Below are 72,089 nucleotides of genomic sequence, written 5' to 3'. Positions count from 1 at the left end.
CCACCTCTAACCCCGCTCCAATTGTCGAAAGAAGTTGACTACCTTCTCCGCAACAAGTGGGTTCCTTGTTTGGAATTCGAGTTGGAACACGGGTACGTCTACCGTGAGAACCACAGGTCTCCTGGGTACTATGACGGCAGATACTGGACCATGTGGAAGTTGCCCATGTTTGGATGCACTGACTCCGCCCAGGTGTTGAAGGAGGTAGAAGAGTGTGTGAAGGAGTACCCAACAGCGTGGGTGCGTATCATTGGATTCGACAACGTTCGTCAAGTCCAATGTATCAGTTTCATTGCACACAAGCCATATGAAAGTTAAGCAAGAAACATGTTGTAACCTTTGTTTTCCATCATTTGAAGTTTTGTAATGTTTTGATTTTGTCTTCAAATAAATGACAAACGTTATACAAATGTGTTTTATTTTAATTACCTCACTACGTCTTTTTTATTTATAATATATAATACAATGTCATTATGTATCACATTATTTTCTCAGTTGGAAAAATCCGGTGAGTTTTAGAACATATTGAAGGAAAAAATCCGACGAGTTTTATAACATACTGAAACTAAAACTAAAACTAAAACTAAAACTAAAACTAAGAGCATTCACATCCATTCCTCTATATTGAAATCTAAAACTATATTAAAATTTATAATATATATTTTTTTTCTCAACTTAATAATACTTTCTATATAACTGTATAATTAGTTTTTCTCTCCCCTCAACTTACAACCATTAAAATTAATTAGGTGAAACAATAACTTTTCAAATATGCAAAAACATGGCTACATATTTCTATCTCTTCCACTCATAACACACTAAACCTCTCCTTACATTATAAAAAACCTCACTCATATATTATGGCCGGAGATAGGATGTGAATGCTCAAAGTCTCTTTGTATGCTCATAAGAGCATCTCTAAAGGTGTGTATGTGCCGAAGTAATTATTTTCAGACCGAGATGAAAGCACACGAGCCATGATGCAAAACAGAATGTGGAAACTAGGGTCCGTATATTCAGACGAGGAGCGGAAAAAAGGGTGGGCCTCACCAAGAACAAAATATCATTTTCCCACGAGCTAGGTTGTATTACAAATTTGAAGAAATAAAAAGAATATTAAAAAAACTATCGGAAAATTTAATATATATATATATATATGATTGATTTCTTTTGAGATTCACTTTAAGTTTTAAGAACTCGAAAGAATTTAACGTAACCATTTTTTTTAATTTCCTTTACACATGTGTAATATGTAAGTGTAAGTAATATAAAAAAAGTTACCGTATTTTTTTACACACCGAATCGACTTTTTACACATGTGTAACTAACATTTAAACTTGTATAATAATAAGAATTCTTTATTCTCTCTCCTGATTTATTTTTTAATCAAATTTAATCTCAGTCATATATTCTATACTCATTTAATTAAATTTGTGGTCCATATTGAGTTCTTAAAGTTCTTACAACTCATCAGGTTCTCAAAATATCGATCTCCTCTGGGTTATAATAAAGAGAAATAGTTTTTTAGGAATAATAAGAATAAATCTAGGCCCTTGGATCTAGGATATAGTGGTTGAGATTGATAGTTTTCAAAATATCAAACAATTTCCTAGGATCTAAGATTTAGGCTACATAGTTCCTTAAATAGGCCCACATAGTTTCCTAACTCTGAATTTTATGTCCTTCATACTATTCCTATAAAACTGTGTATGTGTGTGTGTGTGTGTGTGTATATATATATAGGGGTGGGTTAGTGTACGATAAATGCTTATTGTACATTACGTACGCGACCTTCCAGAGTGTTAGATTACAAAACACGCGGTGGCAGTTTCGTAAATAACCCAAAAACTAGTTAATGATCAAATTCATTGATTACAAAACGATTTTTGTAACCTTTCGGGTTTTCAACTTTTACTTTGTAACCGTTACCCAACCCATTTACGGGTCCGGGATTTATCATTAATAAAATTCCCGCACTTATCGAGTTATAATTACCATATTATCTATTTATCGCTACATCTATTTAACTTTGACGTTTCTAACCCAAAATATAAAATTCTAACCATTCTGTGTCCATCTCCAAACTTGAGGGTGCTATCCGTAAATATTGTTATAATCCATATTACAAAATGGATATCCTTTATCATACCTGACCCATATTCATGTTTTTGGTAGACCCGAAAGCAATCAATCAACTAATTAGCTGGCAAGAATCGTTTGTAATCAAGTTATGGGTTAGGAAATTGTTTATATATGTTAGGCGCGGACTCACCGTCAATCCAATTAAGTTAATTACACCCTGCTGACTCGTTCTTCCCTTTTTAAACCTAGCCGACACTAATTGACAACAATTGACCGCGTAAACGATGATACCCCTATATATAATTGAACTAATCTGGACGTTTGCATACTCGTTCGTCGTGTTTTGTAGCCGGCCGTGTTCCATCTTCGTTCACCCTTTTCTGATTTCGTTTTAAGGTAAATGATACATGGGTTTTGATCGCGTTTATACATAGATCAAAAGCCCTATACTGGTTTTGATCAATTGAACGCGGATAGTTTGATTTCAAATTCTAGGGTTCTTGGCCAATTTTGGGCAGAACCTGTTTATGTTCTTATTTAAAAGAACTGAGTTATTGTTGCATTTGACTGGTTGTCCAGCTGGTTATCATGTGTGAGCGTGGGGGGCGGAGGTCGCGAGTTCGACCCTCCTACAAACCATTTATTTTTGGAAAAAAACTATTTTCTTATCATTTTAATTAATAACTCATTTTATTAATAATAATAATGGTTAAACAAGATTTGTCTCACTAAAAACCGACCTTATAATACTCGTTAATCCACGTTTTCGTTCATATATATATATATATATATATATATATATATATATATATATATATATATATATATTTCTAATGCACGTTTTCATTCATATATATATATTTAAAGATACATAAATATATAAAGAAGATTATAACTTGAAATCTAACGTTTTAATATATATATATATATAAATCAAGTAATTTTATTTATAAAACTAAAAATAATATTTTATGTTTTCTTAAATCAAAATAATAGCTTAATAATAAATTTATCATAAATATAATATTATTATAATATCTGCTTGTTATTAACTATCTAGTCAAATCAAGTACTTAGCAATCCCGTTTACTCTCGTTTTCTCATAGGTTTTAACATTCGCGTGTGATATTATTCTCACAAACTTATTCATGAGTACCACAGTCCCTGCCATTTTACTCGTTTTATCATGTTTTGGGGACATATGCGTAACTTAGTATATTTTCACATTTATCTATACACAAAACTGCAACTGTTTGTCTTATGTGTTAACTAATCTCATGCCATACCTGTTATATGTTTATGTGCTTGTTGTGAACCGCATTCGGAGAGGTCCAGCATAATCTCAAAAAAATAGTATGATCATACGCTAGTCGTTATAGCCTTGTGTTTTTCGACATCTCATTTTATTTGCTCATTGGTTTATTTGTTATCTCAAATGACTCGTTGCAGCTACGTATTTTGTTATATATTGTATGTACAACTAAACTGGTGTGTTGCTCACTCAACCTCGTGTTGACAAACTATATTATTTTCAGCGCATATGCAGGTCACCGTATGATGTGAAGTATTTGGGCTTAGAAGATTGTTTAAGGACTTATGCTAGGAGTATTGATTTTGAGACAATAAATTTGTATGATGTTGATTTGTTTGATGTTTTGTTTATTATGGATATTGTAATGAATAATGGTGTTATTTGAATTTATTAAATAGATATTTAAATTTATAATTTTACGTGATAGTAACCTTGCGAGCTGTGATAATCAGTCCACGCCCCGGAATTTCCGCCATAGGTTGGTGTGTGACAATTTTGATTCAAATTCTAAACTTCTCGCTCTATCCATCCAATTGCTAAACTCTAATCAAAGATTAAAGTATAAAATCTCAAAAGCCAAACAACTAAATAAAAAAGAACGACGTCGAAGTTTAGAAAAATCTTCAAAATGATCAAAAATTGATGATTTAATCAATCGATTTGATGTGTGGGAGGATTTGGATTTATCGATTATGAAATTGCAAAAATAATACACTTAACTAAGCTCTGATTGGGATTTAGATTATCACGTTTAAACGTTCTGAACCAAACTGAAGACACTATGTACATTTAAACAATCTGGCCAAAATGAACACCTTTAATAGTTAAATTTTAGAAGTTCAGAACAAAAATCCAAGAACTTCATAACAAATAGTTAAGAAGTTCTGAACAAAAAGTTTAGAAGTTCAATTCAAAAAGTTTAAAAGTTCAGGCGAAAAGTTTTGAATTTCAGGTGAAAAGTTTAGAAGTTCTATATAAAAAATTTTAGAAGTTCAGGAAAAAGTTTAGAAGTTCTATTCAAAAAAATTTAAAAGTTCTATTAAAAAAATTTTAGAAGTTCTATTCAAAAAAAGTTTAGAAGTTCTATTCAAAAAAGTTTAGAAGTTATATTCAAAAAGTTTAAAAGTTCTATTCATAAAAATTTAAAAGTTCTATTCAAAAAGTTTAGATGTTCTATTCAAAAAAGTTTAGAAGTTCAGGAAAAAAAATTATAAGTTCTATTTAAAAAGTTTAAAAGTTATATTCAAAAGGATTAGAAGTTTGCGAAAAAAACTTAAACGTTTAAGTTTAGAAGTTCAGACCTTTAAAGGTCCAGTAACATAAAACTTGAACAAACCTTTAAACGTTCAAAAGCTCATATATTAAATTAGACATCTGTAACATGAAACTGAACATTGAAATCACTTCATATAATCTCGTCAACTTGATCATCGAACCAAACAATCATCAATCGATCGTCAACTTGATCATCAACTCCATCATATGAACAAATATGGAACGTCTGCAAATGAGTTTCTACAAATGGCGTATTTCAGTTATGAAGAAGAAGACGATAAAGACAACGATTATAGCGATGAATCGGATGATTCTAAGTATAATGATGTTAATGATTGATGTGCGAAAAGCTATATATATAAATATTAATAACTAATTCTCGTAGTTCAACACTAAGTCTTAAATTTATAAAACCAAACAATCCTAATTAAGCTCCACACAAACGGCAAGTGTACTGATCGCGTAGGAGCACAGTTTAATGGAAGTTTGGATGTCGAACACAAAGACACGTGAGAACGGCTCAGATAATTAACCATTATTTAAGTCCTTCATAAATAATATTTTTGTTTAACTTATTTATTTAACCTAACAAATCTTAATTAACTTAACTTAATTAACGGTGAAACTTAACGAAACTAACGATAATAAGAAAACGAATCACCTAGGTAGGATGACTTAACAGCTATAAAATGACATGGGTGCTAACATGTGGTTGAAACCAGGGTTCTAAATATGGGCTAACATATTTGAGGTCAAGGAAACCGGGCCCCTACGGTCAGTTTTACTAGAAAACCCTAACAACGTCTAGATAGCTTTTAATTCGTGGTTGTTTATCTACGTAACCTAATAACTCATCACTTGGTCCATGTCTAAGTTACAGTTCTCACTAAGGCTCGAGCTAATTACAAACCTAGGAGAAGATGGGTAATTCAATTTTAAAGACAAAATAACTTGACATACAAACTCATCTAGTCAACAGCCGGAAAACCGCACGTGGTCTCGCAACGACTAACCAAATCAACTAAACCAGCAAGATAAGTCGACACCTAAGGTTTTGGTCTAACTAAAAGGTGGTGAACCTACTGACTTTAATGATCCAAGAAACACAAACCCTAATGGCATGCCTACCACAATCAATCAACAAACAAAGTATTAACCAAAAGATGCAATTAATGCCTACACGGAACAAATTCATTCAATAATCAACCACACGGGGCACAAGCAACTGAGATACGTCTATGGTAATGGGTATACACAGAATAATATTACAAAATATGAACTTTACAATAGAAAAACAATCAACCACTTGTTAAGCACCCTAAACTAGTTAATTCAAACTGTTAAACATCAAACCTAGGCGATTCAAACAAGTTTAGCCAACCATAATGAATGAACAACATATAATAATCATAATTAAGCTCAAAGGATCTATTAAACACTGATTGGAACTTGTTTCAAAGTCTAAAACTAAAAAACGAACTCACAAACGTTAAAATAAGCAAAACCAACAAACGGTTGATGAAACCCCGATCTGGCTGCTTCTCCTCTTCATAAACTCGTATGGAACTGATGTGAGATGGCTGGAATGACGTCTTTTTCGTTCATAGGGTTTATTATACATATATAGATTATTTAAACTTGTAAAACAAGCCAAACTAAGTCAAAACCCAAACCCACAAGGCCCATATAGGATAAATTAGTCGTGGTCAACGAAAGTCAAAGGCCTGGGCAGCCTTGGGGCGCCACACTATGAGGCCATGTACCCACACCTTGGTCGCGCGGGGTGGCCATGTCATTTGGCTGGTTTTTCGTTTTCTAACTCGCTTATCTTCAAACGCGCACACCGGCTTCATCCGAATCCCGCTTGAGCTGATTTCTTCTTCCTTAAACTCGTTTTTTCGCTCTCTTCAACCATGGGACCTACAATAAACAATAAAATTTAATTTCATGCAAGAACAAGTTATATTTTTAACGTTTAAGCACAAAATAACATAAAAACTAGGGATATTGGTTTTTAATACTCCCAACTTTCCCTCATTAGTAGATAACACTCCCAACTTTCAATGTGTCGCCTACCACTCCCAACTTTCACCATATTTTCTTATACCACTCCACTTCTAAAGGAACACTAACTACGTTAATGTTTTGGACTAAAAATGTCATTCAAATTAGTTGAGGGGGTAAAACAGAAATTTTATTTTTAACACACATTCTGCAATATATATATATATATATATATACTCACACACAATCTCTATCTCTCTCTCTCTCTTCTACACTCTGCAATCTCACAACCACCATCAACAACCCACCACCTCCACCTTTAATTTACCGTCATCGACCACCGTTGTCGGAAATTAATCTCTCCTCGAAAATTAACCCCCCCCCCCAAAACATCACGACACAGATCTAACGATGGAGTAAATCAAACCATTGCCACTAGGCCCATCAGAACCCACGACCCCCACATTTACTTTCGCCGGAAATCAAACCGCTGCAACCAAGCCCCCATCGGAACCCACCACCTCCACCTTCACTTTTGCCGGAAATCAAACCGCTGCCACCAGGTCTCATCGGAACCCACCGCCTCCACCTTCACTTTCGCCGGAAATCAAACCGCTTCCACCAGGCCCCATCGGAACCCTAACCCCAAACAAATCTGAGACGGGTTCTTGGATTAAGTTTACAGATCTGACAACGGCGGTGCTCGTTTATAAAGGTGGATGCAGTGATAGTGGTGGAGGGTGATGCTAACATTGGGGAATCATCGTCCGACTACATTAACAACCATCGCCGGAAAAGAAAAACGTCGTTCGGAAACATGATATAGAGTTACCGGTGATCCTAATTCAGGTTCAATTTGGTCCGATTAAGATGTGATTTGGTCAATCGCCTTTGATTTGATTATATTAAGGTGTGATTCAAGTTCAACTGATGCGTTAATTTGAGGTGCATTTCGTTATAGATGATGAGGGTGATGGTTACAGTGATAGTTTTGATAATGGTGGAGAGTGTTAGCGGTGGCGGTTATGGTGGTCGATGACGGCAATTAAAAGTGGAGGTGGTGGGTTGTTGTTGATGGTGGTGGGATTTCATAGTGTAGAAAAGAGAGAGAAAGTGTGTGTGTTTATATATATATATATATATATTGCAGAATGTGTGTTAAAAATATAATTTCTGTTTTACCCCCTCAACTAATTTGAATAACATTTTTAGTCCAAAACATTAACGAGGTTAGCATTACTATAGACGGGGAGTGGTATAAGAAAATATGGTGAAAGTTGGGAATGGTAGGCGACAAACCGAAAGTTGGGAGTGTTATCTACCAATGAGGGAAATGTGGGAGTATTAAAAACCAATATCCCTAACAAACTATTAGGAAAGCATGTGTGTTTTACACCACATCAATGATGTTAACCAAGAAGAAGAAGAAGAAGAGAACCAGAACCAATATGAAATAATTTACAAATTTTCCATCGCGTGTTTTTTGAAATAGGGTTTAGGGTGTCGTGTACATAAAATACGATAAGAGAATATTGTATTGGATCCTTTATCTATATATATATATATATAAGATCTTATATATTAATCCTTTACCGTACAATAGGTACCCGACACTGTACAACGTTGATTTCCAGAAACCATAAGCCACAATTACACTCGTATGTGTGTCCATCTCCCTCAACCCATCTCCATCAACACTGATCCAACACTCGTCGGCATTAGCATACCTCCTGCACCATCACCGAAGTTGACAACGAGGGTTCGAAAACTCGTCAGAAAAACACGAACGTCGCTCCCCTTGTTTCACATGTTTTGTTTTGTTTTTTATAAGAGTTTAAATTGAAACTGAATCCAATTGATCAGATAATCTTTGAAATTGATTCAATCAATCATCAATTTGAAGCTTCAATAGATCAATTTTGAGTGATGGGTTTTAAATTGAATGTATTAGGATTTAAGCCTGAACATTTTAGGTTTTAGCCTAAACGTTTTAAGGTTGGGAATTTGGCTTGAATGTATTTCATATACCTAATGTATGTTAATAAATTATTGTACGTTAGCGCACCCCTATATATATATATATGATTAGTCTAATTTCAGAAAACAGTTTTTTATTTCAAGAAGTGCGAGAAATAGATCCAACAATCATAAATTTTCTTTTGTTTTATGATTTATTTAATGATAAGGGTATTATAGTAAAAAGTTATTTTTTATATTTGCTAGGCGTAATTTATGGAGAAGTTACAATTAAGTTATTTTCAAATTTTATGAGTATATCAAATTCTTGTTTATTTATTTTATCCATTTCAATTGTTTTGATTTCCCATGTTAATATTTTTTTATTTTGTAATTGGATTTTCATACGTGTATTCAAATGATAATTTTTAAATTCAGTTGTTCCGATAAGGTTACACATTCCATAAATGAGCCTACACACGATTAAAATTGCACATACACAATTCGAAATAATACATAAACAATACATATATGAACATGCACATTAAATAAATAAACATACACACGATTAAATTACACATAAACACTTCGAAACACCACCTACATTGTACATAAATGAACATACACATGATAAAAATTACACATAGATTATTCAAAATACCACCTACACAATACATATATGAACCTAAAAAATACACCTACACAATAAAATTATAAAAGTAAATAGGAAAAAGGGGTGATGACCATGTTAAATACCTTTTACTTACCGACTCTTTATATATATATTTAACCATGTGAGTACACGAGTTTGCTCAACATTATTAAGAAACTTAAATTTTCAATTTTAACCATGTTGAATCTGCTTAACCTTCTTATTTAATTATGGCTAAATAAAAAAATATTAATAGAAAATATGATAATAGAATAATAGAGATAAATACATAAACTTCTTTTTATAATATACGAGGTTAAATCTTCATAATTAAGAAAGAGAATGTGTTAGATTTAATTAGGAGAGAAAGTGTGATTTGCAAATGACCTTATTACCCTTTTAATATTTTAATGAATGTTTGACGTGGTTAAATCTGGTCCACATGATTAGTTCTCAAGTTCTTAAAACTCAAATGGTTCTCAAATGAAATCATATATATATATATATATATATATATATATATATATATTAGTTTTAGTCCCTCATGTTAGGGGTTTATTCAGGTTTTGTTCTTAATCGTTTTCTTATTCTATATTTTGTAATGATTTGTTTTATATTTTAACGTAGTTTTGTTTTGATTTAATATGTATATATTAGTTTTCTAGGTTTATTATACACGTTTGGGATCTTTCAATTCAGATGCGTAGGTTTTTTTATATTTTTAACGAAATGACATTAACGAACACTAACATGTTGATTTTTTAAACTAACAAATATGAACACAAACATTTGTCTTACTAAAAAGAGGTGGTTGATGTAGGTGACGATGGTGGTTGATGCATGAGATGGGAGGTTAACGATGGTGGGTGGTAATCGGAAGTTAACCGATGATGGAGAGGATAAACCAGCGAGGGAGAATATGTAGAGGAGAGCAATTAAATTAGGGTTTGATGATGAAAGTGTTTCACAAACAAATGAGATGTTATAACGCATTTAAAGGATATCCGTGTTCGGTGAGTTCCATGACCCACAAATATTATTGTATGATGATTAAGTTGTTGCTTCACAAATAAATGAGATGTTGTAACTTGTTTAAGGGTTATCCGGGTTTGGAACCCATGACCCAGGAAATTATTGTTTTGCGGCGCAACTTGTTACCCACTTACCTGCCTCTCCATTGTAATTGGATCTTTTTATTTTCTACTATTATTCTCTCTTTATATTATGAAAGTTTTTAACAAATATATGAGATATTATAACTCATTCAAGGACTATCCGTGTTTGGTTAAACTCATACCCATGAATTCGGGTCAAATGCATGAGAAGCCTAAAATGACAAATCAATCAATCTGGTGGCGTGAGAGGAGATGGGGAGCAAACCATAGTGTGACACATGATTTTTGGCAAACATGTATGTATGTATGTATGTATGTATGTATGTATGTATGTATGTGTGTATGTATGTATGTATGTACAGATGTGTGTGTTTGTGTGTGTGTGTATAGATATAATAGAAGCTCTATAACGTCGCATGAAATAAACTAACACTTCTATCTATTTCTAACTCAATCACACAAACATCTCTCAAAACTATCTAGCACATGAAACTTATCTTGAATAGATCACACTTCTAAAAAGCTTCCTGTATCTACAAACCCTAAGAACTAAGAATTAAAAAAAACACATCATAAATAAGCAAGAAAGGATGTCAAGAGGGCGTTCGGGGTCCTCCAAGCTCGATATCACATTATACATACAATGGCCAACAAGGATTTAAAGCAAAAATAATAGCTAAAATCATGTATGCATACATGTATTATATTGCATAACATGATCATAGAAAATGAATCATGCGTTATACCTGGGTGGTTGGATGATGATCTTGAGGATGAAGTGGAACCAACAAGCCATGGACCAACAATAGATTTTGAAGAACACCTGGCAAAGTTCAGAGATTTACGTAACAGAGAAGCTAATATATAAACCTACTTATTAAAAGAGTTGGCTAAATGTACCCCTTCACCTGAACTTTAATTTTGTTCCCATAGTAACTAGAAAGTCGTTTAAAACTAACAATTATAGTAGATTGTGGGTCCATAATATTAGAATGCATGAATATTAAATCAACAAATTGAAGGAGAAGATGCCCCAAGTAAAAGAAAGAGGGGTGTGTTCCTTTAGAACAACCACTGTTATTTTTTTAACGTAAAACGTGAAAACTAGTAACTAAGTTAAAACTGTAAAAACAACAGCACCACCGTTATTAAATTCTAAATTCTAAGATATCTTCCTGAATTTGGTGCAAGATTGTTCATAGGTTAAAATAATGACCACACAAAATGAGGTGTACAGGTTGCTCAACCACCACAAACCTTTTCTTTTTGGGGTCCCTGAATTTGAGAACATGTAATTTCCAATTCCATGTGGGCCTGACAGTTTCTTGCATTTGTGTTCGGCTTAAATGCCCAATTCTATACGTTGTAGAAAGAGGGCCAGAGTCAATATATTATTGTACTGTTTGCTGGCTAATTAAGAGTGTTTATGGCATTGATTATTTGATTGAGATTAGTAGATTACCTAAGACTGTGGGGAATGGGGCGCGGAGGAGGGGGTGATCCAGGTGGCTGCAAACGTGGCTCGCGCACATCATTACCACCCTTGCATGAGCGACTGCGCGGTTGGCCGGGGCGAGCCGGACCACGGGGCGCAAGAATGAGGATGTAGAGAGAGAAAGTGAGATTGGGTTTTCGAGAGAGAGAGTGTGTGTGTATGTTTTTGGATCGGTGGTGGTGTGATCGGTGAAGGTGAAGAAGAAGATCGGTGTTGGTGGTGGTGGTGTGATCGGTGGTCCGGTGAGAGACGACGGCGGTGATCCGGTGATCGGTGTTGGTGGTGTGATCGGTGAAGGTGAAGAAGAAGATCGGTGTGGTGGTGTGACCGGTGGTCCGGCGGCGGTGGTCCGAGAAGGTGAAGAAGAAGATCGCCTGGTGGAGTTTTCTGTGAAGAAGAATATTAAATTTAATATTAATATTAAAATTAATATTTAAAATAAATAAATAACTGGATCAAGCCCCGGATCACCTGACCACTATACCCTTCGGGGTTTGGTTGAGGGGCTTGATCCAGTGCCATGTCATCGCCTACGTGTCGGGTTTTGCTTGGCTCACCTGGGGCTCAACCAAGCCCCATTACCCTTAGCCTAATGGGTACAATACAAGTTATCTCTTATAGATAATTAAACAAATATAATTGCAATAAATAATGTAAATACTATAGACTAATACCTCCTAAAGTTCAACCGGCGATAGGATGAATATTGCTCAAACTATATCGAATTATCGAAATGCCTTGTGCAGATGATGTGGTAAGCCGTTGGTGAAAATAGCTGCATAGTGAGATGAGAACTATACATGTAGAATTCGAATGTGCCCAAGGTGAACCTTTTCTTGAATACAATGTATGTTAATTTCTAAATCCTTTGTTGGTTGATGTTGAACGGATTCTTTATTGAATAAACTGTCAAGACATGAGCATAATTAGCACTAATGGTCTTTTAAAGTGGGGTTATTGATTGGTGCATTTTAAGTATTAGCTATATTAGTTATTAATTTATACATATACAGCCCACATACACAAATGGGCATTATGCGAAATGTCTAGACTAACTGCTTTATATCAACCAACAAAAAATCTGTTGTTAATCTTTATAAACATAGGAAAACACTCATCCGTCGCAACGCGAATGATGAGCCAACTAGTTACATACAAACTGCAATAATATTATTATAATATGTAATAGTTTTATTTGTTTTTCAGATTGTTATTAAATGGGAAAGTGAACCTATAATAATAAAAATAATAATAATAATAAACAATGAAAATAAATTAATTTGGGCGTGATCCAGTACTCAATTGATGAATTTTGAGTGGTTAGATTGTTTTGTTTTGCTTAATCCATTCGTCATAATTTGGCACTTGGCAGTATATAATTTGTGGAATTATCTGAAGCCCAGAGAAAGAAATAAAAGGAAGACACGAAAAGTAGTAGGCTGATTATCATCCTTTTTTTTTAACATTAACTTTCATTCAACAAACTAGCAAGATGCTAGAACCAACAAACAAACCAATAAGCAAAGCAGAACTTACAACGAAAAATTACACCAATTTTTTCAAGAAATACTACTAAATAGAGATCGGTATTTGATCCATAAAGAACCCAATGCCTTAATATCTTCCATAATCATGCATTGATTATTTGTAACGATAATGAAGATGACCCACAGGTCTGCTAAAAGCCTCACAACAAACAAAAGGATTAAAGGGAAAAATATGTAATAGTAGTGTCGGACTCAGTGGTGAAGCTTGGACAAAGATACCGGAAGGGGGACTCAAAATGTATTCAAAAACACAATTGAGGGGGGGACCGGAAGGGGGGACTCACATTTTCTATCAAAACAGCTAAATGTACACTACGTATATAAATTCCGGGTAAATTGACACTACTGCGCAAAAAAACTGGTACTTCGCCCCTAGTCGGACTCATGATTTTTATCCAATAAGACCTCTTTTTTAATATTAATTAAAATTTCTTAAAATAAAACATTAGAATTTTGGAGTCGGTCGTCATTCGGGTCGAGCAAGGGTGATGAATAGAAACAATACCATGAGGTGTATCGAAATGAGAAAAAAAAGTTATACATTTTTAAAGTTGTTCTCTAAAAATTTTCATATTTTGAAAACAAAAGAAGGTGACTACTCAAAAAAAATTTTCAAAGTCAATTTTAAAAGTGTTAATTTAAAAAAAATAAGGACTTTAAATTTCTTTTCTATAAATCTTGAATAATTAGCCTTAAAATTCAGGTTTTAACCAAAGTTTTCATAATGAACCATACTTCGAATCCGATTGTCTTATTGATTCACTGATCATATTTGTTGAACCGGATTTGAAAATTGTTTGCATCACAATTTAATAATATGTATAGTAATTATACATAAGTATTATTTGTAGTTATGCATATTACACATTCAATAACTAAACATATATATAAACTTCAAAAAAATATATACCTATTTTAATGCAAGTATTCATTAATAACAAAAGCGTATTTGTTACTTTCTTACAACAATGGCACACTGATCAGTTGCTAGAAAGTATTCATTTTCTTTTATCTAATGTTAAAAAAATTCTTATGAGCCCATTTTTAAACTCCATTTGACATAACTTCAGCTCTTTATGATAACAGGGAATTTACCACTCCTTCAAACTTAATATTAATTGATAATAATATAGGTTCCATCTATTTATTATTATAAAGTTCTTCAAAATTTAATCGCCTCTACAAATTTTTTTAAAAGCTTTGGGACTCATGGGACCCCAAACTACGAAGAGCGAGCATGTCCTTGACGAAGAAGAGGTCGCACGGGTCTGGACAGGGGGGCGACAGCCTTGCTACTGACTGGTGTTGCACGCTCATCAAGACAGAAAAAGATATAACCTTCTTGATCGCAAATTTAAGAGTAAACTCCGGTTTTCGTCTATGTGGTTTGTCTAATTATACGGTTTTTCCAATAGTTTCAAATTTGCGATTTTCGTTCATGTGGTTTCATTTTACTAGCAATTAAACCCAAATTTATTAACTCCGTTAAGTCTGGTCGTTAAACCCATTAACGTGTCCCTCACATGAGGGGCAGTTTTGTCCTTTTTCGCCCCAAATAAACCCCAGTCCTAATTCGCAAGCCCCCTCACGTGAGGGGCTGGGGTGTATTTGGGAAAAAAAGGACAAAACGGTCCCTCACGTGAAGGGTACGCTGATGGGTTTAACGGACTTAACGGGATAACTGAATTCGGGCTTAATTGCAAATGAAATAAAACCACAGGTACTAAAATCGCAAATTTGAAACTATTGAACGAAAACGCATATTTGAACAAAATATAGGGACGAAAACCACATATAACTCCAAAATAAAAGTGTTTGTTTACTTGTTTGCAAATTTACCATGAACTTTAGTTAATTAATATTATAAAATATTTAATAGTGACATTATTAATTTTATTTGTTGTTATTGAGTAATTTTATGTAACCACCATCAGGTGGACATTTCTTTTAATCTGAAATCTGAACTTTGTTTAATTTATTGATTGAAAGATATATATGGTTTGATTAATTTAAAAAGAATTGTTTGTGTTGATATCGGTCTTTTTATCATTACATTCGACTTTATTGTATCATGAGCGATTTGGTAACTAAGGGGCATGCATTTGGCATATATAATTGGGTAATTAGACTATACGAGTTAGTATTAAAAACTTGTATTTGATTATCATGTAACATTCCAAAATTTCAATAAATAATATTTTATATATTATCTCTTATGGTGGACAAGTTTACTTAAGATGGTAAATAAAATAATAATAATAATGTGGGGAAAGATAAGTAGGCTAGATTAGAGGGATTAATCATGGACTAGAAAGGAAAAATAGGCCTTAGGTCCATGGGCTTAAGGGAATATAAATACTCATTAACGCTAAATCTTTCCATTTTCATCCATCTTATCCATCTTATTCTCCCTACACCTCCATAACACACACTCAACTATTCCATTTACGGCTGTAAGCTAGAACAAGAAACCGAGATCAAAAATCAAACCTTTATTGATAGATCTTTGGGATACAAGCTAAATAAAAGGTCAAAGTTCATAACTAAAGCTAGCCGTAACCTAGAAACGTCAAAAGGTATGTTCTCTATGATTAAAGGTTACATTTTTATGAACGATTTGCCATGAAACTTGACCCTAGAGTAGATTGGATCTAGATGTCTCATAAAAAAAGCAAACTTGGAGATTAAAATGAACCTAATGGTCTTATGATAGTATTCGGCTCATATATGAACCCTAGATCTAGTAAAGAACGTTTTATAGCTAAAGGTCCGAGCTTTATGCTAGGAAATGGGCTAAATCCCGATGAGGGAGTGATAACAGATGTAAACAGTTATGACGAATGATGAAAAAGGGTTAAAAATGCATGATTTGAACCATTGAACAAGATAACCGGGCAAGGTGGGAACATAAGATAGAAAAATGAGCTGAGCTGGGTGTCTTCGGCCAAATTTGAGAATCCTTGGTCAAACCATAGGGTTCTCGGTCAAACATGCAGTCACCAAGAGTTCTCGGTGGCCATGTGTTCTCGGTCAGGGTTCTCGGCCGAAAACACGAGTTCTCGGCCAAGTATGAGATTTCGGTCAAAACGAGATCTCGGTCAAACCATAGTTCTCGGTCAGACCATAGTTCTCGGCCAGAGCAGGTTCTCGGTCACTCTGTTCTTAGTTTGGATTTGGGCCTGAGTCCAGTTGGGCCCAGATACCATAATGGACAGTTGGACCTGAATCAACTAAGCCCACATTTAACATAAAGCAAACGGGCCATTATCTTAGGCTTAGCAAATAAGCCCAACTTAGAAAATGATTTAAAATGTTAATGGAAAATGTGTTAAGGCAGTTAATGAAAATAAAATTTTTCCAAGCTGACCTGGTAGCTTAACCCCAGCCAGGGGCTCTGCCCCTTGGACCCCGCTAGGGGCTGCCGCCCCTAGAACCCCGCTGCCAGGGGCGCTGCCCCCGGACCCCCGTTCGTTGTGGGTTATAATTGAACTAGAAACACGATATAGATAGCGATAGTTGATTGATACGTGTAATTGTTATACAATTAGCCGTGCACAGCTCAAGAAAGGAATAACGATTAACGGTGAACGTAACCGTATTCAGGTGAGTTTCTAGCCCCATTCCTTGTTATGTTTTCGTGGCTGTGTGCATACTCTATGTGATTAGTTAATACACTTACCTTAAGTGGTAAGTGTATGCCTTATATGATTTATGTATGAATGAATGCTTGACGATGCATGAACGATCTTCGGATATTGCATGTGCCATTAAGGGATAGTATAAAGATATGATTGACATATATATGATGTATAAATGATGTTTGGACGTATGAATGTTTTAATTATGAATGTATAGAAAGGTACGAAAGGTATAGATAGAACAAGGGAACCGACCCTAATAATGTCGGCGAAAGTAGGGAACCGACCCTAATAATGTCGGCGAATGTAGGGAACCGACCCTAATAATGTCGGTGAATGTAGGGAACCGACTCTAACGATGTCGGCGAATGTAGGGAACCGACCCTAATAATATCGGCGAAGGTTATAGGGCGGAAGGCTCTTTAAAATGTATGTGTATGAATGAAAGTATGTATGATAATATGAAAGAAAGAATGAAAGTACGTAAGTATGTAAGATAATAGGAAGGTATGTACCTTCGGGTGCATATGTAGATATGAGAATGAATCGTATGTTGCTGGTTAACTAGAACTCACTCAGCGTAGCTGACTTTTAGTATGCACGCAGGCTAATCGACTGAGACAGCTGGCTTGAGGGAAACACATGGCAATACTGAAGAGGCTGGCATCTGAAGATTTGTCGTGATGTTTTGACACTATATTTTATTTATGTTTTAAAAAGACAAATTATGGATGATTTTAACGAATGGTTGACTATTCTATTATTCCGCGAAAGTTTTTAATTAACTCTGATTTTAGAACTACTTTTATGAGTAAATCCAACGTCCAAATGTGAGGCACCGGTAGCGGGGCCTTACATATCGCTTTAACTAAACCATTTACAAAACCATGTCTATGTGGGTTTCAATTAGTTAAACAGGTTTGGGTGAATCATTAAACCGAAAATTTGGAGGTGGTTACATTTTCTTTTAATTGAACTTTAATTCATAATCAAGTTTGTTGCTTTGTAATTGTTTCCATCATCCAAGTTTTTAAAGTTTACTTGACATCTTTTGTCCACATATTTTAATATTAGAATAATAATAAAATGAAAATGTAATACTGATCACGTGCTCCTCGTGGATATGATATCATACTTAGTCTAGCTATTTAGTTTAATTAGGCTTTTACATTACTAAAAAGACAGTCATCAGGTATGTAGTTCAAGAAGCAAATTATGTAACCAAGTTGTTACAACTAGAACATTTGATGGCACCTCGATACTTAATTAGCTCCGGCGCAAGATCTGAAGATGGTATGTTGGCACTTGGAAGACCATGGAAATTAAGTTGAATTCGAGGAAACACACGGTATCCTAAAGTGGATTCTATAGAGTCAGGGTATCCACCCTAGTCGGTGTTGAAGTAGCCGGTAGACTATGGTTCGATGATGCGACCAACCGTAACCCATAGTTGACGGTACCCTTTAGGTACCCGAGAATCCGTTTCATGAACTAGAAATGTAACTCAAGAAGGGCGTGCATGAAGAGGCAAACCATCTTGCCAACATAAGAGATGTCTAGTTGAGTAAACCTTAGATGCCAAAGTGTCTCGTCGCCACCACCACCACCGTCATCGTCACCGACACCACCACTGTTGCCATTGCATTTTTTTTATTTTGGCTAAATAAATGTTTTGAGATAGGCGCTTTTATCATTTCTATTTTATTCATATGTTTTTTCCTGATATAAAACAGCATAAAGCAATAATTAATTCCATTCACATAGATTAACCAAACAAAACAAATGAATGGTAATGATCCATTTCGTGTTCATTTAATTCATTCTCTCATTTCATTCCCCTCTATTCCATTACCCCAATCAAACATACCCTAAGGTAGCGTTTGGTATGTAGGAATGACAGGAGGAATGAAATAAGCGGTGTTTGGTTCCTTAATGGAATGGAATCATCCATTACACATGGAATATCATTCCATCAAAACCATTCCTTCCCCCCCCCCCCCTCCCCCCCCCCCCTCTTCTTTTTTTCATTTCATTCCTCATTCAACCTACTTTCTCAACACCACCACCTAACAACAACCACCACCACCACCATTACCATAGCCACGACCACCACCTGACCGCCACTGTCACCACCACCTCCTCCTCCGCCGCCACCACCTGACCGCCACTAGCTACCATCGCCGTCGCCACCACCACCAGCGATACCCCCACCACCAGCGTCGCCATAACCACCGCAACCTTCGTCACCGTCGCAACCTAACCATCACTGTCACCACCACTGCTGACCACCACCATCATCATCACCCTACCATCGCCATTACTACTAATGCTACTATCGCTTGACCACCACAACCATTGCCCTGCCCTCTAATCGCCACCACCACCACCACCGTCGTCATTGTAGTATTTTTTTTATTTTGGTAAAAAAAATTATTTTGAGGTGCGAGTATTTTATTACTTCTATTTTATTTCTATAATTGTTTTGAATACCAAACAACATAAAGTGATAATTCATTTCATTTTCATATGTTAACCAAACAACAAAAAGAAATGATAATGGTCCATTTCATTCCTTTGTCTATTTCATTCATTCTCCCATCATATTTCCCCTTCATTCCAATACTTTTACCAAACATATCCTAAGCGTTATATATGTTATCTCATGTATCAAAAGTGATTATTTAAAGTAGCAATTCCTATACTAAGGTTCCTCTTGTAACTGTTAAAATGTATTGACCTTTTTTTTTTTAATTTAAGAGTCAACTATAATATGCTTTGAAAAAAGTATGCGTTTTTACGCTGAAAAAAAGTTAAATGTATTCACCTTGCATAAAATCTTGAATGGTGGTTCCTCTTGTAATTGTTCAGGTTCTTTGGATGACAGTTACACCATTAGTTTGTATCAGATGTCTAGGACATCATGGGATCTAGTTTTAGACCACTAAATTTACAAGTTTTAAACTTCATTTAAAATGTTTGCATCATTCAATAATTCTAAAACCTTTTTTATAATACAAATATGCAATTCTCCTTTTTTTGGATCATCATAATAAGACTTTCTGGCGCTCTGTTTGAATATTTCTATATATGTTTAAAAGACATTTCTTCATCATGAAGAAACGTTGATCTATCAACTTTGTAAAAAGTATTTTCGATAGTATAGAACCTTATTTAAGATCTGAGCTTAGAAATAACTAAATCACATAAACTGACTTTTACCCCAGACAAGCTTAATGACTAGATACGAGGTGGTGGTTATCACTTCAAGGTAGCGTTTGGTATGCAGTGATGACAGAGGAAATGAAATGATTTATTACGTGGGAATAAAGAAAGTGGTGTTTGGTTTCCCAATGGAATGAAATCATCGATTACACATGAAATCTCATTCCATCAAAATCATTAATTCCCACTCTCCTTTTTTTTCATTTCATTCCTCCCTCACCCTACTTTCTCAACACCACCGCCACCACTACCATCTCCGCCTTCACCACCTGACCGCCACTGTCACCTTCGCCACCACCACCTTACCACCAGCGCTGCCACCGACACCTGACCATAACCGACGTTACAGGGGTCGCTCCGTTGCTCGAAGGTTGATTCTCAAAACCACTTATTTGTTAAATCGCTCTAATAACAATTGTTGGAAATCGTGCCTTGATCGAACACACAAACATGAGATTAGACAAACTTGTTCAACTCTTTTTATTATTGTAGGTCCTATATAATAGATCTCACAACTTACTCAGATCAATCTGTGTTGTTAGTTAGCAAAAATCACTAACAACACTAGAATCTTAGCTTGCAAACACACAAAGAGAGAAAAAGATGAAGTTTTGTAAGAAGTAGTATGGAGAAATGGGTGAAAGTGACCCTTTTATAGGGTCTCAATTTCTCCAAGGTTTTCATTTCATGGCCCAAGTGGGCTTGCCCAATGAGCTTTCTCCGTACAAAATAAACGCACTGAGTACGTAATACACCGACTGTAAGCAAACATAAAGACATACACAATCCTTATAATACTATATAATATAGCCCTACAATCTCCCTCTAGGATTGAATATGTCGAGGCACCTTCATCAAGTTCTTTTTGTCGTCTTTATTTCTTGAAATTTAGTACTTGTCTTGATCCAAGAGCTTGAACAAGATTGGATATTGGACAATTCTTTATTTCAATTCATGTAGACTTGAATATTAATCTTAATTTCTGAGAATGATCGATAACACACATTTTATAAAAATCAGACGCGGGAGGTTCGACATTTAATATTCTTTTGTTGACTATCTTGAGCCGACTGATTTCTTTCCTTATTGCTTTAACCAATCTTTAGACACGAACAATTCATTTTTAGGTTTAACCACTAACTTTCACATTCTCGTTTTCTTTTAAGTGTTTCAGCATATGCAACTTCAGTTTCTGTTTCCAAGCAGACTTGATCTTAATCTACATCTCCATGTACAACTGCACAAAACTTAGAATGAATCAGATTCGTTCCCAAACACTTTCGAGGGTCAGAGAAGAATTTTCTTTTTCAATACATGCCATTGGTTTGAGATGTTTGTAGAATAATTCTGAAATTTTATTTTATCTTGAGTTTTCATAAAATACCAATTTCAGTCCCTCAACTTGTAAATGGTTTGTTTAAATCCTAGGTTTCCAACGAACTTTACATGAACAACCTTGACAACAAAGCACGTGATTTTGAATAAAACAAGGTTTAATAAAATATGTACGAACACAATAAAAATTTAAAAATCTTTTTGACATTTTCATATATTTTAAAATTACAAAAATATATACATAATATTGTGTATTTTTTTCAGATGAAAAATGTGAATAATAAACATAATTTGTAAATATTTTTGATGAGCAAGATAGCAACATGGAATCACATTGACCGATAACTTTCTAGATCACATTTATATTTCAATATTAAAATGCCAAGAGCCCAAAGTCGATTGTATATATATTTTGTCCATTTTAAACTTAACAAGTATTTTGATGTCAAAGTGATACGTCAAGGTATGAGTTATAATCCAATATGTTCGTGACTCCATCATACCTTGGGCATAGTTTGTGTCCATCAAATCACCCTGAATTGACTCCGACCCCTTATTGATTGATCAAAACATTTACACATTATTTAAACTTTTGCAAACTTTTTTTAATAATAAAGGTTGAAGCGTGGACTTACTTGCCACACAATTCGGACTTACATGCCTTCATTTAAGGTGTTTATGACTTACTTGTTTGCTCCACCTCAAGTGAATCTAATATACCCCCTTTTGTTTGTTAATTATCTGCATTTTGTGTTAATATTTAAGACGTTTAAGCGCTTTCAGTTTTTCTGCCTTTTCTTTGAGTTTTCAATATTGATAATAAAGCAAGAATAAATTTTTATGGTGATCAATCACTAAGGGGCTCGTGTATGACTGACTAATAATATTTTCCTTTTCATCGATATGACTTTAAGTGGAGTCATGCAACCGCTTCATAAAAGTACAACCACTAGCATAAGCAGATAGTTTAGTTTATACCACTCTCACGCATACTCATTTGTCAAGCCTATCTACACATCAAGCAATGATCTTGTTGGTTTTTGATATACTATTTTCATGCGCTATGATTATTAAAGAAAATTTCTTATCATTTTCCATAGGTCAGATCAATTTCTCAGAATTTTAATTCTACATGCTCCCTCTAAATGGGATAACATTCTTTTGGAACATTTTCTGATTTACTTAAATAAGTTATAAAATTTTTTTGGCAAGTCAAATTGACTCAATATTTGTTTTCTAAAGATAAAAATAAAATCTTTTTGGTGAGTTAACACTTAACTCATTTTCTGCATCTAAAATTGTAACATATTTGAAAAATTATTTACAAATTTACATACAAAAAGATGCAATCGGCTGTTATAATCAAAATTGATCATGTCGAGCGATTCGAACAGAAATTCGAATCAGGCATGATCGATGGCTTTAGTGAAAAGATCAACAAAGCAGTTGTCAGATGGACTATCTTAAAAATGCATTATCACATTGTATAACAAAGTTGAAGAAGTTCAAACCGAAACCCAACAACTGATGTTGGATCCATCACTTGAAAGCAGTAGTTGGACGAGGTGAGTTTGCAAAACGCTCGACAAGTTGTGGTTGAGCAATTTGAACAAGGTTGACTTTGTTAAATCACAAAGTACCATATGAACCATTTCTCATTCCCTGAAGTTTGTCCTCTCATGTCACTTATGAAAGACTTGAATCCGTCAGCGAATGGTTTAGAATCAAATAGCAAGGGTTCGTCTCCCATCATATGTCGGTTGCAATCACTATCTAAGTATCGAATACGATTGATTGTCCTCTTTGGTTGACCCTGCCTGCACTAAGCGTTTAATTAGAACTGTGTTCCCGAGACATTTTTACCCCGGTAAGGTCAACCGTAAACTGACCAAACTTGATTTTATTTCCTGAAAGACATTTTTTTTTGTGAAGACTCACTTGATGAAGAATAGTCCTTAGGAATCCAAGTAAAAACTTATTCCTTGGTTTTGGCAATTTTGGACTTTTATTTTCTTAATTTTAAAACTGTTTTTGATGAATCCTCAGACCTTACAGTCTTAGGATCATTTTTTATTTTATCCTTCTTAGTTTTTCAAAAAGGTTTCCTATTCCGTTTTACTTTATTAACTTTGGATCCCACATCCACTTCACTAGCTTCACTATCAGCTTGACCAGTCCTTGAATCGGGACTACTAATTAAACCTCCTTTTGGGGGCTGACTAAGCCGCCTTTGAATATCAATTTTTTTGTGCTACAATAATTGTTATGCTAACTAGTAGGTGAGATTGATTTAAGAACAAGTTTTTAGATCTGGTTTAGGGACCTACATTTATTATAAAACCAAGAACTTGTCCACAGAATACAATAACCCTAAACCATCTATTTATACTAAAACTTTAACTTTCTCACCAAGCATCCTAATTAGACTGAAACTAGGAAATCAAATAAATTAATAAAAATAATCAAATCTTAATCCTAATTAAAATATATAAAACTTCGATTATTAAAATATAAAACTCAATAAATAATTTACCAAGAATTATATATTACATGTTAGATCTTTATCTTCAAAATTCAAGATTAACGTTTCTATCCCAACCCATTGTCAGGTTGTAACCAGGTCGAGAATTATCCTACCAACTTTACGACCATCACATTTTAACAAACTTTGTTCTTTTTTTTAGCGTTCGACTTTTCGCCATTCTAACCGAGGGGTGTATTAATGTTTTTCATTGTACCAGATGCTCAATACTTTAGGAACTTTCGTTTGCTCAAAATAACAACTATGTAAAAGGAAAAGCCAAGAATTTAACTTACTACACAAACCCAATCCCCTCCCTTAATAAAACCAAGAACAAATAAATAAATAAGAGATGGGGATGAGTCATATATTCGCATGGCCTTCCATAAAACTTTGGTTTATCTGAGTCTATCCAGATTCTTCACTCTTGTGTGGCCACCATGCATGTATTATATCGTTAATCGGCCAAAGTTGCATCACCATTTATTTGATATCTTGATGGATTGATTTTTAACCCTTGGATGCAAATACCTTAACTCCCCACATCTTTATATATACCTACAAACCAATGTACCAAAGCAACTCAATTTGGTTTCAAACCCAAACATTAAAATGGCATCACTTTCCTCAGCCACCATGACCGCCGCAGCCGTCCCAACCCAAGCCACCATGGTGGCCCCGTTCACCGGGCTCAGGTCCACCGCCGCTTTCCCCGCCACCAAGAAGGCGGAAAACGACTTCTCTTCCCTACCCAGCAACGGCGGAAGAGTGCAATGCATGCAAGTGTGGCCTCCAATTGGAAAGAAGAAATACGAGACTCTTTCATACCTTCCACCTCTAACCCCGCTCCAATTGTCGAAAGAAGTTGACTACCTTCTCCGCAACAAGTGGGTTCCTTGTTTGGAATTCGAGTTGGAACACGGGTACGTCTACCGTGAGAACCACAGGTCACCTGGGTACTATGACGGCAGATACTGGACCATGTGGAAGTTGCCCATGTTTGGGTGCACTGACTCCGCCCAGGTGTTGAAGGAGGTTGAGGAGTGCGTGAAGGAGTACCCAACAGCATGGGTCCGTATCATTGGATTCGACAACGTCCGTCAAGTTCAATGTATCAGTTTCATCGCACACAAGCCATATGAAAAATAAGCAAGAAACATGTTGTACCCTTTGTTTTCCGGCATTGATTTCAGTATTTGTAACGTTTTGTTGATTTTGTCTTATAATAAATGACCTACATTATACAAGTGTGTGTTATTTTAATTAACTCATTACATTTTTTTTCTCGGTGCAATAATTTCGGCAAGTCTTGGAACATACCGAAAACTAAGTCCACTAATTTGTCACCAAATGTGGCTATGGTCCATTAAATTGATACTTAAATGTTCTCGTGTGACTTGTGCCCGCTTTCATTGATTGTGTTGGCTTATAGGCCCGTGTACCATTTCGCGATAGATTATGTTTGCCAAGATTTATTTGGTCATTCGAATCAGCTGAAATAAAAACGGAAATCTTTATGCGTTGAACATAAAGATTCACTTGGTGTAAATGAAACTAAAGGATAACATTCATCGGTAGGCATGGTTGTAAAAATCTCGACTAGATGCTGATTATTTGATTAATCACTGATTAATCGCTAGTCCTCATTCCACCCCACTACCCGACTAGCGATTTATCCAACATTGTCGGTAACCAAAGTCATGTATTGTAAATGTAATGTAAAAAATAGATTCGGATCACAGCAAATTGCACGTCGTTTTCATTGTTACAAGACAAGTTTCGGCCCATTCCAGCTTGTAAACGTTATGGGCCTATTGTATATTGTCATATGTGGGAATATATTACCGAACGAATACGTACACACGCATAATTAAAAAATGTATTGAGTAATAATAATAAGAAAACATAAACATAAAGTTTTTGAATTTTGATTTGATCGAATTGATTAAATTTATTAACTATAAAAGGTAATTCGTAAAAGTCTTTATTCATTTCTTTTTCACGTCTCCTATTTTAATCTCCTATCACTATTATATATTATTTAAATTTCCCGACTATGTTATTTAACATGTAGCAAAACACACATATACTTACATATCGGGGCCATCTCCTAGAATTTATGTACATTGACCAAGCCTAAACAGAAAGGCCCGTAAGCGCTAAAGCAACGTATATAAACTAATATATTTTTAAACAAAAACAACAATATACCAATAAATATTAAAAAAATCGTAATTAAATCAATTTCATTAATAGCTAATGCCTAAGCGATTATACTTAAAGATCACCTAAATTCTTTATCAAATAAATTTTAGCTTGTGCTCAATAACCTAAACTTTATCAAATGGCATATGAAGAAAAAAAATTAGCCCAATAATTTTAAAATGATTAAAATCGAATAATTTTAAGATGTATTATGCATTATAATCAAACACTTTTAACGTTTTATAATTTATGAAAGAAAAAAAAAAAGATAAAGTCAATTTTGAAAAAGATATTAATGTATAGCAAAAAAGTAATAATAAAATAATATTTTACTCGTCTTTCTTCTACTTCGGGTATGTTTGGCAAAAAGCTTTTATGAGCTTTAAGCTTTAAGCTTTTATGAAAAAGCTCATATTTAATAAAAAGTTTTGTTTTGTTTTGTTGAAGTAGCTTCAAGCTTTTAGACGGGTAGAAAAAGCTCATTTTTCAAACGCTAGTATTGGTAGCGTTTGAGAAAAAGTTACAAGCTTTTACATTTGAATTTACAAGTTTAGTACTTGAACTTATATCAACTTTTGTTAATTTATATTATAGTTACACATTCAACCCTTATTTAAAACTAACCAACCCCACGACTTTTTTAGGAGCCATAACTTTTTCACACGTTAATAATTTTTTGAAAAAATTACACCATAAAAACGAGCATTTTATTCTATTTAATTTGAGTATGATATTGTTATACTTCTTTAACTTTAAAAAATTAACATACTACGTGATTATCGGTTAGGATCGGTAAAAAGTCGAGCCAGGTGAGCTCGAGTCATGCGTAAGACCAAATTAGGAGTCGAGTCAGATGAACTTGAGTCATGTGTAAGACCAAATTAGTGTCAGAATGAGTCGATACTAAAAGAGTTAAATTAGTTCGATTAGTGTCAGCACGCTTTTGAGTCGAAAGGAGTCAGGTCAGAACATGTTTCAGCTAGTTTTATTAAAAGCTTCTGCTAGTCTGCCAAACACCTAAATATTTAAAAAGCTACAGCTAACAGCTACCAGCTTCCAGCCTTCAGCTTCCAACTTACAGCTAACAGCTACCAGCCACCAGCTAGTTTTGCCAAACATACCCTTCATTTCAACTTCAACTTCAAAACTCATCTACTACAACATCAAAATCCACCGGAAAAATTCCCGGTAATGCTTCTTTTTCTTGTTATGTCTGTTTACATTCTCCTTTTCTCATTATTCACAAGCCATTTGCCTAATTTATTAATATTTATAAAAATTAATATATGTCTAAAAATTTTGTGCCCTCTATCAAAATCGTGCCTCGGACGAGGGTGCGGCTCTCACACCTCAAGAGTTGCCCTTGATACATATAAATTTGTTTACATGATTTTGGAGAAACTAAACTAAAATGACATAAATTGTTAAAGTACGAATAGGAAGTTCTAATGTTCAAAGTAGGGGTGGGGTGTTCTTCGGGTTAGTTTTTTGGGTTTTGGGTTTTTCGGGTCGGATTCTCTGGTTTCAAAGTTTTAAACCAAAACTCGAAACTCAACCCAAATCTCTCACAGTTTTTCGGGTTCGATCAATTCGGGTTTTTTCAGGTTGAGTTAATCGGGTTTCAAGTATTCTACGAAAAAAAAACTACATTGTTAAATTTAAATGTAATATATTTTTCTTTACTCGTAATGTAAATAAACCAATAACAATACACAAATAAACCGATAAAACATCCTAAAAAGAGTAAAATTTAACAAAGCTCAACCATAATAAACAAGACCGACATAATCATCTTCAGTAGGTCATGATTAGGGTGTTGAGTTATATTTGTTTTTAGTCATAAATTGGAACATTAATAAACAATGAACAAATCGATTCATAATATGTAGAATGAGAACAATCGATTTGAACTAAATTTTAATAACGTCAACGGCTAAGGCATAACCTATAACATCTAAAATATATATATGGTTTTAAAACTAAATGTTTATTCGGTTTTTTCGGGTTGACCCGAATCCTAGAATTCGAACCCAATAACCAACCCAAATTACTTCGGTTCAGGTTCGGGTTAGTCTTTTCTCGGGTTCGGGTTTCTTGGGTCGGGTTAGTTCGGGTTCGAGTACGAATTTTCTCGGGTTGGGTTTCGAGTAAAAATGGCAGCCCTAGTTCAAAGTCCAAGCACACGAACTTGAGCTATGATTTATATCATCCAACTAAGACTAAATTTAATTCCATAGAATTAACATATGGCAACTTGGCAAGCAACACCGTGGATAATGATGCGGAAAATAATCAAAATGATGAATTGATATAAACGTATTTGAGTAAACGATTATTTAGGAATAAACTCTCTCAATTTTATTAACTAAGAAAATAACTCAAAACTTTATTACAGTCCCTATCATATACTCGGTATATATAACTAAGCATATTCTCAAATAGACTACAACTAGGATTTTTATTGCTAATCCAAAGTTTAAAATACGAGTAAACTGCGATTTTCGTCCCTATGGTTTTTGTCCAATAGTTTCGAAGTTATTTTCGTCTTTATGGTTTCATTTCACTTGCAATTAAACCCGAAATCATTAATCACGTTAAGTTTGGTCGTTAAACCCATCAGCGTGCCTCTCACGTGAGGGATAGCTTTGTCCATTTTTTCCATACATAAACCTCAATCCTAATTCGCTAGCCCCTTCACATGAGGGGATAGGGTGTATTTACGAAAAAGGACAAAACTGCCCTTTACGTGAAGGGCAAGATGATGGGTTTAAAGACCAGACTTAACGGGATAAGTGAATTCGGATTTAATTGCAAGTGAAATGAAACCACATGGACGAAAATCGTATATTTGGAACTATTGTACTAAAACTGTAGATTTGGACAAACCACGGGAACGAAAACTACAGTTCACTCTTAAAATAATAATAATAATAAGAATAATAATAATAATAATAATTAATTTAAACTTGATAATTATTTATTAACACTTTTTAATGAATTTTTTCTTACACTTCAGGATTCATTTATTGTATCACAAGCCACATATTAATTAAAGAATTTTCGATAATTAAACTCCAACAAAGAATATAGTGTCAAACTGTCAGTTTGGGTGTGGATCTCGCGAATGAGAAGGAATACCAAGAATTCTATAAATTTGAAAGGTGAACTAAAGATGGAGGATTAGTATAATAGTATCATTCACATCTACCGACTAAAAGTGAGATTCACACTTGGAAAGTCATGTTAAACACTAATCATCACTAACATATCATGTAAATAAAACTAATCATAGAAATAAAAGTAATCATGTAACAGGATTATCTATAAGGTTGCTCGTTGTGGAGCCATTTATCAGACGCCATGGGCTAAGTGAGCAACCAAAAAAGACGCCAAGCCAACAACCATCTAGTTGCTGTCAGCACCATCCATTTCTAACTTTTATGGGCCATTCCTATGGCGACGCCATCTCTTTTAATTGGTGAGAGTTGTCCACTTCAAATTCACCAATTATGTGAAAACACACACGTTTATTTACTTTTTATTAATTTATTAATTACCTTTTCTTTTATTTTAAATATTATTTAACTAAGTTAACCCACAATGCTTAAATTAACGGATGACAAGTTATTGTCACGGTCAATGTTTTAAAAACCGGTTCATACCGGCCGGTTGAACCTGTTATACCTGATTTTGGGGAGGTGGCCAGAATTTAAAGTCCGGTATTTGGACGGTTTGCTAGAACACGTACCACCGGTTTTAAAAAAATATCGGTTTAAACCGGTTTTAAAACCAAGAGATTTTTATGTTTTTTAAGGCCCTTATTTTTTAAAATGACTTTTAATCTAACGGATAAATTTGAAATGAGTAAACACAGTAAACAACGATTCGTTAATCAATCAATTTTGTATCTTTCAAATCCAATGTTGGTTTTTTTACATATTTTGTAATTGATTAATTTCATATTAACTATGCAAACATCCTACTAACTCGATATTGTTCATGTAATGTTTGGTTCATTTGGGATGCTTATTAATGTACTTTTTATGTTATTTTTTAATTAAAGTTGCATTTATATGGAATTTCAAGATAAATTATTCAGTCGGTTGAACCACCTGGCACATCTCGGTTCAACCGTTTATACCATTTTTGAACCAAATCCGGTATAAGTAAACCGGTTTTTAAAACATTGGTCACGATGCCTCCGTGACAATAACGTGACGCGTTAACTAGCTATTGCTAGTTATTTCACAACACACAACCTAAGGGGTTACATGTCAAACTTGGTGTTCTAGCTTATTACCATGATGAGTACTTTTTTTAACAGCTAAACGTACTATGCATCCTCAGTTTTGACCACACAAAATGAGGGGCACTGGTCGCTTAATTAGCCTCCACTGTCACCACACAAAGGACTGTCCAATTGTGCACAAACCTTTTCCTCTTGGGGTCCCTATATTAAGACGTAAGAACGTGTCCTGTATGTTTCCAATTCCATGTGGACCTGGCATTTTATTGTATTTGTGTTAGGTTTAAATGGCCAACTCTACTGATTGGAGATTGAGGACTAGAGTTGATCGTTAATGTACTGTTTGCTGAATTTATGTTTTCGACTTACGATTGTTGACCAAATGCCATACTTTGGCGGCCATGTTGATAACGTGTTCTATATACTTAAATTCGAGTGTCGCATCCAATGGAGCTAGGCTGAATCAAGCTGTCAAACCTTACCCTTAGCATATCATTTGGGAATGCTAAATAATGCTTTTAGAATAACCCAAGTTGTGACTACGATTTTAGACATAAAAGGCGTTTTGTGCTGAAATTGCGGTGGCAAAAACCTTTGTGGGTAATCCAAATATGGGATTGGATTTAGCGAGCGAAACTGCAGTGGAAAATGTTGCAACCGTCCTAATCTACGATCGGTTTGATAGTGTTTCGTTTTTCTGTCAAATTTAAATTCAAGTTTAATATTTTTACAAAAATTGCCAAGATGCCACATTTGTGGTTCCGATATGAACTCTCCAATAGTCCTATACACAAACTAGGTTAGAAATATGTGTATTGCACGTGTTAAAGAAATGTTTTCTAAAACTATTTACAAAAAATATATCATATATCTGTCAAAGACATATTATAAGAAGAAAAAAATAATGAATATGACTTATGGTGTAATAATATTACATGTCAAATTAACAAAGATCAATCATTATTGTTTAATAGGAGAGAGATGAAAAATCAAAAAGTAGATTTCACCAGAATTCAACATCTAATATTAATACGAGAGAAAGACGGGAAAATCAATTAATTTTAGGTGGCTTAAAAACTAACATATGTTTTCTATTGTTTTTATTTATTAAATATAGAAGAGAGAAAATATAATACTATTTAAAACTTGGAGTGCAATCTCAATGATAAAATTGGGAAGACTGAGTGGTCTTACAGTAGAAAATAAACTCAACTTAAAAGCCTAAAAGGTGGAAGCCTATTATGATTAGGTCATGTGTTGTGTGTTAACTGAAAGAGGCTATTTCAGGCGTCACGTCATTGTCACGCAAACCAATCGGTAACTAGCTCACCCGTCAACTAGTGTGTTGTGAGTTAACTAGCTATATGATGGTGAGGGAAATAAAGGCACAAAAAATATATAAAAATAAAAGAGAAAAATGGTGATCGGTTGATATGTGGTTTCATCCCCCCCCCCCCTCCTTTACTCTCGTTATTGTGTCAACGGGTCAGTGATAATGTTGCCTTTAAAGCCTCCGCAGGGCGGTGTTTTAGACGTTAAACGTCTACATGGCACCCAAAACGTCGATCGCATTACACGGCAACTGATGGTCTTAGTTTTTGGCCCTATTTTAATGGTTTTCAAAGGTTTACCAAAAAGTCAACATTTTTTTTAATATATACAGTTGACTTCCAGTCAACGTATATCGCTTCTTTCTTGTTCTTTTACACAAGCTTGACTTTCATGTTTTTCTTTGTATTCGTTAGGAAATAAACACATAATTTCTAAAAGTAGACTAATGATTATTTTAAGATATAAGATTACGGTGGTTAATTATTTGGGGGTTAATGAAGTTAATTTTTGGTTTAGGTCTGATGCTAACGTTTAATTAGTTGATAGAACCTGCATGGTATGGCTATACGTTTACCTTTTTGAGTTTATTATTGTTACTATTATGAATGTAACTGATACCGACCAAATTTATGTTGTTGAACCACCGCAACAAGAAGGTTTTGATACCTACTTCAGATTTAGTTATGCGAAAGAAAGGAAAAGAAATGAATCAAATAAGGAATTGGTGTGTTCCTATGTTTTTTTGGAAGGAAAGAAAAATCAAGTTGTGTTCCCAAGATTCATTTAAGGATGGAAAGGAAAGGAAAGGAAAGTGAGAGAAATAAAGAAGAAAAGTAAGGAAAAATCTTTTTTTCCATTTTGGAAAGAATTGAAAAGAAAAGAAAGAAAAGATAAAAAGAAGAAGAAATGGAAAAGAAACCTTTCTCTTGTTAACGAAACTCGGAAACACAGATTGATAAAAAAAATTAATGATATGCGCTTTCTTATTGACTGGTGACTTTTAAAAGAAAAAAAATTGTTTATAAGTAGAGCAAACTATATTATTATCAAGAAGGTTTTGATTGATTGTTATGATTTTCAAATTTCTGTCATAAAGTTTCGCATCTTTCCACTTTTGACATATAAGATTTTTAAACTAAGAAAATTTTGTTTTTTAAACTTTTACCACCATGATTTATCCTTCAAACTTTTCCATCAAAGTTTCACACATTTACACTTTAGGCACAAGATTTTTAGTTTTTCGACTTTGGCCACACAAAAATTACACCTTTAAAAATTGCACAAAACTTTTAGCTTCCCAACTTTTGCTACAAAATTTTTAGACATTATCAAATTGTTCACAAATGCTTTTTCACTTTTAAATTCTAATTTCAACTTTGGTCACAAGATATTTTATTATTTATGATGGTATAAAGAACTGAACTAATATCAACTAAGTTACTGGCACGTTCCGGCCGTAACGCACTGGTTTAATGCAGCTACTGAGAGATTGTTTGGATACTTTCAGTAATTGGGCGTGTTCAAATTTTGAAGCTAGATATAAAAGGTTGAAGACATAATATCAATATAATACTTGGTGTTACCGTGTTAGTGTGTTACAATAGAAAATAAACAAGACTTAATCGTCAGACAACTCAGCCTGTTTAATTTAATGTTTTTTTAAAGGTTTACAGCTTTACATAAAAGTCAATTTTATATTTATATAGTTGACTTCCAGTCAACCTATGTAGCTTCTTTCGCATGCTTGACTTAATGTTTTTCCTTGTATTTGCTAAGAAATATATATACAATTTCTATAAATAGACTAATGATCATCTCAAGATAAAGTAAATTGTTATTTTGGTACTGTGTTTATCTCATATAATATAATTCATTCAACCCAAAATGCAACTTTATGACAAATTAGTACATGTCATTTTATTTTGGTTACGATTTTGACCGATTGCTCTATATAAAAGTGCTGATCACCGAGGTGATACCAGAAAAAAAAAACACCACATGGTTGCACGTGCGTTAGTTTGATTAAGCGTTTTACGTTTATAATTTTACAGTAATTATTATCTTTCATACTAGTTTTTAAATATTAGAGATTTATCCGGAAGTTAAAGTTTATATGGCAATCATACACTCAGTCTTGAGGCCGTTTATCGATTGAGCGTGTGTTCAATGGATGCTCATTTACTTTTATTTCGGTTGTTTGAATAAATTGTATATTTTTCTCAGTTTATTGTTTGTTAATTTGTACATCATCATTTTCTTAATGAAAGAACACGAAAAATAAAAACGTTGTTCAGTTAGTTAAAAATACCCAAATTAAATAAGTTATCAAAATGTAATAAAAGCTTATCTTTATCAAATAAATAAGTTGCTTAATAATATAAAAGTGGGAAGAATATGTAAATTATTCAAGGTCAAATATCTTTTAAATAGAAATTCTCACATCTGTGTATTGTTAATCAAGGTCAAATATCTTTTAAATTGGGCTTAAACGTATATGTTTTACTTATCTATTCTATTTGTTCATCTATCAACTCACACATCATTTAATCTACTCATAAATCTATTTCACAATGTGTGTGTGCGCGAGCGCATGCATACATGTGTTGAAGTATCTAGTTTTCATGTATCTAGGATGATGTTTGACAAGTTGGTATCACATGTTGGTATAAGGGCTTGAGGTTTTAGCAAATTAGGTATCTAATTTATGTTAAACTGATTACTAAATCAGTAATATTATATATTTCCTTAAAAAGTAGTGTTTATATCGATATAGAAGGTAACCGGGCAACAAGATGCACCACTAGCCTTTTTAAATAGCAAAACTAAGTCATTAATTTAATAATAACATTATTGTTCATGACCCATTTTACACGACTACATAGTAGCTCTATTGTCTTATGTGCCAAGAAACCAAAAATATTAAATGTGAAAAAGAGTATAAACACATGTTGGTTGTTAATACACATTTTCTTGTGTTTGGTCACGTTACATGAAACAACTTTTAATAGAACATGGCTCACCAAATGCACACCCCCTCTCAGATCTACACATGGTTTTTTCTTAATAGAAATTTTCGTACGTCTTAATTTGTCAATGATCACATCCATAATAAGCTAAATGACAAAGTTTTTCGAACGATTAAGATTTTTGAATTTTATGGGTAAAATTATGACTAGGCAAAAGAACGGGAAAAGGATTTGTATTTAGACGACCCAAGACTATACATGAATCTCCTAACAACTCATCAACTTACTATAAGAGCATCCACAATATATGTTTTTGAACGTGTTTTAAGGAGAAAAAATGTTATGTGAATGAAAGAGAGTATGATATGGAGGAGAGAGTGTGAGAATTATTTCTTTCAAAAAAACTACCAAAAACATGAATGTGAGAGTGGCTATGAGGTTAGCCGGTATAAACCTTCAAACACCGCCTCGGCCTCCCTCACGTCACGCGTGACGGGGTCTGCGTGAGGGTGCTTAGTTATGCCACGCGAGCTTCTCTTCGAATCTCTTTTTTTGTTGGAAGAAGTGGGCCGGTGGTGGTTGGGTTTAATATAAAGAGGAAGCAAGAAGTAGGCCGGCGATGGTGGGTTTTTTTCGACGAGTTTTCCGGTGGTGAAGGAGGGTACGAGTTTTCCAGTGGTGAAGGAGGGTACGAGTTTCCGGTGTGAAGAACATGGGTTAATATAATATATATTTTTTAAAGGGTAGTTTTTGTTTTGTATTTTTTAACTAGATATAATTTATATTAAAAATATATAATTAAAAGTAAAAAATAGAAATATAAATAATATAAGCTTTTTAAATTCATGCGTTTTTTTGTTTTGTAAATAGTATTACTTTTATTTTCTTAATAAAAAATATAAATGTAAGTTGCACTAAATAAAAAGGAAAAACAGAAAATGGAGAATGATAAAGAATGAGGAAAATGGTATATACCCTTGGTTGAAGGGTGGTGTTGAGTGACGGGGGAAAACTGGTGTAGATGTGGTGGCGAATGAGAGGAATGGTGTTGAAGGGTGTATACCCCTTATCTTGAGGGAGATGAGTGGTGAAAGAATTGGTGTATTAAGGTCATGCGTAGTGGGGCGCTGTCCCACCCCTTGGATCCCGCATAGTGTCAGGAACACTGCCCCTCGGGGCGCTATGGTCGCTATAGAGGGGGGGGGGGGTGCGCTTTCTAGATAGCGTCGATGAGCATAGGGGGAGGGGTGATGTGATTGGTGGTTTGTTCATTTGTTTTTTTGATAAATAATAACAAATAATAATGAGGTAATCATTTGAATAGGCTCTATTCACTACACACATTTTTAGCCATAAAACCCTTATTGTTGTTGGCCTAGACGGATCAAATAATCGAATCAAACAAACTTATCAAACAAATGAACACGAGATATTGGGGTGACAACCCTCGACTCTTTTCATATAAACAAACAAACTTAACAAACGAACTTCACGAACTTATCAAACGTACATGGAGATGAGACTCCTTGACTCTCTCTTAACTTTCTCTCAACTCTCACACATCTCTCTCAAATAAAACTAATAATCTAGACCCTATATATAGACATACTAAACTTCCTCTCCAAGCCAAGACCTTTCCTAAAGGCTAAACCTACTACAATTCAAATAACTAAGTTATAAATTAACAAATAAACCTTTAACGTTACTAATAATTCAAGATTAATTCTTCATTCACCCCTTTAATCTTGAATTGTTCATCTCTTTTGTACCACCAAGGTCTTGAATTCCCAATAGCACTCTCAACTCTTCAATTGTAATCATTGGTTCATCTTTAACCTTTCTTTTCAGTTGTTTGTAACAGACCTGTTTAAAGGTTCTTCACGCTCATCATTCAAACCTCCCACGTTGATTTCATATACAACTTCATTCTCCACGGATTTCTTTCTAACTTTTCTTTTCTTTCTTCGCTTAACAAAACTTGCATATGTGTTATTTTTTCTTTCTTTATCAGACCCTATTGGGCCTTTCATTCTGACAATTCTTCTTAACCTTTCATTAAGTTTTGACTTTTCATCAACAAATGCTTGATTGTTGACTTTCACACACACTTCTAAATCTGCAGACCTGTTAGTTGCATCATTCCTTTCATTCAGTACAATATCATTCATCTCATCATCATCAGTAGCAGATTTCTTGCTTCCTTTCTACTCACTTATCTTATCAATTTTCCCATCTTTAAGGTTGTTTACGTCATAAGAACATACCTGAAGATTCACCATCTTCTCTTCTACTTCTTCTTCTGAAGAAGAAGAAATTCTTTCTTTTTCTTCATTCAACCTTGCTTTTCCTTCACTTCTCAAAACAGTTGGCAAAGCTTCTTCTTTTTCTGAAGCCTCCTGAGCTTCCCGAACGAACAATCACATCTAACCTTTCTTTCCCGGCGATCTCAGCCAATCTTTCTTTCCCAGCGGCTTCTTGAGCTGCTTTTTCCTCTTCTATCTTTCGTGCATAATCAATTCCGAGAAATCGAATCTTCAAAGCACGCCATACTTCCTTAGCATTCATAAGTATGCCAACTTGTACCAAGATGTCTTCCGGTAGGGTTTGACATATGAACCCTAACGCTGTATACATCTTCCGTTCATCTACAACTACACCGACTGTAGGTTCAATGACATCCCAAAAACCATACTCTTTCATAAACCCCTTCATCTTGGTCGACCATACTTTGTAGTTTGATTTCGTCAGTACTGGAAGTCCTCCAATCACCATCGTGTCATTCTCCAATCGTTAACCAAACACCACAAACTTTTCTTAATAGTTCAACTTGGCACGATCAACAAAAACAATAAAGAATCGCAAAACTAGTAACAACATTCTTGCAATATTGATAATGCAAAAGCAAGATAGAAAACATTTAATTCCTTTGTGAAATTCACGAGCAGCAAAGACTAACAAAGAATATCTTTTTCTTTACTTTGGAAGTCACAAATTCCTATAGCACTTATCCTAAAATTAGACAACTTCACAAACGAATTCTTACGGCGGCGGCTCTCTAAATTAATTAAGGTGCTTGGAACTTTCTTGATAATTCAACGAAAAGATGACTTACCTACTAGCTTGTTGGTTAATTGATTCAATAACTTGGTTGTGTGCTTGTCTCGAAATTAAATCAGCCGTAATTGATTCAACAACCTCTTTTCTAGATCAGCCATTACTTCTGTTTGGTTTTCTTGTCTTTCAACAAACCACACTAGAACTTCCTTCAAAGTGTCTTGATACAAGCCTACGCTCTGATACCAATTGTTGGCCCAGACGGATCAAACAATCGAATCAAACAAACTTATCAAACAAACGAACACGAGATATCGGGGTGCAACCCTCGACTCTTTTCATATAAACAAACGAACTTAACAAACGAACTTCACAGACTTATCAAAACGCACATGGAGATGAAACTCCTTGACTCTCTCTTAACTTTCTCTCAACTCTCACACATCTCTCTCAAATAAAACTAATAACCTAGACCCTATATATAGACATACTAAACTTCCTCTCCAAGCCAAAACATTTCCTAAACCTACTACAATTCAAAAACTAAGTTATAAAAATAAACCTTTAACTTTACTAATAATTCAAGATTAATTCTTTAATTGTGACGTGGCGTCACATGACGCATAACGACCACATAGGGGCTCCATTCACTACACATTGTCTAAGAGGATGTGAGTAGAGCAACAAAGAGAAATATTATTATTGGTTGGGCAAGTGTCTCTTGGCAATCCAAAAACACATATAATATAGCCCCGTCTGGGCAGAGTGGGGTGTGATAGGTTTCTCGGTATGTTTAGAACCAAAATAAACTTCCCTTCGTACAATACTTTCATAACATGTTTATGTTTACGTATGAGGGTCCTAGTGATAGAAATTTAACAATAACCATCAAATTCACTTATGCCTGATTATGCATGATAGGATTTCTACTCAGTTAAGTTAAAATCGTTGTCATGAAAAAGACAAAGATCTACCCTAATTGTGAGGAATCTTGATGGCCCGTATGAAGAGGCTAGAGACAAAAAAACTGAGAGGTTCGATCTCATTGAGCTTCCTTCCAAGACAGAACCTCCAAATACCACACTACAAAAACATCGGGATTTCTAAAGAAATTATACTTCGGAGTCTACCGCCACTAGAGATGTGCAAAAACCGAGCTCAATACAACTTTGTCTCTAGCTCTAATGGTTGAAATTTTGTAATATAATTTTGAATTCTACATTTTGTATTAATTTTCATAGTTTGTATTAAGTTTTTAAATTCTGTACTCATTTTCATAATTTGTATAGGAAATCGAAAACCAGTAATTTAACAAAAAAGCTGAATATCGACATACTACCGATGACCTATTTGTTGCTAAAGAGTCAAGCTTTGGCGTCGAATAAAGCTCTGTCGTGAACCATAAGTAAATTCTGTCAGATAAAAAGAAGTATCACCCACGGCCAATATACCGATGAAAAATCATGACGGGTTCTTGTCGGTGATGACTATCGTGACCGTGTTGCGCCACTAGTAAAATATCTAATATAAGTACATAATATATACAATGAAAACAAAATTCTATAAATCAGTTACATCGATCGAACGTTATACAATGAAAGTATTGTCCGATTTATTCAAAAAATCTGAAATTAATAATTCAAAGAAAAACATGGGATATATTAAATAAAACAATAATAATCGAGAAGGTAGCATGTCTCATGTCGTGTAAAACACTAAAATATAAATAAAGACCGTTCCACACTTTAAATAAAGTTGTGAAACCTTTTTAGACTTTCAAATGCAGCCATTGACTCCATTATATGATCAATATATTTTCCTTACACTTTCCACCCCTTTACACTCTATATACCCTCAACCACCACTTCACTCCTATATATACACCCCAAACATAACCAACATACCTACACAAATCTCATTCATCACTTCCTAAACAAAAAAAAAAAAAAAACACAATGGTTGCCGACAGAAAGATCATCGACCATGTTTCCGGTTGGCTGACGGTGTACGACGATGGCTTCGTTGACCGTACATGGACCGGACCACCACAATTTAAGTTCATATCTGACCCTGTCCCACCACACCATCATTTCATTGATGGAGTTGCCACTCATGACTTGTTGATTGATCCCAAATCCAAACTTCGGGTTCGGATCTACCTGCCCGAGCTACCCGAAACTGAAAAGCTGCCCGTGCTTCTCCACTTCCACGGTGGAGGGTTTTGCATCAGCCAGGCAGACTGGTTCATGTACTATAATATTTACACACGTGTTGCCCGTGAATCAAAAGCCATAGTGGTCAGCACCTACCTACCCTTAGCACCGGAGCACCACCTCCCAGCCGCCATTGACTATGGTTACTCAACTCTTCTTTGGCTAAAAGACTTAGCAAGTAATAAAAAGTTTGAGCCATTGTTGTCTAGTAAGGCGGACTTCACCCGTGTTTTCCTCATTGGAGACAGCTCTGGTGGGATGATAGTCCACCAGGTGGCTAGAAAAGCGGCTGGAGATAATCTCCAGCCGCTAAAACTTGTTGGAGCAATCCCCATCCACCCGGGGTTTGCACGGTCCACAAGAAGCAAGTCTGAGTTGGAAAAACCACAAACTCCCATGTTGACACTTGACATGTTGGATAAGTTTCTTAACATGGGGTTGCCAGAAGGCAGCACTAAAGACCACCCGATATCATGCCCGATGGGCGAGTCACTACAAGGTCTGGATCTTCCGCCATATCTGTTGTGTTTGGCGGAAGATGACCTTGTGGTGGATAGGCAAATCGAGTTTTACGATTGGATGAAGAAAGCTGGGAAGAAGATTGAACTGTTGATTAGTAATGGAGTTACACACAGCTTTATTCTTAACAAAATCGCCATTGAAATGGACCCAAACACCTCCCACCAGACTCATAAGTTGATTGAGGCGATAACCAAATTTGTTGCCAACCACTAATATTAATATGTCATGATTGTTGCACTTTTAGTTTACCTATCATATATAATTATATATACATCATTATTATGAATAAAATTACCATAAATCACTTCTTTTCAAATTATTAATATTCTTGTAACAAAAGCTTAAATTACCTGCTATCTGTTAGACTATGTGTTGTGACTCAACTAAACTGTAGTGCCAAAGTGCCACCTAAGCAAGTTTCACGATGAACACCATCACATACATGGTGACAAAGGGCGCAAAAGAGACAAACGCTATATAGCTCATGGGCGGCTTTTTCGGTTAATTTCTTTTTTTAATTTATAATTTATATATTATCTAATCGTTTATCATCACCTTACCCAACTAATGATTACAATTTATTAACTTAAGTTGTCCCTTTCATAACCTGATCATAACATATAGCCTTAGTTTATATAAAATAGATTATTTTGGAGAAGTAATTTATAAGTAAAAACTAGATGAATATGTGTCTTCGTTAAAAAAAAGTTAGATATCTAAATGTAAACTACCTTTCGTCCATTCATAACAACTCTATTGCTATGAACGTGGATAAGTCAGTACTCCCTAATTAAACAATTAGAGGTCAAATATACACATAGACAAACATTAATTATTAATTAAACAATTAGAGGTCAAATATACACATAGACAAAACATTATTTGTAGCTAATGCTATTTCACGACACATGTGTAATATCATGACCAACAAACTCTTACATTATCTATATTACTTCATGACACACATGTATATTCTTATTTATAAATAATTCTGAATTAATTACATGGGTGATGGGTGGTTCCTATAATTTGATCATATTTACAGCTTAGTTTTCAAATTTATAAAATCACAATTTTAGTTTAATAATACCTTGTGATTAATTGATACACAAATGGAGTTTTACCAAGAGATGAAGAAAGCTGGCAAAAAGATTGAATTGCTGATCAATAATGGAGTTGCACACAACTTTATTTTAAACAAAATCGTCATTGATATGGACCAAAACATGAAACACCTTACAACAGACCCATAAGTTGATTGAGACGATTGCCAAATTCGTTGCCAACCACTAATATTAGATTGTTATGATTCTTGCACTTTTATATATCATATACTTAATATATATATACATCATTGTTATGAATAATTGAATAAAAACATTCACTTTTTCATAAATTAATTATTTAATTTTTGAACTTTCTAACCGCATTAACATTCTTAACACGTAGTAGAACCTGCCATCTGCATCGAAGTCTATTAGATCATTCGCAAGTAAATGTTTACAAACCGTCACATCAGTGTTTAACTTTCTTTAAAAATACTAATTTATTTTACAACCCCAAAAATCCATAAATCATTTAACATATATAAAATTGTATGTGAGAGGAGGCCCCCACCGCTATTCTGCACCTCGTCCAAAAATTTGAACCTTCTCCGGAGTCTGGACAGACTTCGGAGAGCAACGTGGCTGGCCATGTTAGCGTCTGCTTCTTACGGATCTCCCACAAACCTCCTCGAGTCCTCATTGATGGTGCTCTTATAGTGGTTAGATTTTTTAAACGTTTATTACATTTCTTAACAAGTCCAAGTCAACAATCTCTGATTCAAACAAGTAGACACTTGCTTAGGAAATTTGGCATATAAAATTTTGTGGTGCATATTCAAGGAAATAAATAACAGGCAAAAATTTCTAAAATAGACTGTTGACGCAAAAATTTAAGGACATAAACATTGATTTTTCAGATTTTCACAAAACAGGAAAATCTCTAAATTCCTTTTTATTAACTCTCTCATATTTTATTAATTTCATTACACGAAGATCTTGATTGGCTGATTCTCACATCGTAGGTTGATCACGACAAAACCGTATAAGTTCCCCATGATGAGACTAATAATATTGGGTTTGCAAGATTTTCACTCAAGATTTGACAACCGGAGAAGCACAAGATCAAGTGCCGACGCCATGCTTACACACCCGAAACCACAGACTGTCCATAGATACCCAATCACTTCCACATAGGAGGGTTTTGCCAAGCAGACATTGATTCATGTATTACAATATTACAAACGTGTAACACGTGAATCGGAAGCGATGGTCATATCCAAAAAGATACATAATATTTATTATGTTATGAATACTTATTTAATGTGGTTATCAACATTGGTATAAATGTAATTTATGACATTATGTTATAGTAATATTCTAGCCTTATAATTAGTGGTTCATATATTTTATATAAAATACACCTAAATCATGAGTTCATTCATTCATCCTCATCTTTCTCTCCATATACTCTACAATCCATGTTCTTATATATATTTATATACTTTGCATATCACACATAGCTAATATTAGTTAGATGGGTCGTTGGTTCACATCATATTTAATATTAGTTAGATATTAAAATGCCAACTACCTTCATAACAATCATATTGAATGTGGGTTAAGACGTAATTAAGTCAACACTTCCTCATGGGGGATTCTTATGAACGGACACCTGGAACTAGACCTTCATTATCTTAAACATTAAAATATGTTTTTTTAATTAGTTATTAAAACCCCAATTGTTGTCGGTACTTGATGTTCACACTAATTAAATTTTTTAATTATATGAAAAATATTCAAAATATGTTTCTCAATTAATTTTTTTACGTACTTTTATAAGCATATTTTTTATTAGTTTTCAAAAACTATATCAATTTTAATTGCTTGTTTATTTTAATAATACTTTGGTAATTAGTTTCTCTGTTAAAAACTATATCCATTTTAATCATTTTTTTAAACTTTATAACTTTATTTTAAAATATTTATCACATTTTCTAGTTATTATTATTTGTTCAAATATTATTTAAAATTTTTAAATAAAAATAAAAAATGTTTTATAAAAAATAAATATAGGATTCGAAATAGCTAGTGATTCGTAATAGCTAGTAGTGTCCAATGTTAGGTACGGTGTTCTAACTTCTAATAACATGATTAACACCATCCTTCGTGATTCACACAACTAGAAGTCAAGCTTACACATAGTGTACTTATTTTTATTTAACATATTAACCTTTTTTTCTTTTATATCCTCATTTTATTACGGCAAATAAAAAACTTATGTTTTCACATTTATGTCTTTTTATTATCATCAATATTATTTTTATTAATGTGTCTTATTACATTTTATAGGGTATTTTGGTCATTTCATATGCACTTGACGAATCACTTCACGACTTCACGTCCATCTAGTTTAGAGACCATCCATGTTTCGTTTGAGCAATATTTTTGCTTAAAGTTGTAATCTTTGGAATTTTGGGACTAAAGTTGCGAAATACAACAATTAGAGGTATTCAGTGTTTGGTTTGAAACCATTCGAACCGGTCATCAATTTGGTTTTCACGGTCGATTTTCTTTACTAGAAAAAGAGATCTTTTTCTATAATTGAATTCATAGGAAATATGTTGGAAAATCCAGTTTCTAACAGTTTTCCAACAAAAAGTTACGTTGGAAAAACACGTGCTTGAAAATCGTTTTCAACAGTTTTCCAACAACTTTTCTTACAAAATTGCTATAAATACATGTGATTGTACACTTTCTACGACTTTCCTTCAAAACCTATTTTGACTTAACATAATGTTTACTAGATAATATTGTAGCAAAGTTGGAGCTTATTTTTTTTGTTGGAACTACTTGTCGTAAGAAATTTGTAGGAAATTTTTGTGGGAAAATGATTTGTTTTCTAGTAGTGCTTCTTTAACTTTCGGTCGGTCGTTTTTTTTAAATTTCAAACCGTAGTGAACGTGATTTACGGGTTATACAAGAAAACGGCCGTATAAAACCGGATCGAACCGTAAGTTTTTAAAATATATATTTTTGCTTTCACATTATATATCTTATGGTAAAGTACGTATTTAATCATCTACTATAATTACATTATTAACTTTGAATCTAGTCTATTCTTTCTAATAAAAGCCTACCATTTTTGCCACTTGTCAATACCATAGCCTTCCTCACCTCTTTTTCAATAAATTTCATATATGGTCCTTATCTTTTAAGTTATTTTAATATAGATATTAAAATTATAGGTTTATTCCAACTAAATCTATTACTACATATAATAAGTATTCTTCATATGGATTGACAAGAGATAATTAGTGAAATTTGAAGTGTTAATTAAAATGTTTATTATGGTTTATATTCAAAATAATAAACAATAAACATTCGATTCATAATATGTGGAATGAGAACAATCGACTTGGACTAAATTATGATAACGTCAGCGGCTAAGGCTTAGCCTTTAATACCTAAAAATACATATGGTTTTAAAACTAAAATTTTCGGGTTGACCCGAAACCTATAATTCGGACCCAAGAACCAACCCGAATTACTTTGGTTCAGGTTCGGCTTAGTATTTTCTTGGGTTCGAGTATCTCGGGTCAGGTTAGTTTGGGTTCGAGTACGGGTTTCCTTAGGTTGGGTTTCATGTTACGGGTAAAAGTGGCAGCCCTACTTTCAATGATTATAAATAAGAATAACATTCATTTTATGCAACTTTAAATCTTCTAATATTCTTTTAACTTAAAATAATCACTATTATTTGAACATAGTTTGTATGTTAGTATGTATTTTTCATTTTCCTGACAATTACATTCATATGAAATAAACACTTCATTTTGTTATATTTAAAGTTTTGGTTTTTATGTTGCTTGATAATATAATTTTTAATTGTAAAATATAAAATCAATTAAAATTTGCCATACACAGAATATTAATGTGTATGAATATTAATTGATTAAAAGCTATGATATTTTATGTGTATGAATATATTTTTATTAGTATCATGGATATATATTATCATTATCTAGAGTTGGTCTGTACTTGGAGAACCTTTTTAGTCACACGGACAACTATATATAGACATATCAAGAGTTATAAGCATGCCTACATGTAAATTTATTAAGAGTTACAGGCAGATATGGAATAAAAATTTTGATTTTTGATAAACAATGTATATCTGCTAATACAATCACAAATGTAGTGTAAAAGGAATTTTTTACCTATTTGTAACATATTTGTGTAATCTTAGTTATGTAATTTGTGTAATTTTAATTTAATTGTAATTGTATTAACAATATATGATCAATTTGTTGACTGTATTTCACTTAATGGTCAAAGTTTAAAATTTTCAACAATTACTCGTGTAATACACGGGCCTCAGACTAGTGGTCAATATATGTCTCATTGAGTTTTTTTCAATGAATTAATTACATTCACCTGAAATTTCTTTGTCATGGCATGAATACTATTGTTTTCTGCCTTATTACTTGAATTTAAATGATTATAAATACTCATAACAACCAATCTGCTTATAACAAGTGGTTTTGGCATGACAAACAAATCGAACATCACTATTTTTCATCTATACCGACAGTCTGGATGGCTCGCTCTATAAATTTTGGATACATATTGTTTTATATTTCATTAAACTTTTATGGTGGCCAAACAAGTCCATTTTCTAATTGTTCGGTTTCGGTTTTTGATGATCAAAAACCGTAAGTGACAGTTTGGTTACGGTTCGACGTATAACCGTATCATGAACGCCCCTAATAACAATACCATAAGGACCATATGTTTTAAAATTTTAATCTATATAATTTTTCCACACGAGACACCATTCTCACTTTGGTAAGGTGGTTAGAATGTAAATAAGAAGTCAATAGTTTAATCCCTATAAAATATAACATTTATTAGCCGTTAAAAAAATATATTATGAGACTAGGAGATGTCACTACTAAAAAATATATATTATTAAATATCGAACGGATTATAAAACTAACAAACTTACTGATTCACCCATCAGATCAAAATATAAAACTTGAGAAAGCAATGAATAATTCAAAAATTTATTACATTGAAAAACGAATACTAGAGGTTCGACATTCGGGTAAAGGAATATAGGTTATTCATTTATAACTGACAATTTTGGAGCAAACACAAAAGGAATTCTACTATGATCTTGGAATGAAAGAACATAAATTTTATGAACGCCAGTTCTTTTTGTATATTGAATTCAATACAAATTAATATATCAACTCCAAGATTTTTTTGATTCAATTTAGATAAAAAGATGCTCTTAGTTTAATATTAATAAGTTAAAGTGAGACCATTTAACACAAAGTTTTCATAATTTTTTAGTGATTTATTCATAAGAGTTAAAACAGCTCTTAGTTTAATAAATTAAAAAGAAAATTACCGTTTGTGTTCCTGTGGTTTTAGGGCTGAGACATAATGAGTCCCTGAAAATTTTTTTGAATTGGTTGAGTCCCTGTGGTTTCAGAAACGAACTATTTTAGTCCCTGCTGTGAACTAGCATCGTTAGCTTTAGCGGTAGATTCGACATTTCACCTCTATATATATATATATACACATTGTCACTCTGAGTCCTTGAACTTTTCATAATTGGTCATCTTGAGTCTCTTTCCCCTTTTAACAAAAAAAAGTGAATTATACTAATTCTTTTTAACAAAAAATAATAAAAACCGAACTACCTTTTCAATAAAAATTAACGAACTAAACTACTTTTATAACAAAAATAAATGAACCAAACTATTTTTATTTAACACACTAAACGAAGGGAATCACTATTTTAACAAGTAGTTTATTTTGTTTAACAAACTAAGCGAATCAGACTATTTTTTTAACAAAAAAATGGATTAAACTTATTGTTTAACGAAAATAAACAAATCGAGTAATTTTTTAAACAAAAATTAATTAACCGAACTATTTTTTTAACAAAAATAAACTAACGGAACTACTTTTTTAACAAAGAAATATTTTTTTAATACAAATAAAAAAACGAACTAGTTTTTTTTTACTAAACTAAACGAAGTGAACAGTTCGCTTTAACAAAAACAAATGTATCGAACTATTTTTTTTTTAAATATACGAACCAAACTTATTTTTAACAAAAAAAACGAGTCGAAATACTTTTTTTTACCAAAAATAAATTAACCAAACTCTTTTTTTAAACAAAAATAAGCTACCGAACTTAATTTTAACAAATATCGTCGTAGCTTGCGCTAAGGTGGAGCTCATTACTTATTTTAGAAGTAGTTATGTTCGTCTTGTTTAGCAAATAAGTAGTTTGTTCGTTTATTTTTGTTAAAAAGATAGTTCGGTCTTTTATTTTAGTTAAAAAAGTAGTCTGGTTCATTTATTTTTCTTAAATAATAGTTCGGTTCGTTTATTTTTTTTAAACTAGTTCGATACAATATTTTGTTAAAAAAGTTTGGTTCGTTTATTTTTGTTAAAACAAAATTCGGTTGATTTATTCTTGATTGATTATAATTTTGTTGGTTGATTACGGCTTGATTAGTTATAGTTTAGTGGTTAATTCTTTAATTTGGAGGAAATTTTTAAAGAGTGGCTAAAACTGAGGAATCACTTAACCAAAATGACTCATAGGGATCATATAAAAGGGTAAACTAGTAATTTCACATTTTCGGGGACTCAAATTGTTTGTTGTTGAAACCACCCTAGGGACTCAACCAATTCAAAAAAATTTCAGGGACTAACTGTGCCTCCGCCTTGAAACCACAGGGACGCAAACAATAATTTTCTCTAAATTAAACTTTAAGCTAAGAGCATCTTTTAACCCAAGTTAAGTCAGTGAACCTTCACACAACTGGTATATTAGAGGGCAACCGAAAATTTAGGCCAAAGACCCAAAGGTCTTAAGTTCGAAACGATCATAACCGGGTTTTATCGCAATGGACAATGGACATTTGGGAAGCAGGTTTCCCCCGTAATAAGATATGGTAGGCTTGAGCTACCCACCACCGTCTGTGATCGCGGGTGCATGAGATCGTCTTTTGCTATGGGTTACCCTAGGGGAAAAAAGAGAAAAAAATCAGTCGCTATGAGATCGTCTTTTGCTATGAGATCGCAACCTTTATTAATTGGTCGTTCAAAAAAGTTTAATAAATTAAGGGGGAAAGAGAGAAAAAGAAAAACAACACATTATTAGAACATCCAGGTATCAAGAAAAAAATCAAATGATTAAACAATTTTGGGGGAAACGATTACATACATTTAATCAAGTGATCAACAAATTAGGGCAGAAAATTAAATTCAATAAAGATATGATACATTATGCAACCCCATCACTTTAATATTAAACTGGTTTGGGTTAAAACCAGTTCGGTTACAATAAAAGTCAAAATCGGTTTCGATTTGGGTTGAAACCGATTTATTGACTAAATTGCAATTCGGTTAAGGTCACAATCGGTTTTTGGTTCAGTTAACCGGTTTCGACAGTAAGAACTACAAACCGGTTCCGAACCTATGGTTTCAGTCGGTTACAAACCGGTTTCTACATAATCAGTTTCAAACCGGTTAGATTTCGATTTGGTTTTTGGGTCGGTTCGGTTAACCGGTTTTATTGTCAACCACTAGGTACGTAATGTTTTGTATTATAATTAATAAATTTCTAATCCAATCGCTCACTATTGAACTCCCGTAAGCAAAATAGGACCACGTGATTGCTCAGAGGATGCGACGTGAAGACGCGTTGCCACTGCATTGGCTATGATGTTAACAAAGACACAACACACGTAATTGCTGAAGAGACACCACATGTGTAGAGAAAACCCACTCAAACCTACTTGTACGAGACGCTTGAAACCAATAAAGTGATAAACGGTTTTGTAGGATATAGTAACCCAGTTTTAAATTCATTCAATTTAAAAAAAATGTTTTAATTAAGTCAGTCAACTTTTATATTTTATTTAAATTATAGGTTTTAACATGTTTTTAACCATTTTTTTTCTTTTTTTCCCAAAGTGACTATAAAATCCAATTATCTTCCTTCAATGTGATGGTATTGCCAAGATTCAAGATCAAGTGGCTAGTTGAAGCTTTGGAAAAACTAAAGCTGCTCTTGAAGTTTAATTTTATTTTAAAATTCTATAAGTTGAACAAAAAAACCACTAGAATAGTAACAAAATACTATCAAATTAACTTTTCACCGATAAAGGAAAAAAGACAAAAAGTAAATAAGACATCTGACATCTCAACTCCTTAGTGTTCCAATCAAAATTCTCATACGAATTCTCAAAAAATCACATATCTGTGAGTTAATGTTAGCTGCAAATAGCGTGCTAGTTTTGATATCATAATAAAAGTATAAATTGCGTGGGGAGTTTTTGTAACTAAAGGAAGGCTCATTTTGGTATTTCCCATTAAGTTTGTAAATAAAGGAGTTTTGTAAGACTCAGACGCTTATTTTTCTCCGACTGCGATTGATATGAGTTCTACATGTGAGGAGGACAACGTTGTTTGGCTGGCTTAGTTTGATTTCTTGATATATTCCACAAATGCTCACACAATATATTTTTTTATTAATTATTTAAATAAAAATAATACATTTGTTAAATAGATATAAAAAAAGAGTAATGGTGATGTAGAAATAATAATGCTATATGTATGAAGGATCGGTATATAGTAGTGTTGGGATAAATTAAATTTGTGGGAAGAATGAGTGGAAAACTAATATGACAAGCTAAATTACGTTTGCATATGAGATATATAACGGTTAGATCAATACAAATGTAATTTAGCATATGAAACTTGCGAAGCGAGAGGAGAGAAAAGACACGGTGACAACTTGGTAATTACACTCATGACATAATTATGCTACAACTTATATATAACTAGCTTAATAATAATAATAATAATAATACAGTTTTATAACTAAGGTAACAATCTAACGCTAGTTGTAAAATTGTAGTGTAAATATCATTATTACGCTAGCTAGTTGTAGCGTAATAATTGTTACGGTAGTTATTTTCGAGTTATAGCGTAGTCATGCTGTTCGTGTAATTACGAAAATGCAACCACACGTGATCTAGTTCGCTTTGTATGGTTTGTACGATAATATTGTTTGAACGTTAACTTTATTTTGTATATTCGATGCAAGAATGTTGTAAAAATAAATAATAAATCCATAAACCAACTAATTAAGTGGTGTATTATGCATTTCACAGTTTTAAATATGACGTATAATTAAGGTGGTTATCATAATGACGTATAAGGTGGTTAACTTATGGCACTTCTAATTTATATATATAGGCATATAGCATCCAACATATGAATGAACTTACCTATATAGCTAGCTTGCTAAATAAGGTGGTTATCATAATGAAGCGGAGTCGAGACAACCTTATTCCTTTCTCTCTTTTCATTCTTCTTCTTCAATCCTACTTCATAGCCTTATCACATTCACGATCAATCGTCAAAAGCCTTCCTGGTTTATCTGGTGATATTCCTTTTAAACTAGAAACTGGGTATGATATCTTCTATCTATCTATCTATCTATCTCTCTCTCTCTATATATATATATATATTATATTTTACGACGAATTTCTTTTAATTATTATGCGCTTGAGGACTTGAATCCATTCATTATATTTTGTATTGTTGTATAAATATAGTTTACTTAATAATAATATTCAATATGTTATGAGTTTTTATTATGGTAATTTTCTTTTGCACTTTTCTCTTGTCCCTCTTCACACCACCAAATCTTTCAGTTTCAGTTTTGTTTCACCCGTGTGTCCCCCCCCCCCCTCTTTCAATTCGTTGACAATATGTCTACGATATATGAAGAAACACTATTAAATAGAAATTTTTTCTTTCGACCATATTTCGATTGTTAATAACATCTCTTGTCCTACTCTAGGATGCTAGTATTTTTTTTATTATTTCTAATGCCATCATAACTGTGCCACCGCAATAGTAGCTTATGTCACCATGTTGCAAATTTGCCGTCATCGTTGTGTCACCGCAATAGTAGCTTATGTTGTCAACTTGTCATGTTGCAAATTTTCTGCCACCATTGTAGCTCTTGACACCATGGCCTCAATGTCCACCATCGAAACGAGCTTAGATGTTTCCTCACTTGTTGCAGCTAAAGATTATTTTTTGTTTGTCTTTTTCAAGGTTATATGTTCTTATTGTGTCTACATATTCAACGTTTTTTCTCCAAAAAAAAAAAGTTCGATATCCTCTTGTTACAATTGCAAGGGAGTATTAGCCAGCGTATATTATCCGTTAATTAGGGTTTAATTATTGCAATATCTTTAACTTAGATAGAAGATATGACAGTTTCATTTGTAATTATATAATTGATCACTAATAAACAATAACTTGTATATAATAGTGTTTTCATAATTTTATACAAATACCTAAGACTGATCTTGATCTCTTTATGTCTATGTATTTCGTACGGAATGAAAGTTATGTTGGGGTAGGGAAAAATGATGAAGTCCAATTATTCTATTATTTTGTCGAGTCACAAAACAATCCTGAAGAAGACCCTCTTATATGTTATATCCTGGAAGAAGACCCTCTTATATGTTATATCCCGGGTGGGCCAGGGACCTCGGCGTTACTTGGTTTGTTATATGGAATAGGTATGTACGTTAACTTAATTACTCACCTATATTTGATTAGTGAACTAATCTTGATTAATTATTTTATATAAACAGTAACAGTTCAATATTTATTTTATCTTATGGTTATTTGTAGGCCCACTTATGATTAACGTTGATGATGGCCCCTCAAATGCCACCTTCTCATTGAACCAGGACTCATGGACAAAGGTTGATAATTCTTCTTAATTACTTTTTATTACTCAAATTTCCATATTCTTGTCAATAAGATTATAGAATTTATCAATTTGTTGTTGTAAATTAATTATTAATGCAGATGGCTAGTATCATATTTCTTGATATTCTAGCTAGCACTGGATTTTCCTATGCTAAAACAAAAGAGGCATCGATCAGCAGCGATAGTAACGTGGCCGATCAAGCTCATGATTTTGTGAGAAGGGTATGGTACAAAATACTTATTATGTCAAACGTGTTGGAAACTTATTTAAAATAGAATGGATATTTTATTTAGTGAAATTATTAATGAGCTCTTAATATGGCGAATTAAAATTAAATTCTTAGAGTAGAGTTTTATTTATATCACTTAATGAGTTTATTAAAATTTATGTCTCAATTAAATTAAGTGAGACCCTTTATTCGTTCATGTTAATTTCTTGTATCAATTAAGGCTTATGTGCCTTAAGATGAAGAGAGAAGTCATGAAACTAAAATAATGATCATCAAAAAGAAACATTGGAACATTTCTTTTTCTTTTTCCAAGAAATATTGGAGAGGAATAGTCTCTAAAGTCTAAACATTATCTTCATATTTCCATGTTCTAACACACTAAACTATCTGCTGTAACCTCGGGCGTGTGGCGGTGTGGCCTTCCCAAGCAATACATCTGTTTTAAGATTGTAGGAAATTGGTCACTTTTTTTAAAAACTAATACTGCATGTCTTGAAGATATACAATTTGGCTGTTGATAGTTAATTGTTTTTGTGAACACATGTACTTTGGATGCTTGGTTTTAAGTTTTCCAGTTATTAATTTGATTTATTTTGTTTTGTTTGATGATGAATAGTTTCTCATTGACCACCCTAAGTATTTGAAGAATCCACTTTACATAGCAGGGATATCTTACATGGGCCTTCTCACTCCTGTCATCACCATGAAAATATATGATGGTAATTATATAACTTGATTTCCTTAGTATTTCATCAGACGATACGTAAGAGCTGTCGTGTTCTGATCTACGTAAGAGCTGTCGTGTTCTGATCATTGTCGTACGTATTTACAGGCAACGAACGTGGAGACCAACCGACACTAAATATTCAAGTAAATGATCAAACCATATATTTGAAATGCCATAAAATAGCGGTAAAGACTACGAGAGTAATTAACTTAACACTTGTGATGAACAACGAGCGCATTATCAACTAGAGCATGGATTTAGGCACCACTACATCCATAGTAATTAACTCTTACTGCTAATTTATCTAGATTAAAGTTTCTTTAACATGCCGGTATAGGGATACATTCTTGGCAGTCCTCTAACTGATAAGTTCACGGATTTCAATTCAAGGTTTGAATACGCTCATCGAATGGCACTAATATCAGATGATATTTATGAGGTAGTTCTAATTTTATTTAAACAAATTATAACTCGCTCAAAAGTTTTAGTGTATAAACTTACTTTGTTTTTTTGCAGCCGGCTATAGAAAATTGTCATGGCAATTATTTAAACATTGATTCAGCATACTTTTATGTGCTCAAAGCCTTCAAAGATACAAGCAAGTGAGTATTTCGAATTCTTTTAATAAAAAACAAGATGCGATCCATCGATGTTGTCTTAAGTTTTGAACTACAGTGCACAGATCAGATTAATATCAACAACATATTGGACACATTTTGTGATGAATCAAATCTCATAATGCCATATTGTCAAGTATTGTTCTCTCTCTTTCTCTATGATTAATATGCTTGCATGATTTGAAAACTAACAAAATTGTCACAATTTTAACTAGGAATACACCTTTGATGCCATAAATATTTGGGCGAATAGTGACACCGCACAACAAGCTTTGAATGTTTCTCGGGTGCGTGATCAACTTTTTCTATGTTAAAAATGTTGGGTTTCGGTGGTGTTCAGTCAAAAATTATTTATTAAAACCCGGTTCAATAAACATGACAAATAAGAATTAATCCAATTAATTAATATATAAGCAGCGGAAAAGTAAAGGAGTAATCAACACCAAAACTAAACCCGGCAGGATCCGGTTACATACGATACGAGCACGGTATAAATATAACAATTAATCTATCTAACTACCGATGAGATAAATATACCTTTGCGGTTAATAACTAACCATTCGTGACACCGAGGTACAACAAACTAGCGCTAGGTGACGAACCGAACAAGAACATATGGTGGTGGCGTGTAGGCGGCACCGACGCCGCGTAGCATCGCTATCGGCAGCGAGCACACAGCAGCAGCAGCGGAGGCAGGTCGCATAGTGCGCGGCACGGCATGTCAGAGACGATGGCGCGACACGGCAGATGCGGTGATGACTTGATTCGGCCATGAATCGGAGACGTGCGGCTGACGTGAAACAAAGTTGCTCCAGAATTCTTGTTCTCCAAGAAAATTGGAACATGGTTTTAATTGCATTATGTGGAGGCCGACTTCATCTTTCCCATGCTCCAATAATGTTGGAGCTTTGCCATGTTAGAAACAAATTCACGAGGGCCGGCTCTGGTTCCTTTTCTTCCGAGTTTTGGAGTAAGAAAAATTAGGTTATCTTTTTATATTATGATTATGATAATATATAATCATAATAAGATAACAACCGGACCTCAAAGTCCAACTCGATCCAACTCTCGTTTAAAGCCCGAATCATTTTATTTAGCTAGTAAATAAACATAATATTTATATTTAGTATAAATAATAAATTCATTGTATGTTCGTCATTACCAATTAAGCGAGTTAAGCGGATTTAATGTTCGTTGCCCAATGTGTAACTCTTACGGGTCATAACTAGGCCGGCCGCGTTAATTTAATCGGACCGGTCCATATTTTCCGACAGTAAAAACTAATATTACTTTAGGAAAATGATCAGAATGTCCACTGGACTAGTTTCAAATCAAGAGAATATCTATTTGACAACTTCTTTCAAATATGTCCATGCGAAATCTCGTCAGATCGTTGACCTTTTAATCATCAATAGACATGAAATTTTGGCAACCAATTTCTAAAAACAATGAGATTATATACATTGACATTCGACGAGATATTTTGTTGTTCCACGAGTTTATTTTGCCATAAGACGAGATATTTTCGCATGACGAGATTTTTTTGGTCTCCAACGAATTTTTTTAATCTGTGGACCATACGATATAGTGACAGGTGGCACCGTCGTTGGCTTAAAATACTGTCAACTAATGATAAAAAAAAGTCAACAATCAAAATGATTTTGCGTGACATATTTGGAAAAGGTTGGTCATGTTTACATTCTCTCATTTAATCAATCAAATGAACACTTTTGTCATTATACCTTAACTTTAATTTAACAATATTCTTGTTGGACGTAATTTCCGAGTTATGAAAACTGAATAAATTAATTAAATTAATGAGGGATAAATATACAATGAGATGCATTTAATTTATGATGACTAATTAGTTTTGTAGATAAACATGTGGGTTTGATTTATCATTTAATATATTAATTCGTTTCCAGCTCTAATTATTCCGAGTAATTGTCTATATAACCTAATCAAAGTTATGATTATGGTTAGATGAATTTGTAATCGGTTTTAAACTTTTTTTTTTCTGGTTATAATTATGATTAAGAGTTATAATTCAATCCAAATTCATTGTTTATGTTTTGATTAATTATATCAATTTATTTCTTGAATTCTATTGCTCTTGTGCAGGGGAAAATTGGAAAGTGGGAGTTGATGAACTCCACCATGCATTACTCTGAAGGAAAAAAAGACACATTTTGTTACGCTTATGATATTTTCAGTAGCGTTATTTATCATAAAAAACTTACTAACAAAATATGTCGTGCTGTGATATTCAGGTAACTAACGTGACATGATAATACGATATCCGAGATTGTCATTGTAAATCGAACTTATAATTTTGTTTATTAACTGGCAGCGGCGATCATGACATGACATTCCCCTATGTTGGAATTGAGCAGTGGATATCTTCTCTAAATATTAGAGTTGAACAACCATGGGAGCCATACTACGTTGATGGTCAAGTTGGAGGGTGAGACTTGCTCTATATATATTGATCATAGGGATCGAATTAACATTGACAATTGGTCGCGTGTTCATTTTATCTATATTAGTTAAATTAAATGTTTCGTTGTTTTGCAGATTTGAAATGACTTATGCAGAAAATGATTTCTCGTTGACATTTGCTACGATTAAAGTAAGAAATAGTTTGGAATTGTGTGTTTCATTTCGTATTCAGAGTTATCTATATAGTTACTTAAATTAATTCTGTTGCAATGATAATGGGTTGTGTATGGTATCTTGTATTTGATTATAAATCCTTATTTCATATTCGGTCTGTACATGTCGAGTATCCTTTACATACACTTGATGATGTTATATGATTATATAACATCCGAAGACCTGCTCACTTACCGCCCTTTATTTTGTGTGCATGTCTTTATGAAATTTTGTTGCTCGCAGGGCGCAGGACATTTAGTGCCAGTGGACAAACCTAAAGAATCTACCGAGGTGATTAAGAGGTGGCTTGCTTCAGGAACTAATTCAAAAAGTTATATTAAATAATTGGAGATAAAGCAACTTTGCATATTTTGAAGTTTAAACAGTTATTAAAGAATTAGAGATTGATTGCTTGCTTCACAAATTGAAACCATTAAGTATGTGTTTGTTTTTAAGAATGATTAATGAACTCTTGTTATATTTCTGTAATCCTATAAAAACAAGGTTTGTATATGAGTTGGATTTGGTTACTTAGGAAATAATTAAGTTAAATGTGATTGTAAATTAATAAATTGAAAGGGTTACCAATTTGGATCCATTAACAAGCCACAAACCTTGCACCAAACATCTGTTTGACGTAATTTCAGACTCCAAAGCACAAATCGGTGAACTTGAGGACCAATATTGACACGTAGGTCATAGTTGGTTATGTTTTCTAATTATAACATGTTTCCTAGTTGTTTTGTAATTATAATAGGTAGTGTCTTGGCTAACAAGTTATGTTTGTCTATACAAACCAAGTCATAGTTATACATTTTAGAACATGTGAGATGCAACCAAGTTAGAGTTCATCTAGAGATACATGAGATGCAACCGAGTTAGGATTCATGAAAAGGTAAACCGAGTTAGGGTTTGAGATTATGTAATCAGTTTTTGAGTTAGATTTTCTAAGTAATATAAACGAGAGTTACAATATAGATTTTCCTCAAGTTTTCATATTGTATAAATATCCCATCGTGTTATATATCTATTTAATGAAATCTCTCCATTTCTCTATGCATCTTTTTTTCATATTCGTTAGCTATTAGGCATATTTTATAACAATGTGATATAATCGAAGAAAAATCATCAATAATATCAATCAATCCACATGTCTTGGTTACAAATCAAAATAGTGAAAATAGGAATTTTTAGGTCTCGTGATGGATCTAACAACTAATCCCGGATCAATCCGTAGGCTTGGTGAGCAGAAATCACCAAGTCTATCCGGATCTCGGATCAAGAAATACACAAACACACAATATGAGAGAAAAAAATAAAGATGAAAAAACTAATAATATTATTTCCAAGAGTCTTACATGGTGTATGGAGTATAACATGGTATTTATAGTCCATACCTAGGTTACTTACATCATGGGCCCAAATGGACTTGTCCATTGGGCTTGTTACAACCAAGGGGGTCTTGTACCCATACAAAGATTAAAATGAAAGCAAAATTAAATGACAAATTACATTTAAAAACTATCTAATGCATAAGCCTCCTATAATTAGCCAAACAGAACTTTTAGAGAACGAATTTCAATAATCATAAACTTGATTCATGATGCATTACATGACGCTTGAATAAGTTTTCGAATCAAGCCATCTCCCTGTTAGAACCATAGCTTCTTTGGGCTTGTATTGTGCCACCGAATGACCAGCACCCTACATTGAAATTAGTAGAAGAGGTTATCATGTTAACAAATAGTTGTTAGTAGTATATAACACCATGAAACCAATAATCACACGTAACATGTATCTTACTTTAACAGTAGCAAATGTCATGTGAGAAATCCCTTTTTGTGTATGTCATTTTATACCTGAAAGAACACACCATGAAATTATAGTAAACACGCGTATCGGCAAGTTGAGCAACCGCCCAGGGCACAAAATTTTTTATATTTTATATACTTTATAGAAAAAAATATAATTTAGGGGCTCATTTTTTATACTTGCCCCGGATTTTCTGGGACGACCCTGCACATATAACTAAAGTCGGTTCTCACCCTCCAACTTGACCGCTAACGTAAAATGGTTCCCATGGGCTATCAACTGGGAGACCAAGAGCGACAATCCATTGCTCAATTCCGACATATGGAAAGGTCATATCATGATCACCACTGCATATAAAATGTCATTATCATTACTATACACTGACCGCGAACAACAATTGAGTTATGAGACGGACAGTATTATCGTCAACTTACCTAAAGATCAAAGCTCGACAGTTTTTGCTAACAAGTTTCTTATGGTAGGAGAAACTACTTTCGATATCATAAGAGTAGCAGAATGTGTCGTTTTTCCCTTCCGTGTAGTGCATGGTCGTATTGAAGAACTCCCATGTTCCAATTGTTCCCTGATCATGGTTTATCACAGTTTAATAGTTCATGAAATCATGTTATTGTTTTGCATTGCATATATATCATGAGATTATATAGATTACAAGAGAATGTATATATATATATATATATCAATTAAATCCTAATTCTATACTAATAAATATTTACATATTTATCTAATTTATTGTATACACATTATAAGAAATGAGACAATTTCATATATACCATCATCATCGTACTCAATATATCCCATCAATAGCAAAGCTATGGTAGGGTCTGAGGAGGGTAAGATGCAGACCTTACCTCTACCCCATAGGGATAGAGAGGCTGCTTCTGGTGAGACCCCCCCCCCCCCCCCGGCTCGATAGTAGTTTTGCATCAAGCCTTGGACATAAGGCACATAGCACTCAATCATCAGGACACTGGCTGATTGGTGCATGTACCCTTGTCTTTCGGCTATCAAAGCCACCACATGATGCCTGATTAACCTTCCGCCACTTTTAACGTTACTTTCACGATATTAGAAAAATAACGTCAAAATTAGTGCAATTTCACTTTTGCCCACCCGATGGTTCACACACACACACACATATAAATATATATATATATATATATAGGATCATGATCATGAGAGAACTTTTTTGAAATTGAGAACTATGAGAACCATTTTAGACCACAAAAAAACCCAAAAATAAAAAAAAATCATAAAATAAAAAAAAAAACACAACAATCAAAAAAGTAAAAAAAACCAAAATTCTTATTTTATCATCACGGTTTCATAAAAAAAAACTCGGCTTAGCTAAATTATATACACATATGTATAATATATACATATATGTACATTTACATGTTTTTTTGTACACATGTGTATAATTTAAGATAAATGATATTGTACATATGTGTATATTACGTAACTAAAAATTATATTAAATTATACATATGTGTATAATACGACGTTTTTTTTTATTTTTTTAATGAAACCGGAATGAAATATAAGAAGTTTTTTTTTTTACTTTTTTAAAATTTTTATTATTTTTTGTTTTATGATTTTTTTAAATATTTTTTTAAATGTGTTTTTAGTGGTCCAAAATGGTTCTCAAAGTTCTCAATTTGCAAAGGGTTCTCTTAGTATCCTTACCCTATATATATATATTATATATACAATTTCATATATATATATATATAGGGGATGGATCATGCGAGAAGTGATATTATAACGAGAAGTCGATCTCAACCATTGATTATCTTCTAGTTGTTCTAGGCATTAATTCCCCTAATTACTTCTAAATTATTCTCCATATTAAATATTGTAAAAAGTTACAAATCTTAGTAAAGATAAATTGACTTTTACATAAAATATCATCTAAAATATTTTTAATGAAATATAATTGAGAGAAAATTATTTACATTCATGGTTTCATAATATTTATTTGAATATTCTTTTACGTACCTACATATGAAAATAAATGTATATGTAGGTGAATTGTAATTAGTTGATCACGTACACAAGTAACACAATAATCTACATATAGCTCATGTTTAATTATACAAATTGTTAGTTATTTTTATCAAAATGTAACTCGTATTACAAACACATTTATTTTCACCTACACAAATTTTGTTTCTTTTGTTTTCACCAACACATAACTAATATTCACCTACACAGATTGCTAGTTCATTTTATTTTCACCTACATATATATAATATTCACCTACACATAACTTGTACTGCCTACACATAAAAGAGAGATTATAGAATAATTAAAATAAAAATAAAAAAAACATGATGTGTTCCTACATTGCGAATATTTTACAAGTTTAGGGTAATAATATTAATTGTTTGTGATATCATGAACAAGTTTTGTTTGTGTAGGTTAATTTTGTGATCTGCGTAGGTAAATACAAATGGGTAGGCTATAACATGAAGTAAATTTGTATATATAGGTTAATATTGTGATTTGTGTAGGGTACCATGAACTAGTTATATGCATCTATATTAATATTTTGATCTGTGTAGGTGATAATATTAACTAGTTTTACTATGTGTAAGTTAATGTTATGATTTGTGTAAGTATTTGTTTTTATGATGGTTAATGTAAGTTTTTGTAGTATGAGTATGGTGGTTTTGTTTTATGTATTTTTTAAAGATTAAATCAAATTAAAAAATAAAAATTAAATTATAGTCATTTGTAACTTAACATAAATTAGTATTAATTACAAAAAGAAACTCCTAAACTTTTTATTAATATACTTCTAGAATTAAATAATCCAAAATTAAATAGAAAACTTTTGATTGGTTAGAATCTCTTCTCGCACTTCTCACCATAAGAACACTTCTGAAATGAACCAAATCATATATATATAGGGGATGGTTCAAGAGAGAAATGATATTATTGCAAAAAATGTGACAAATGAATATAGACCACTAGTTTTGTTTTAAGTTTTAAATGCTTAAAGCTAAATAAAGAAAGTATTAATCATTCTCTTTCTTCAATTAATATAACTAATAAACCATAATACTTATCTACTTAATTAATATAACTAATTAAATTATTATAATTGAAAAATATTAAGAACTCATTTAGTTTTATAACTTATTTTTTGTGTCTTGAATTTTTATCCTACACAAGTATAATTTATTCATACATTAAAATTTCTTTCTATCCAAAACTAATTTCTTCAAACTCAATATGTCAATATCCATAAAAACATACTTACATTATAATGAATAATATCAAAATACTATTTTACATGTGTTTGCATTAAAAATCAACAAAACACATACAACCTACACAAAAACGTATAATCTACACTTGTTCTAAGAATAAGACAACATATAACCTATACACTAAAAACATATAACCTACACACAAAATTTATCATCAGTGAAATACACACGCACACAAAAACATATAACCTACACACGAAAAACACAAAACCTACACACGAAAATTTTATCTTACACGAATACAATTTATTCATACATTAATTTCTTTTTATTCAAAACCAATTTCTTCAAACTCAACATATCAATATACATCAACACGTGGTTACATTGTGATAAATAATACAAAAAACTATCTTACACATGTTTGCATTAAATGTCAATAAAAAATATACAACCTACACAAAAACATATAACTTACACTTGTTCTAAGAATAAAAAAACATATAACCTACATACGAAAAACATATAACCTACGCATGTGTAGGATATGTGTATCTTTGTGTAGTTTGTATAGTTGTTGATGTCGAATTCCATATGTAATTTGTATGTTGTATGTTCTTATCATTCAAAACAAGTGTAGGTTATATAACTTTGTGTAGGTTGTATATTTATTGTTTACATTTAATGGACACATTTGTATGATATTTTATTATTATTATTATTTATGACAATAATTTTTATAGGCATACCAATTGAAAAAAAATATATATTATGTTTTGATATTTAGTGTTAAAAAACATTCTAATAAATTGAGTGGAAATTATTTTTTTAATATAAAGAATAGTATTATATGAATAAATTGTATTTATGTTGAATAAAATGAAGAATGCGTAAATAAAAAATAAAACTAAAGTAGTGTTTTTATCTTTTTAATTATTATAGTTAAATTAGTTAGGTATATTAATGAGAGAGAGATTTATTATGGTTATATTAGTTGTATTAATTAGAGAGGGAAAATGCATTTATTGTTGCATTTACATCTTTTTTATTTATTTTTAAATATTTAAAACTTAAAATAAAACTAGTGGCTTATATTCATTTTTCTCATTTCTTATAATAATTTGATTTCTTTTTTAAACTTAAACCTCTATATATATATATATATATATATATATATATATATATATATATATATATATATATATATTTATATTTATATATATTTATATATATATATATATTTATATATCAATTGTGTAGTTGATGTACCTGACGAATGTTTAGAGCTTGTTGCACAGCCTCATCATTTGCCCAATCTGCTGCAAAGTCGTAATAGTATTCCTAAAAGAACCAAATAAGCACGACAAATCGATTGGTTATCGAAACAATAACTGCTTAGGATCAACCACATAGAGAGAAGTTAATTACTCGACAATATGGCTTCACATCTGATTTATTACAAAGAGGCTCCAAAATATCTTCCATGTTAATGTCACTTATGCACTGTAACTCAAAATAAATAAAGTTACATATATACTATATGGTTTTCATAGGATATATATTTAATGTGGTCTTATATCAATTCAATGGGATCACCTCATTGTATCTTTCAAGACTGTTTGCGCATATTGAATTGGTTGTTTCGTCGACGCTCACATAATTACCGCGACAGTTTTCAACTGCGGACTGCCAAATCAAATTGTTGTATAAGTATAACTCATAGTGATGTGTGGTTTAAAAACAGTCTATGATAAGTTACCTTATAAATATCATCAGATATTAGTGCCATGCGATGAGCATACTCGACTCTAGAATTGAAGTCCATGAACTTATCAGTGAGAGGACTGCAGAGAATATAACCCTAAGTCACAAATCAAGAAACCAAAATTAATGCATATCTTTATTACTAGTGATATTATTTTAATTTTTAACATTCATGGAGTTCAGTAATTTACTTGGATATTCAATGCAGGATGATCACCGCGTTCGTTAGCTACAAATAATAACTTTTCAAAGTTCATAATCATTTCAGGCATAACAACAAAATTGAAATTAAGAGATCATCAGAGAGTATGGATTACCGTTATACACTTCCAAAGTTACGATAGGCGTAACAATTCCCATGTACGAGATGCCCAATATGTATAGAGGGTTGTTCAAGAACTTAGGATGGTCGATAAGGAACTGTTGCAACATATACAAAATTCATAAAATTTATATTGATTTTTATACAAAATAAAAAGAAGATATGAGACCTTTCTAAGAAAATTGTTAGCTTGCTTCGCCACGATGCTGTCACTACTAATCCATGCCTCTTGTGTTGTGGCATAAGAGAATCCAGCGCCAGCAGGCATGTCAACATATATTACACTAGCCATCTAATTAAAATTAACAAACCATTTCAGTCTTACAAGGTATAAGTAGCATAGATAATATGCTAAATGTATAGTATACTTATTATTTATCATTGTAATATGCAAGTGGTAATAGGAGTATAATTAACCTTTGTCCATGAGTTTGGATTTAATGCGAGTGCAATGTTTTCGGGAGCATTTTCAAAGTTGAACTAAGCGGACCTGAAACAAATGAGTTCTTCAGAACGTGATTTTATATCTATAGGATGAAACAAACTCTAATTAACATGAAACCAACTTTTTTTAATTCAAATAAAAGAATCCAATTACAATAAAGAGGTAGGTAAGCGGGCAACAAGCTGCGCTACCATCTCCTTTTGAATGGCAAAACCGATCCTACTGAAAACAAAATTATCATTCTTCGGCGTTGTTGAGTTACTGTGCACGATCCGCTGAACTCTTTTTAGAAACGTAGCAGCATCGGGGGCAAGAGACCCAAATGTATCAAAAGCAAAAGGAATGAAGGCGTGTTGATTCTCCACACACGCCTTCTCGTGCTTAGCAATTTTTCCTCTTCTGCCTTTAGCACGACGTGCCTAGCAGCAAACACGGTGTCCCTAAGCCCGGTAAGAGAGGACACCCCAGTAAGGTCCACACAAGCATGCTTTCCCCCGCCCATCCAAACACAAGAATGTCCGCTGGTCGAGAGTAGACCTTCCTTCACGCAGATCCGACAAGAAATTCACAGGAGCCTCTTTTCTTGCCGAGATTCCCGCCCGTTTTAACACATCATAAAGGACATCCTTGACCAAATCATGTCTATATTTAAACCCCGGGAGTTCTTTGCAATGAACCGCGTGTTCACCAAAATTATCTAAACAAACCTTACAACAGACCGGGCAAGGCTCATAAACTGGGAACATGATGATCATTAAACGATATCTAAGAATGGCTCGGTAATCCACTGCCGACATGTGCTGGCCTAACCATTCGATGGGGGTGACAGTCAAAAAGTCTTGAACATGAGGAGCCTGAAGACATTCTAATACCGCTCTATGACGAGAGGACATGCCAAACTTTTCTCCCAAACTTTGGACAGTTTTACTATAAAGGTTTTTTCTCAATGAAACATATAAAACCCTAACTAAAACATCATCTAATTTGACATTTATAAGCAGGTTTTTTCTCAATGAAACATATAAAACCATCGTTAAACTCTCGTCATCCATATGATTACGCAAATCGGACTTCAAGTACTCCATCGCCGAAAAGGCAAATTTCAACGCTTACAGTTGCAATGGGTAATAATGATACGAGAGCTAACTTCAATTAACGGTTAAACACCAATGAAAATAAAGTAAGTGAACAAAATAATGTATATCCGAAACCTGTTTTTTAGATTAAAACACTTAATTCATTTAATTCACATGACCTGTTACTTCCGCTATCATGCTCCTTTTTTTAATTAGCTTAAATGTGTATTAAGTTGGGAGTTTGAGACATGTGCTTAAAAATTGAGCATAGATTAATTAAGCATTTAAGCTTAAACTTGTATTTAAATTGTTTACTATTAAACTCAAATTTAGATGGTATATTATTTGTATACATTTATATAATTAAAGTTGTAAATATGTAAAAAAAAATTATTATGGCCGGTCTCAAATTTCATAAGGTTGTTCTTAAAATTCCAACAGGGTCGTTGTGTCGTTCTCGAAATCACACAGGGGTCGGGGTCAAAATTATACAGGGGTTGATTGAGATTTTAACACATATATACTTGTAAAAAAAATCGCAGGGGTCGGCCGACCCCCTTACTCAAAGGGTGGGTACGCCACTGACTGCGGACCATATTCATAATATTTTATTTAAGTTGACAAGTCGGTCAAGTTGGCTACTTGTTGGTGAATATGAAATTAGCAACCAGAAGACCACTATTCAATTTTCATGGTTAAGCGATTCAGATTTCGATTTCAGGTTGGAAGTCTAATTTTTCCAATGATTCGAAGGACTTAATCATGAACCGAAGATGATAAATGGCCGGTGAACAAGCTGGTAATTCCAGATCGTATTCATAAGTCGGTGAATATGAAATGGCCTAAGTAAGCAAGTCGGTGAAGCTGATTTAGTTTCACAACAGTAATATAATTAGTATGATAATATTTTGGTCACAAAGTTAGATTAGATCTATAAATATGGGGCTTGAGTAGAGGTTTTGTAGTAGTGACCCAAGGTTTTTGGAGGCCTCAATCAAACTAAAAAGTTGAGGCCTTTGATAATTTTTTTAGATATAAACCCTCTTTCCTCAAGTGATATTGTGATGTCTGAAACTAGTGATATTATGATAACCCTTACTAAATAGAAAATAACAAGCAATTCACATAAAATTGAATAAATAATTAGATTTGATTTAGATATCCTAGCTTTAAAAGTTTGTCACAATCAATTTTAGGGGGTAAGGCTAAACGTACCCCCTGGTTGCTTGTCATACCCCCATGGAAAAACCAAATTTCATATTACCCATTGAAATCATATAATTACCAAATTAGCACAAAAATAAGGATTTCATATTATTTTTTTTACAAGTTGCGTTTTTTTTTATGATTTCGAGTTTAGGGTTTCGGGTTTAGGGTTCGAGTTTAGGGTTTAGGGTTCGGGTTTAGGGTTTTAGGTTTTCGAGTTTCGGGTTTATTATGTAAAAGATAAAGAGGTAAAATAAGGATATTATAAATATATATACTATTAAAATTAAAAAAAAAGATATTATAAATATTTACAATATTAATACTAAAAAATAAATTAATAGTAATACTTGATAGTTTTTAATTTGATATATGTAGTGGAGATTATTAAGAGGAAAAAATATGTTGTAGAGACTAATATGTATATAAATAATGTTAAGAGCTAATAGTATTTTATATAATAAGTTAAGGGGGGTGTATATTTAGTAAAAATGATGTAAGAGGGGGTACGTTTAGCAGCGCCCTTTTAGGGTTGTAAACCCTTTAGCAATTGCCAATCGGAAGTTTGACCAACACAAACCAAAAAATTTAAATAGAAGCAATTGGCGATTAATAGTAGCATATGCTAATTCCAATTTCCGTTAATTTCCAATATCAGTTAAATGCAATTTAATTTGACAGATCATTTATTGCAATTTCCATTTTGGCAAAATGCATGCTTCAATGTTACAAACAAAAAAAGAAAAAGTCCTAATATACACAAAACAGTTTTAATAAAATGGAGGTCTTTCTTGTTTGGAGGCCTCAAGCTCTAGCTTGGCCCATTAAAGCTGTTGGGCCCGGCCCTGGGTTTTGAATGGATGATCAATAGAGAATTATTGTAAGTTCGTAACGAGTCTTTGAATCAGTTTTCTCTTTTCAATAATAAAGTGTTTATTTATCTTAATTAGTACCTTGTATATTCAAATGATGAAATATTACAAAAGAATATATATAATTTATACACGTACTATTACAAAATTGGCACAAAAATATTTAGTTTACTACTTCTAACAAGTTAAAAACGGTATAAACGCTAAACGTTCCCCCTCTTTTTAACATGGTTTCATTGAAATACTGATTTTCGTAGCTAATTAATTATTCGTAGCATTTGTCATCTTTAAATGAGATCACCTTTCTGTTAGATACATGTTGATAAGGTTTAGATCATCCGGACCGATGAACTCACATACATGTCAATGGGCAATGACTATTAGCAACGATACCAACATAGAAGAAATAATATAAATACCTATTTGATAGAAGAAGGTGATAACAGCAGAATATCCAGGACCACCAGTTAGAGATGGGCAAAAAAACCTGTTGGTGAACCGGTTCAACGGTTTAAACCGAAAACCGGTTTTTACAAAAACCGGTTATTTAAAAACCGGTTTGACCGGTTTAGTAACCGCCGGTTCGTATATCGGTTACAAGTTCTAGAGAAAAAACCGGTTACTGAACCGGTTATGGAAAAAACCGGTTAATTTTAAAACCGGTTATTATGAAAAAAACCGGTTATTAACCGGTTATTTTAAAAAAAAAACCGGTTAATTAAAAAAACCGGTTATTAACCGGTTCTAACCGGTTTCTAAACCGGTCCTAACCGGTTAGACCGGTCCGAGTTTTGCACCAAAAAAACCGGTTAATAAACCGGTCCGGTTATTTAAAAACCGGTTTTTTTCCAGGCCAAGAAAAACCGGTCCGGTTATTAACCGAACCGGTTTTTTTAAAAAAACCGATTTGTGCACCTCTACCACCAGTGAGATAAAATATAAGTGGATCTTCATCTGGATTTCTTTCGGATTCAACAAAGTAGTAGAAGAACTGTGCTTCTTCCTTTTCCCCTATCCCAATATACCTTCATCAAAAACATAATAATTAATTTTGGAACACAACATGAACACGTACATAAGATTCTTTGAAGTGCGTAAAAATGTTTGATTCGAGTTAAAACATTTTAATTTGGAGTGTGTGCATGTCCAACGAGTTATGAATATAGTAATGTTATGATCTCAAGATCTAAGAATGTTATTTTTAAACGACTTAGTATGTTATTTAAAAAGGGCTAACAATGCAGCTTGTTTCTTATTTGTCTTATGTTTCCATCAATGAAAGATTATTTGAAGAGGGATGAGAAACTGTATATGCAAAATAATCTACCGAGTCACATCTGAGGATGAAATGTGTGGTTTCGAGTTTGAAAGGCAGTGGACCAGGATATCCAGGAAGACTTGTAACGATGGATTTTGAGTTTGATGGGGTTATGAAGAAAGAGTGAAGTGTTAGAAGAATGAGTAAAAGTGAGAAACTCTTTAATGCCATCGATCTAGCTTCAAATTTTGTGATCCTAAACGTATGGGCTAAGCTGACTATTTATAGAATACTTTCACCAACGTTGCACCAAAAGCTATGCAATATTTAACTGAATAGAACCTAAATTAAGTTACCGTGAAAGTATAAATATATGTATATGAATTATGAATAATTTATAATAGGTGAGTTTTAATTTTTTGCATTTTAATTATATATAACCTTATTGCATATTATCTATTGATATATATAGATTTAGAAAAGTTAAAAACAATGGTTTGTAAGAAAAATAAATACAATGAGATGAGATGGAGAATTGTATAAGATTTGACATTATAATGCAAAAGAATACAACATTAAACAGCCAATCAAATTCAATTGGAGAATTGTAAAAAGAAGAAAAGTAAACATATATGTATGATGTTGGGTGGAGAATAAAAGTGGAGAAATCAAAATGAAATTAAGATTTGACGTTTGAAGCAGCCTTCAAATAAAGAAAAACTAGTATTTTGAATGTGGTGGCAACCTAAATACTCAAAATCTAATGTATCTGTGCATCACGGTTGAGTATGTATTTTACATGACAAAGTTTAAGATACATATGGCCAAATATTTTAGCCAATTAGTGAGAACACCAGAAATGCAAGTTTGTAATTACACCACAAACAAACACAAATTCATCAATTGACATGAAAAACCTACATGACCATCATGCATGGCACATGTCGGTCATTTAAATTCTAGGGATGCATTCATAAATCACTATTTAAAAACCAACAAATTAGCTATATATTAGTTATTACTTATTTACAAATAAATAACACCATGAATAGAGACTCAGATTTGTCATCACGGCCTTTAAATAGTATGACAAACATTGCGACCGATCAGCATTGTAATAAATCTTTAGAACAAAGAATAACATAAGGTAAAGCCACATGCATTGGTGGTTTTATAACCACCGTTGCTAGCAGAACCCCTACATCGCTACAACATTTCACCATCACCATCACATATTATCCCGAAAAGAGATACCGTTATGTGGCTAAATTTGTTTTGTCAAAATACCACATTTCACTGCTACTTAAGCAGATCATCCAAAAATCAAAGCCTTATAAAAAACTTTTTAATAAGCATTCACTTTAACTGTCATAATACAGGGCTTAGCCAACCATCAATTAAAACAGACGGAAGAATGTCAGGTAAAACCATCATCCCAAATCAAAGGAGGCTCGGTGTTGAGCAAGAAAAGACGGCTCGGCTATGAGCAAGAATAGAAGGGCTCGGTTATGAGCAACAATAGGAGGCTCGGTTGTGAGCAAGCATGCACGAACGTAGTTATGTATTGATTGATAGACCGGCATAGTACAAGTAAATAAGGAATGAGAAATGTTTTGTTACGTATGAATGTTTGAAAGATGTTATTCTATTATAAATCGTATTTTAAGAAAAGAAAGAAATGTTAGAACTCACTCAGCGTATATATGACTTTTAGAATGCATCCAGGTTTTGTAGATAGGCGTTGCGAGCTTGAAGTGCGTACGAGGCTATCCATATTGAAGATTGGTTTAGAAAATGAATTTAAATGTAAAAGGTTTAGTTTCCACTGCAAATTGTATGTGCTTTCGTTGTGTTGAACTGAGTTTTTGAGTAAATCCAACGTTAAAGTAAGGCTCTCGGGTTTGTGGCCTTACAAGTTGGCATTAGAGCAAAAGTTTGAGAGATTTAAGCATCCTTACATGCTTTGACTCAAATGGAGAATGAGACCGAAATAGAAAGTCAGTATGGACAGCCATATGCCACTCAAGCAAGCTTGTGAGTAGGGGTGTTCATGGTTTGGTTCGAAACCGTGATATCGCCCAAATCGGTCATCAGTTTGGTTTCATGGTTGGTTTTTTTCATTAACTGTCGGTCGGTCGATTTCAAAAAATTCAAACCGTATCGAACGGTTTGGTTTATGGTTTACAACGAAAACCAACCGTATATAACCAGACTGGACCGTGTGATTTAATTATTTTAAATTTTTAAATATTTATATTTTATATGTATATATATATATGTTCAAATTTATTACTATACATAATTAATTTAAAGTATAGAAGATATGTATTACAAAATTGAACAACAATGTTTAAGAAAAAGATGTGCAGAGCCCAAATCCATACAAATTTTTAACTTGGCAGTTTATGGCTGTAACACTACGTCTTTTACTCTATTCAATTAGGCTTAATACACTAACTTAGATAGTACAGGGACCAAAAATGTAAATTCTGAAAATTTGAACCCATCGCGATACGCGACGGGATAACCTTGATCCCATCGCATAGCGCGGTGACTCTGATGAGTCACTGGACACGTGTCCAACCCAGTGTCAACACGTGGCACGATATGACAGGCCACGTGCCACCACCGCATAAGGCGGCGCCAAATTGCGGCGCCGCGGTACGCGACGGGTCCCAAGGAACCCATCGCGTCCCGTGATGGGGTCCAATTTTGGCTATAAAAGGGGGTGACGGGCATGAGCTCCATTCATTGCAAACACACCTCTCTTTACACACACATAGCATTGGAAAGCGTGCCCTATCACCGTAACAAGCCGACGTGCTGTTTTCTCGAGATTCGTGCAAAGAACGAAGTCATAATCAAGTAGCAATCACATAAGCGAGTAGATCAAGATCCTGCCTTATCTTATTATCAATCTAAGTACCCGCATTAAGGTAGGAGTTATGTTTAAGTTATTTAAATTATAGCTTAGACTATCAATCGAGGCTATGGTCTTTAACCTTGATCGCATTTTTCAAATCATTCACAATCGTGTTTTCATAAAGTTACTTCATGATGAAGTAATGTTAAACAAAAGATATATTTTGACGGGCATGTAGTAACTGGAAGGGGGATATCACTAGTAGTAAGTTTCTTGCCTAAGGAAAAGTAATTCATATAAATCCCAATCAACCGAGGGACCCGTTTACTTACCTGGAGAAACTTACCAACGTGTTGAACCTATTAGGCCAAAGCATGCTATATCAAACGTCACATAAAACAAAGTGTTTTAATTAATAATCAAAGATAAACGATTTCAAGGTTAAGC

The 72,089-nt window shown here is 33.2% G+C and overlaps 2 protein-coding genes and 3 pseudogenes across 3 annotated transcripts; 4 read left to right on the top strand and 1 right to left on the bottom strand.

Moving 5' to 3' along the window:
- The window catches only part of LOC143532760 (ribulose bisphosphate carboxylase small subunit, chloroplastic 4 pseudogene), a 677-nt pseudogene extending 267 nt beyond the window's left edge, over positions 1-410 (top strand).
- A 24,333-nt stretch (positions 411-24,743) lies between these two features.
- LOC143532759 (ribulose bisphosphate carboxylase small subunit, chloroplastic 4 pseudogene) lies at positions 24,744-25,401 on the top strand (annotated as a pseudogene).
- Positions 25,402-39,659: 14,258 nt separating this feature from the next.
- On the top strand, positions 39,660-40,929 carry LOC143532758 (putative carboxylesterase 6). The gene has a single exon (XM_077027719.1). The coding sequence runs from the start codon at positions 39,913-39,915 to the stop codon at positions 40,903-40,905; it is 993 nt and encodes a 330-aa protein (XP_076883834.1). The 5' UTR covers positions 39,660-39,912; the 3' UTR covers positions 40,906-40,929.
- An 11,241-nt stretch (positions 40,930-52,170) lies between these two features.
- Positions 52,171-57,236, top strand: LOC143532709 (serine carboxypeptidase-like 18; annotated as a pseudogene). Its single transcript, XR_013135229.1, has 13 exons — positions 52,171-52,369; positions 52,485-52,558; positions 52,665-52,787; positions 53,412-53,514; positions 53,628-53,665; positions 53,860-53,961; positions 54,039-54,124; positions 54,198-54,275; positions 54,355-54,426; positions 56,261-56,409; positions 56,490-56,603; positions 56,714-56,768; positions 57,035-57,236. The product of XR_013135229.1 is annotated as a serine carboxypeptidase-like 18 (transcript).
- Positions 57,237-58,832: 1,596 nt separating this feature from the next.
- LOC143532708 (serine carboxypeptidase-like 18) lies at positions 58,833-64,388 on the bottom strand. Its single transcript, XM_077027683.1, has 10 exons — positions 64,340-64,388; positions 64,092-64,214; positions 63,918-64,020; positions 63,792-63,829; positions 63,596-63,697; positions 63,433-63,522; positions 63,265-63,339; positions 63,106-63,177; positions 59,038-59,186; positions 58,833-58,950 (listed from the first exon to the last, which is right to left on the bottom strand). The coding sequence occupies exons 2-10, from the start codon at positions 64,212-64,214 to the stop codon at positions 58,833-58,835; spliced, it is 870 nt and encodes a 289-aa protein (XP_076883798.1). The 5' UTR covers positions 64,340-64,388.
- Positions 64,389-72,089: the final 7,701 nt, after the last annotated feature.

Source organism: Bidens hawaiensis, unplaced genomic scaffold, assembly GCF_021521415.1.
Source record: "Bidens hawaiensis isolate Kalapana, Puna unplaced genomic scaffold, B.hawaiensis_p1.1 tig00009541_1, whole genome shotgun sequence".
Lineage (NCBI taxonomy): Eukaryota > Viridiplantae > Streptophyta > Magnoliopsida > Asterales > Asteraceae > Bidens > Bidens hawaiensis.
The sequence above is the reverse complement of the archived record's forward strand: the minus strand, read 5'-3'. Positions and strand labels throughout refer to the sequence as shown.

What these genes read in the sequence shown, in the direction of transcription:
- LOC143532758 (XM_077027719.1), top strand. Translation starts at nt 39,913, where the DNA reads ATGGTTGCCGACAGAAAGATCATCGACCATGTTTCCGGTTGGCTGACG.
- LOC143532708 (XM_077027683.1), bottom strand. Translation starts at nt 64,214, where the DNA reads ATGGCTAGTGTAATATATGTTGACATGCCTGCTGGCGCTGGATTCTCT. An exon ending in CTAACAATTTTCTTAGAAAG is followed by an intron (nt 64,021 to 64,091) that starts GTCTCATATCTT and finishes ATGTTGCAACAG; the next exon opens with TTCCTTATCGACCATCCTAA. An exon ending in GTCTTGAAAGATACAATGAG is followed by an intron (nt 63,340 to 63,432) that starts GTGATCCCATTG and finishes TTTGAGTTACAG; the next exon opens with TGCATAAGTGACATTAACAT.